Source organism: Coenobita brevimanus, chromosome 13 (genome assembly GCF_032717465.1).
Source record: "Coenobita brevimanus isolate Jiangsu-jjx chromosome 13, ASM3271746v2, whole genome shotgun sequence".
Lineage (NCBI taxonomy): Eukaryota > Metazoa > Arthropoda > Malacostraca > Decapoda > Coenobitidae > Coenobita > Coenobita brevimanus.
In genome coordinates, this window is record NC_136966.1 from 47,447,997 (window position 1) to 47,520,085 (window position 72,089).

General features: G+C 41.5%; 1 pseudogene; it reads left to right on the forward strand.

Annotated features, from left to right (window-relative positions):
* The first annotated feature begins 26,452 nt into the window (after nucleotides 1-26,452).
* Nucleotides 26,453-26,571, forward strand: LOC145416774 (5S ribosomal RNA; annotated as a pseudogene).
* Nucleotides 26,572-72,089: the final 45,518 nt, after the last annotated feature.

Sequence of the window (72,089 nt, forward strand, 5' to 3'; positions counted from 1 at the left end):
CAACTGCGAAGGTCATACTAGTGTAAAATGGAGATGCCACCTGGATACGTGCCTCAGGGAACAATCTCATTGATCCATCAATAAGCTGAGCTTGGATCTGTCGACCTGTGTACTCCTCAGGCCGAACTAGACTCTGCCTGACAGAGCAACCTGAGGAACTGTTGTCTCTCAGGACCTTCACAGGAATACCTCCCACAAACCCTGGCTGAACAAGGAAGGCACTGTTACCTGCGGGAGGGCCTGTGGAGGAAGCAGCCACCCACTGATGAGGCTGCTGAATAAATGATGCAGCAAACATGGTGCCCTGAGAATTACATATCTGAGGGGTTGTATTCACTGTCTGGGGAAATGGAGCATTGGCCTCCTGTGGCAGAGTGTTCACTGTCGCTGGGGGACTAGAGAACTGTGGAGAAGTACCAGGACTGCTAGGAACGACACCACCGTGCTGCTGCTGAGGAATGAAGGCTGCGTTCGCCTCCTGCCTCCGATACACTGGGGCTGTTGCAGAAAAGGATTGTCCTGACCTTTGATTGCGTGGCTGATACTGCTGCTGGTCAGGGTACTTGTTGTACCGCTTCCACTCAGGTTTCTGGGTATTTTGCCCCTGGTCCTTCTTCTGCGGTTTGTTTGGACCTTGGCCATTATTCTGAGAACGGCCTTGTTGCTGGGGTTCAGTCTGAGACGGTTTCCCAGATTTGTCAGTTTTCCTGTTCCAGGTGTGTTGCTTACGAGTTTGATACCCGTATGCAGTGAAGAATGCATCAGCCTTCTCAACCATTTGGCTGGCATCCCTTACCTGGCAGATCTTAAGCTGAGCCATAAGTTCAGCAGGCCACGACTTTTCTAGCTGCGTGCACAGCATAAGGTCAATTATCCCCTCATGCGTGGAAGGAGTTTCAGCTTTCTCCATCCACTCATCTAAGTAAGCAGTAAGCCGATCAAGAAACTGAACGGCAGTCTCTTTTTCTTGCAAATGTGCCCTCATAAACTGACTCTTGGCGTCGTCAACTGTGAGACCGTACGCTTTGATGAGTGCGGCCTTCATCATCTCATACATGAGATTGTTTTCACAAATTCTGTGGAGAATATCGAGGGCAGGGCCCTCAAACAGGCTAAGAAACTGGAGCCGCTTAGCTGCCTCATCCAGCTGGTACAGCTGAGCCATGTCTTCGAAACGAGCTATGAATGGCTTGATTTGCTCATCTTCCTTGTATGGAGGAAGCTTGATGTGTGGGGTCGCCAGAACATGTGCAGGGAGAGCGCTCGTGGAGCTTGGGTTAGCTACACCAGATGTATCTGAAGCCAAGGAGTCTTGCTTGAGTCTCAGCATCTCAAGTTCATGTTTCTCATGTGCCTCACGCTCGGCACGTTCGTGCTCTCATTCTCTCTCTCGTTGTTTTCGCTCATATTCACGTTCTCTCTCACGTTGTTCTAACTCGAGTTCGCGTTGTTTTTGCTCGTGTTGACGTTCTCTCTCACATTGTTCTAACTCGAGTTAGCGTTGCTTTTGCTCGTATTCACATTGTTTTTGTTCGTATTTGTGTTGTTCTCGCTCGTGTTTGCGTTGGATTCTACGCTCTTCACAAGCATCATTCTCACGTTGCTGCTCGTAACTAAACCGAGAGAGTACATACTCTTTGACTTTTTTGGGGTCGCTAAGCCCCATATCTTTAGCTTCCTGTACATAGACATTAGTAGTCATGATGCTAACTCAGTCTGAGTGAACTAAAGACTAAGTACTGACTGCTATTTTGCAGAGAAATGCCAATAATCAAGAGTAAAGAATATAGGCACGGGTTAGTGGTGACCAGTTTTATCTAGTTAAACTGGTAAAGAAAGAAAATTAAAAAAAACAACTGACTATGAAAACTATTACCTAAAATTAATAGAAATGAATCAGTAATCACCAGTAAGATAGTGCCTATAGACTTTAATGATAAATACCCAAGTATGAGTGAGTGAGTATTATCTCGTTAATAACTTTAGAGCTAGGAGTTAATATCCTGGCGAGGTCGCCAGATGTCACAGGGAGGACGTGAAATTAACAATTAATGAATCACTTAAATGTTGCTTGAAAAAAAGAGACAAGGAACTGACTTGTTAAATCAAGCAGTAAGTTTTACTCTATGCGGCTTACTTTGCCGATTCTCTAAGGATGAGAATTTATAAACTTCCTCAACAGTACACAGCAGAGACTAATTACTCACGGGTGCTGTTTGTTAGTACTGTTAGCCTCTAGAGAAAGTGACTCCACCCCTGACAATCAATAACTAATGCTATTAATGATAAACAGGTTCTTGCCGGTGCATTAACTCCTGGCTGGCACAACGGATTTAAGCTTAATACAAAAGGACTGGCCTAAGTACCAGTTATGAATAATACAAAGCGTCTGTGCAAACTAGGAGTGGCAAATAAAATAAGCTAAATGTGGAGAAATAAAATACGAGTTTAACTACATTGAGCTCAAAGAAAAAGAACTGTGAATTTATTCATTACAATTAATTAATATTACGTTACATGAGTCTCAAAATGAATTCAAAATAACAAGGAGAATACACTCACTCGCTCACTCAAAAGCTAAACTTAAACCTAGGAAAAGCGAAAAGAAATACTGGTCAGTAGACGGGGCTAAGCGGAATGACTGGGCACCGGTACGTAGGACGGACGCTGCAATAAGCTAAACCTCTTCGCCGATTCATCGTCTAAGTGGAGATTTCAGGAACATGCTGTGGCAGCGCTGCTCCACGCTGGGCAAACCTGCTCTCACGATGATCAAAGCCTGACTAACTTCGAATTATGAAAGAGGGAGAGGGCCGGCCGTGTTTGCTTCAACGGTCAACGGAAAGAAAGTGAGCAATATACGCTCACAATAAATCACTCAGTGAAGGCGCTAATGTCACGCACAAGGATGATCACTTATGAAACAGTGAAAAATGTTCTGAAAACCGTCCCAATCGAGTGAATGTTAGGACGATTGAACTGGGTGATACGCAGTGGGAATTCCACTAGAATTCATGGTTTTCACACTGAAACAAAATGTCACGAACCTACAAATACGCTCGCGCAAACTCGTGACATGAACAAATCAGGCAAGATGTACAGATGGATTGGAAAAGAGTGGGATATGTGGGTAGGTGGGAGGGGAAGGGAAGGTTGGGGTGGATGGCATGTGCTAACGAGAGTTAGTGAGTTGAGTCGGAAGTTTGAGAGGATGGCGTGAGGGTGAGTGAGATCCATGGATGGAGCAGGTGAGTCGAGAGGGAGATGAGAATGAGTGTGAGGAGGGTAAGTGAGACGCGTTTTTTATTTGAGTGTGATATGTGAATAGGTATGTTGACTGAGGTGCATAAGTAGACTGAGGTAACACCGGTAGTCCAGTGCGAGACAAAACTGCTAGATAGGTTTAGAAACTGAAGCTTGAGAGATGACAGTGGAGTGTAAAAGAGATGGAACCGTTAGAGAAAGTAACCCCTTGAGTCCGAAGGTCTCATTTCTACAGTTATCTTGCTACTTCCATTGTTTTTTTGTTTTTTTTTTGGGGGGGATTGGGTAAGGCTTTCTTTCTGGAGGGGTTAAATATAACCTTCAGCATCCCCTTAACTACATATAATTTCGAAAACGATTATTACAGTTAGCTGAAAGCATAAGGGAAGAGGTTAGTAGCGGCAGGAGAACAGCGGACAAAACTGCTGGAAAACTGCCCAAAAGTTGTGAGAAAAACTGAGTGCACAATTAAACAGTAAACTGCTGCATAAAAATAGAGTTGCATAAAAGTTGTAAGAAAATGTAAGAGAGCCTGAGCTGCTGGAATATGTTAGGTCTGGTGCGATGAAAGACAAAAAAAAGTTTGGGGAAAAGGTTGTGAGTTCAAGGAGAGTTAGATTGTTATATAAAAGATTAAGGAACCCGAAAGTTCATAAAAAGAAGTAAGAAAAACAGAGTTCCCAGAACTTGTTAGGGCCTGTAAACTATGAAATTACGGTAGAATATAGAGATAGGGAAGGATTTGTTGGAAATAGTTAACGGATGTATGACGAGGAGAAAGGAGTCACGAAAAAGGTAACAGATGCACTAGAAAGCTGAAGAAGAAAACAAGGCGCAAAATGACAAACACCAGATACACTAGAATATTTTAGAGGAGATTTATGCGTGAAAAAGGCAAGATATAAAATGAGAGACAAAACTGTTACATATGTTAAACTCTTTCTGCCAGTGGACGCCATTCTTGTCGAATTCTTGCCGTTATCAGATCATTTTATGCAAGTTGGGAGAGCACCATACATGTGGAGGAGCTAATGAAAACCACACCTAACCCCACCTGTTTGGAAACTCTTTCTCCCATGCTAGATATAATCTTACGGATATTACAAAAAGAGTGTGAAAAAAAGACACCATCCGAGCGAAGGGGTGGAGGCTTCAGCCAGGATGTAGGTGAGGTGAAGGGGAGGATCAAAAAAAAAAAAAAAAGGCAGTGTTTAAAAGATGTAAGAAAATGATAACAGTACAAGGAGAGGCAGAACTACTATACTCGTATTTATGCAGTCTCAGAAAAAGACAGAGGATAGGAGAGACGTGATTGTAAATGATGATAACCTTTTCACGCCAATGACTTTTACTATTAAATTCCTGCTACCTCCAGTCAATCATAATTCACTTAGAAGATGCTTCTCGGACAAGAATAGTAATTATTGCCTTTATAAACGCCGTCAACAAGAGGGTTCCTTTCTGAGTGAAATAATATCACCTGGAGACAAAAGAATAATGTTAGAAGGACATCACCATGATCCAGTAGTTAGGAGCCTACCTACTGTAGACTATGAGAAAAGAGAGGAGACTAATAAAGGATGAAAATAGGTGTGTCTAAAAGTTTTGAAATAAAACGGGTTAGAAGGGGAGGAAGTAGTTGCTAAAAAAAAAAAAAAAAAAATCAATCGCCACGAGGGTTTTTCCCTGATCTGAATAGAATCGATTGTCAGTGGTGTGGAAGAAAATAAAAACTCATACAGAAAGAGTTGAATTGGGGTAAACTAACACTTGAGAGAGAGAGAGAGAGAGAGAGAGAGAGAGAGAGAGAGAAACACGTGCGTCTTGGTGTTTTTCGATGTAAACGTGTATTGCACATAGTGAAGTTTTGCATATACGTATTCCAGATGACAAGGAAAAATAAAGAAAATATTCTTGCTATGTACGTGTCTGTCTGTCTGTCAAACTATCTGCTACTGTCAGCCTGCGGATCTACCTCCTTTTCAGTCTATCTGTCATATTCCAAGTTTGTCTTCGGTGACCTTGAAAAAAATGCCACCTGTCATTTGTCTGTCTATATATCTGTGTCTATCGGTTTTTCTATTTATGTAGCTACCAGTCTAGCATATCGCTCTATCTTTATCTTTCCATATATTTGTCTGTCAGTCTGTTTCTCTCTCTGTGTATCTGTTTATCTACCAGTCTGTCATTTAATATACTTATCAGTCTGTCTATCTCCTTGCTTATCTATATATTTAATTAATCTTAGTGATAATTAAAACTACAAAGATATTCACGCCTTTCCTCTCAGTCTATATTTCACATGGTGCAAAAATAGCCATGGACTGGTATAGTTTAACTTATACGGAAAGCCGCATTGTAAATAACGTACAGGCAGTTAGTGACAAATATTTACAATTTACTGGTTGTGCGTGAGGCCAGACAGTTTGCTATTTGTTCTCCATATACATTTTATCTACTTCACTCCGATGACGTATTGTTGGATCTCAAAACGATATTTTTTTTATATTAGATTTTTCAAACTGGAGGGATTTGATTTAGCCTTCACTAATCCCTCCAGTACCAGAGGTCTTTAGGAGTTTAATAAAGTCATCTGAAGTCAGCAAGAAGAAAAATGAAGAATGTCACTGCGTTAGTTATTCTTGGCGCCATTTATCTTTATTTCCATTTTAGCCCCTTCGCTGCAGTGACATCTCGCTTCATATTTTAATTCTTGCTGTATTCTGACGCTTATATTCAGTATAGGGGAAAACTCTTACAATGAAAGGGTTAATGGAATTTAAATCTAACCCTACTAATTTGAAATATCTCTCTTCAGTTGAATTGTCAATCGAAAATAGCAAAAATTTAACAAAAAGAAGGTTATCGTGATGAATGGGTTAATGACTTCATTTCGATGACGCCTTTTTCATTAAATTCCTGTTATCCTTACACGTTTTATTTCAGCGACACTCTTCAGACTAGAGGGGTCAGCCGCAGCCTTCATTAACCCTTTCATTACCACGGTGCCTCGTACACTGAATAAATCGTCTGGCTGTACCAAGATTTAACTACAAATGGGTCTCCTCGAGCTCAGGGGGTTAACCTCTTTAGTCTGATTATGTCTCTCATTTTATTTGACTGAAACACAAATGTAATTTCATTTTTCGCAGCTTATCACTTTTTTTTTTTTTGGGGGGGGCACAGGTGTATATAACCTGGTTGAGCTTTGTCACTACATAATGTGACTTGCTGAGTTTTGCGAGACTGAGAGGGAAATAATATAAGGGCTACAATAGTGATAGTTTGTTGTAAAATAATGTCACTGTATTTTGACTTGGGAACTGTGAATAACTTGGATAGTTTCAAGGCCATACAAGCAGAAAGGGTAAATTAGCACTTGGAGATTGCAACGGAAATAATGAAAAGGTACAGAGAGTAGTAATTTATACTCAGAACAATATTAGTAATTTCTGGCACGGAAGCAGTTACTAGTTGAAGTAAAGGCGATAGGGAAAAAGACGAATATTTGCTTGCCTGGTATATCACTAAAGTCTCTCTGGGATGTTATTTGCTTTCGGCCAAGGCCGTATATAATGAGAACAGATCAGTTTTAACATGGTGGCACCAAAATAACGAAAGACGGTGGGAATGATAGTATAATTTGTCTGCAGAACAATATCATTAATTTCTGAAACGGATGGTGTTGTCTGGTTTTGGTAAAGGAGATAATACTAAAGAGGCTGAACCAGTATGAGAGGAGCACACGTTTCACATGTGGAACCTGGAGGCCGGGCGGCGCTCGCATCACTACTCTTATTCTACTCGTAACTTCCAAAAAATAAAAACAAAAGTTGCAAATTTAATTGTCCCCTACATGTAGTAGTAACCTACTAAGTACTTACTTAGAACATTTTATGAAAAATTCAATGTTTTCAGAGATTCACTTCATGATCATATTTTTTTTTTCTTTCTTTCTTTTTGGTCGATGGCCAGACAGTACAAACTGATGTTGTACCATACAGTACAGATTGATGTTGTACCACCTTAGCACATTAGAAACAGTTTTTATTTTTGCTCTGATCAGTCAAAAGATGGTTAAATGCCTAGAAGAGTATAGCTCGATTCGTATCAGTAAAGATGATGGTCACTGTCGGAACATTTGTATTTGATACACACACAGCCTCTCTACGTCCATTTTTCGCTATGGGCAAAATGACTTTATTCATTATTACGGCCTTGTTTGACTTTTAATGTCAAATCTAATGATGTCCACCCTACCCTACCATTTAGGGGACGAAGAACATATTATTTTAAACCCTGTCCTTGAATTTTGACTCCTTCATGGAATTTTAAGAGAGGCGAAATTTTGAAATGGCCTTTTTATGGCCTTTGTTGACCTTGAAGGCCAAAGTAACACAACCATTGATAAGATTGGTTGCACATTAGAGGGGTCTATGGAGTGACAATTTTATCTAGAATGCCTCCTTCTATGATTTTATCGCATGCTTCCGAATTTATTTATTTTTTTTTTTTTTCACCACTACCTAGCGTAAACTTAATGTGGAAGCGGCCGACCGGCCTCCAATCAGTTCTAGAAGAATGCATCCCACTGATGGCGATAATCGGTGTGCAGAATCATGTAACAAATACTCGTGGTTCATGTTAATATAAGGTTAAAAATATAAAAAATTACCAAAAAAATAATAAAAAAAAAATACAAAAAAAAATAAATAAAATAAAAATTATCATATATACATGTACGTGTGCATGAAAGTGTGTATGTTCATATGCATGGATGTGTGTATGTATGTATATATATATATATATATATATATATATATATGTGATTCTATATATGTATATATATGTCAATATATATACATATATATAATTTTGACCAGGGGCTCCGGCCTCAATGGTCGATAGGCAAAAAAAAAAAAAAAAAAAAAAATGCCTAGTTTGAATCAAGGCATAAAAATCGGGTTATTGAAAGAATATGCCCATATTTAGAAATGCAGAGGATTTAACTCGGGCTGAAGCTGTTGTATCTTATAAATACACATTTCCTTTCTTGAAAATAATGCTTTCATTTGGAAAGTTCGCACTACTTCTGACTCAGATATAAGTACAGTGCTTGTTCCCTCGCAGAATAATATCACACATTTCTGTCACGAAAACTTTATATATCGATGATTTGGTCAACGCCATGCAACTAAGGATACGCCTACATTCATTTTAGAAAAATGGACGGAAGTATCATGAAGGGTGTGAGATCAGTAATTTGTTGCCTAATAAATGTTACTAAACTGTGGCAGAGAAACTTTACTGTGGCCTGGGAGAAACCTACTATCACTTAAGAAAAATATATTATTTTAAGGGGAATGAAATGGATATAGCATGAGAGACATTAATAGCGATTATATGTTTGCAGAATATTACGAACTTTTGGCACGGATGGAGTTATGTAAAGTACAGTAGTGCAGTTCATTACCTGCTTAATAATATTACACTCGGGACGGAAGCTGTATATACGCATGCTAGGGTCAAAACTGTACAGAAATATTATTCCCCTGATACCACCAGTGACAGTATGAGTGCGATAATTTGTTAGCAGAGTAATTTAAATGAATTTTTACACGGGAACTGTTATCTGGCATAGGTCAAGGCGAAGCAGATGAGAACGATGATCAGTTGCAGGAAACTGAAGCGGATATAGAGAAAGGCAATAACAGTTATAGTTTGTTTCTTCAATGATGATATTAAAATCTGACACGGTAGATGATATGACTTGGATGACGTTAGGGACATTCATATGAAAAGAATAATACGGAAAAAAAAAATGGGAGCGGCAGTTACTGTATATAGCAGAATAATACCAGTAAACTCTGACTCAGCTGTATATAACGTGGATGCTGTCAAGGCCATACAAACAAAAATACGCCCGTGATATCGGCCAGTGTCAGAGTCCTTCTGCTTCAGCGACGCCGTTAACAGAGATCAAAAGATAATGTGTGTGTGTGTGTGTGTGTGTGTGTGTGTGTGTGTTTGTGTGTGTGTGTGTGTGTTTGTGTGTGTGTGGAGGGGTGGGATCCAACTCTGAGCTGCAATAATCTGTCCTATGTGTAATGTTGAAATACATGCCTTTGTCTAGATGTTCTTGCAGTTTGGAGTACCCAAACGCCTTCGCTTGCTGCACTCACTTGCACTTGCCCTGCCATGGGCAAGGTTGTGTCACTGTCCTGTAACAACATATACCGCCTCGTAGAATATTACTTTGCACCAAACTTGGAATATCAGCTGCTGGACTCCCAGTGGTTGTGTGTGCAACGTTTTGTTTAGAAATGTTTATCTGAGTTGGGAGTTTTGTTATGTACATAAACTTTACCTTAATAATATAGTTTATGAGAGAGAAAGTGGATGAGAATGGATGGCAAAACATTAGTTGAGAGGTACGTGCCGTTTTATCCATGCCATAGTTGTCGTAGAACCACTTTGAAAAGTGGCCTAGTGATTAGGTAAATGAAGGCATGAGCTAAAAGCTGACCTGGTACAGTGGTGAGATTTGGTGATCCAGGTCTTTCAAGACTGGTTGAATTGGACGGAAACGAGTGGATAGGACGATCTGGGATGATTATGGGTGGTAGGTCATGGTAATTATACTCCATGATAATTGGCGTCATAGGCTGCCTGGTAGGCGAAGCAGTCACTGCTTTAATATTAAACAAATGAGGACAGAAATATGTGGGACTGATGGAGAGTGGAGACCCGATTGGATCTGTTGTAGAGAAAAGTAGATGGGAGGGCTGCGATAGTGATGGATGGTCGGACAAGACAAGAGTAATAAACCCTGTGAAGTCAGGTGTTGTATGCTCACAGATATGAACGTGTCGATGGTTTAACTCAGATTTTTCTTTAGGCAGAATGATAAGAATTAGGAAAGGGAACTCGTAGCGTATCACAGCGCAAGTACAATTCAAGATCACTATCACAGGGAATGTGTTTCTGGGTAGACTACGATGTTGCCTGATTTCACTAGGATATTCACAGGCTGCCCCTCCTGAGAGCACAGGGTGCACAGAGCTCATACAGCGCACAGATATTATCCTTACTATGCTCGTGTCACCGATCAAAATAATTCACCTCGTTTTCCGGTCAGAGACTCTTTCTGCTCCTGTTCATAGCTGAAGCTCTCCATCTCTTTCATCCCCGCTTCTCCGCACTAATTAAGTAATGTTTGAATATCACTCTGTCTTTTATCACTTACTAATCAACAGGCACATAACAGTGCAACTCATAAGCTGCGCATTTACGGAGGCAAGGGAGGGCGGCGGCTACGAAGATGAGCAATGACGCGAGAATTTCTAGCTCTAGGGTGTGCTGGCGAGTCCTGGAAAACTGGTGCCTACGATACCTCCTGTAATTAGAGACGTGGCCTGCATTTATAGCTTGTAAATATTGTGTCGCTGAGGTTTACCAGAATGCTTACCGACATTCTCCTTTCGTGAATAAGATATTTTTCAGGAGGAACATACGACATAGGGAGACTGCAATATTCTTTTTGCCTTCCTTAATTACTTTTCCTCTCGTACTAAGATTTAGTCTTGCTGGAGAAAATTTAAGAATATTCTGCAGTATTCTTTCCTTACCCTTATTTAAAAGAAAAAATAACATAACATTTCCTCTCATAACTACGATCTGTTTTTGTAGGAGGAGCAGGAGAGAGACGATGAACGAGGTACAGGAGACATTTAAAAAAAAAAAAAAAAAAGGAAAAAGGAAACTCCTCTTGCAATTCAGACTCATTTTTACAAGAGGAACAGGATATTCAGAAGGACTTTGTACTCTTCTTTCCAGTGATATAAAACTGGCTCTAATGATATCTCTTGTAACTAACGAACTTGGCTAAATATATGGCTGGCAAATATTATGCTGTTGATGATTCTGGCTGCCGTTAATCATAGACCATTTCCAAGACGGGGTTCACAAAATAAATGGTGAACAATTATTCCCTCGTCTCGCAACTAAGATTTGTTATTTACCAAAGGAATGGGAGATGTAGGAAGATCTTGTAATTTTTCCTTGTCAGTTTTATAAAAACAAGTATCTGAAGAAAAAAAGTTCCTGTTGTAAATTAAATTTGTTACTTGCGTCTTACTAGCAGGCTAATGAGAGCAACACGAGTTCATCTTTTTCTGCATGACAAAACTTTGATACAAACCTTCACTACACTAAAACCATAATTTCAGTCATCTCACTCATTTGTATGTCCCACACGCCCATATCTTTATTTTAGACGTTCAGCTGTAAAACATATTTTGTAATAAATCATCCCTGCACTTAAACCGCAAGTCTTACAACACATATTCACAGGCTAAACTCCCTCCCCAGCCCTACCGCACACCAAAAATTCCAACCCATCCTTCCCATTCCTTTGATCACCACGCCCATGTCTTTACTTCCCTTCATTATTTTCATGGCACGGCGCAGGTCGCAGGGTCGACGAACGTGCTTGTTATTGCAGGAAGGATAATAATAGATATAGCAAGATTCCGCAGCTTCCTTTCCTTGTACTTCCTGCAGAACACATCTCAGCCGTGACAGGGAGGTGAATGCAAGTTTGTGAAGCAATGTCTTAGATGCCAGTGTCTGTGGTGATAAGGTATGAGTACATGCATTTTCTTCAGTAAGTATGGAGGAAAATCAGGATGTGAGCAAAGTAACCGCTTGTCTCCATAACTGAGAGACTGCGTCCAGAAAAGAAGAAAAACAGAACTTTTTATCGTACCTGAAAGCAATTAGCCTCCTCATTTTAGAGAAAGCTCTAGTATTCTGTTCTCTAACGCCCGATAATTTTATTTAATTGAGAGTAAGTAAATGAAGACTAAGATTTTTAATACAGTCACCATTAACCCTCTCACAGTCCGGACAGTTCTTGTGTTCTAGACCTGCTTACACCGGGTTATATTATTTGGTTAGCAGTGAGTCATTGGAGACAGAGTGTTAATTCACGTCTTGAAGTTACTGCTGTGCAAACACTGAACACTGTGTTTAGCAATTAGCAAAGTAGCACTCTAAATCGAACCTGAAGACCTTTAATACTCTCTGCTCCTGAGACTTACTATAATAATAGAAGCAGCTAATGTTATCTACAATCAAAAATTAGATTTGTCCCGACCATGAAAAAGTTTATGGTGACATAACACCCTCAGTGTCCTTTGCACAGCAGCAGATAAACATCTGACGACAGCAAGGAAAAAAAATATTGAAGTAGTGTTAACTATGAGGAAGACTTGATTAATCCTTTGGCTAATTAGGCTTCTCTGTCGTTAGGTACAGATTACGTATCCCACGACACACACACACACACACACACACACACACACACACACACACACACACACACACACACACACACACACACACACACACACACACGCACACGTGTGTGTGTGTGTGTGTGTGTGTGTGTGTGTGTGTGTGTGTGTGTGTGTGTGTGTGTGTGTGTGTGTGTGTGTGTGTGTGTGTGTGTGTGTGTGTGTGTGTGTGTGTGTGTGTGTGTGTGTGTGTGTGTGTGTGTGTGTGTGTGAGAGAGAGAGAGAGAGAGAGAGAGAGAGAGTGAGAGATAGAGAGGAGGGGAGGGTAAGGCATGAGGGTAGGGAGATGGCAAGGAAATAAGGCAGTGAATGATGGATAGGAGAGGCAAAGAAGCAACAAAGTAGGGATGTATGACGAAGGAATTAGGGAAGAAAAGACTAAAGGAAAGAAGAATGGATAGAGGTAAGTAAATAGGGCCTAAGTATAAAAGTAAGGAAGGAAGGAAGGAAGGAAGGAAGAAAATAAGAAAGGAAAGAAAGAATGAAGGAAGAACGGAAGAAATAAGGGAAGGTATGACTGAAAGAATGAAGAAAGGAAGAAGGGGAAAGAAAGCTAGACAGCCCTGGAGATGGGGAGATGACTGTGAGGGGAGACTGGGGTGATGGGTGAGAGGGTAGGGTAGGGGAGGCAGACAGGCAACGAGGTAAGGAATGGATAGGGATGATGAGGCAAGGTTGGGGTGAAGATAATGCGAAGTACAGGAAGATGAAGAGGGAGCCAGGAAGGTAAAGTAATGAGGAAAATTTACATACCTTCCTGGAAGGGAGGGAGGGAGTGAAGCAGGAGAGGTGATGACGAATGAGGAAATTTGGTAGGCAGGGAGCGGAGGAGGTAGGCAGGTAGGGAAGTAGGCAGGTAGGTGAGTAATGAGGGAAAAAGATCGTCAGAAACGATAAGAGACAGGCAGGAGTGATGGTGAAGTAGAAAGGAGTATTGTGCGTAAGGAGGGAGCATGATAGAGGGATAGGTAGGAAGGAAGAAAGAACGTCTACATGGAGGTATGCGGAAAGGAAAGAGGGGTCAGGCAGGAGAGGTGCTGATGGAGGAGAAAGTATGGGACAAGGGGAGGAAGGGAAGGGAAGGAAGAAGGTAGGCAGAAAGGTAAGTAATGGGGAAAAGTTTAGATAAGGAAGGATGGGAGACAGGCAATAAAGATTATGATGGAGAAGGAAATAAGGTAGGTAGGTAGGGGGATAGGTAGGCACAGAAAGAGGTAGGGAGGGAGAAAGGGAGGAGAGAGATATTAATATAATGAGAAAATGATTAGACCAGGAAGAAAGAAAGGCAGGGGATGTGGGGATGAAAAATGGTACATGGTGGATAGGGAGACAGGCTGGGGGGAAGGGCGGAGTGAGGTACAGTAGGTAGGGAAGGAGAACAAATAAATAAAGGCAGGGAAGTAAGTAATGAGGAAAGGCGTAGGTAAAGAAAGGAGAAAGGCTGACAGAGGAGATTGTTATAGAGGAGAGACTAGGGTAGGTAGGGAGGGAGGGAGGTAGGAAGGAGGTACGGAGGGAAAGGATACGGAAACAAGGAGAGAAGTTGGCAGAAAGGTAAGCAGTGAAGCGGGAAGACGTCAAGGAGGGAAAGAAGTAGCAGAAATGATGATGAACGGGGAATACGGTAAGTAAGGTGTTTGTTAGAGGAACAGGGAGGGAAGTAGGCAAAAAGAGAGGGAGAGAGAGGGCGCAGAGGGTTGGTTCTAGAAGGAAGGAGAGCAGACAGGAGAGTTGGTGATGAAGGAGCAGGTATGGGAGGAAGGGAAGGAGGAAGATAGACAGGTGGATAGAAATATACAGTAAGTAGGTACTGTGGGAAAGCAGATAAGTTGGTTGGTAAGCAGAAAGAGAGCTAGGTAGGTAGGGCAGGAAGAGAGATAGGAAGGCGGGAGAGGCATGGAAGGAGGTAGGCATCATGGTAAATAAAGAGGGAAAGTTTAGATCTGGATGGGAGGGAGACTGGCAGTAGAGATGGTGATGGAGGAGGGAGTATGGGAGGCAGGAAGGGAAATAGGTAGGTGGGAAGGAAAGCAGCCAAAATGATTAATAAGGAGGTATTTTGGTCAGGAAATGAAGGAGACAAGGAGGAGCAATGATGGAGAGAAGTAAAGGAAGCAGGGGGTAGGTAAGAAACAAGGTGTTGGGAAGTGGAGGTAGGGGAGGAAGTAGATAGGCGGGAGAGAAAGTGTGTAGGGATATAAATAGGCAGGGCGACAGGTAGGTAGAAATGAAATAAGGAGAGAAAGGAAATACACAGAGTGGTTGTCGGGTAGGAAGAAAGGTTGGAAGAGAAAAAGGCAGACAGAGAAGCAGGGAGAAACTTGGACAGGAAGAGTGGGTTGCAGGTAGGGAGACGGTAAGGGAAGAAGTAGGTATGAAGGCAGACGAAAGAGGCAGGCAGGGAAACAAGGAGAGAGGGAGGGAGGCACGGGATGACGTTGAACGGAAGATGGATTATGATTAACGGAGGAATCGAGGTAATGAAGCAAAAAGGGTTGGACGAAAAGAGAGAGGATGAGGGACAGGAAAAAAGGGAGATACGAAAGAAAAGAGGGAAGAGAGGAGGGAGACTGAAAAGAGATGGAGAGAAGAGAGGAAGAAGAGGAGGAAGGGCAAGAAAAGAAGAAAAAAGGAATATGACTCTGAGGGAAAGATAAAACAGTCGGGAGAGGGAAAAAAAGGTGCAGGAAGATGGAGGATAAGGAAGGAGGGACTATAAAAAAAGGGGAGATGGAGAGGCGAAGAGAGGAGAACACGATGAGATGAGAGGTACAGAGCAATATTGAGGTAAGCAGGACATAAAATACGCATGAGAAAGGGGAAGGGAGAGTCAAAGAAAGGAAAATGGAGGATAGAAATAGGCTCTTCAAAAGCAAACCTGGAATTTATTACTAGTATAAAAACTACCAAACCTCTTCCTCTGCTTTACTCCTAGGGCATGTCCGTCACATTAATCCCTGAAGCTTCATATCAGGGAGAGTTATCCTTGGCTATAGAAACATACCACACCACTCTCAGCTGAATCCATATAATCCAATTACATATTTATTTTATTATATTCTTCTTGTTTCCAGACGATTAATTCAACTCATGTGAGACTTTTCATACTGATGGGGTTAAATGTAGGCTTTATTAACCCGTTCAGGGCTAGACCTCTCCTCTGAGCTTTGTAAAATTACCTGTTGATGGCAAGAACAAGAGAAGAAGTGTGATCTTGGAGTGAAGAGGTTAAGAATATTGACAGAGGAAAATTTTCAGTAGAAGAGGTTAAGTATCAAGAGATCTTTTGGCCTCAATCGTGAATGAGAGAGTGAGAGAGATTAATTCCCCGAGCTAGGCCATGAAGACCGTATAGCCCCGCTAGGTGACAGGGGAGCACTTCCTCTCCTAGCAGGGTAGCTACTCGGGCGGGGTGCGAACTCTCGACCCTTCGGTCTTGAGTCAGGCGATCTACCACTGAGCTACCCTGCCACCAAAGGGAGAGAGTTCGTAAATAAATGCGTAGCAGTGTCTTCTGAATCGTTCATACCACTGAGCTACCCTGCCACCAAAGGGAGAGAGTTCGTAAATAAATGCGTAGCAGTGTCTTCTGAGTCGTTCAGAGGGTTGCGAATTCTTTCTTTCTGTCAGCATTGTGACGACGATGTTTAATGATCGTGGCAGTTCTTAGTGATAATTAAAGATGTAGTTGATACACTTGCTGATACATTTTAGCTTTTGTAATTTGGCTAAAGCCAGTCGATTTGGTTTCATCATTATCATCATCACCATCGTCGTCGTCGCAGCATCAGATTCTTTACTTCCCATCAAGAAAATAGGGATGCGAAGTTAGACATCTCCAATTGGTCGAGGGGTCAGTCACTCTTCCTGTAGTGGCATTATTTGCGCATTAAGCTCGTCATCTTACGAATTAAAGTTCTTATGAACCACATCCAGCTATTCTGCCTTAACCAAGAATACAACAAGGCTTTCATTATTTGTTATATGATTGCCATCTAACCCAATAAACAGTTTCATGGAATGTAATAAGACATTTGGTTTGTCATTCATTGTAACGTCACCTGAAGATCAAACTACGTCGAGTGAATGGATGGTAATTTTGCTTCGTTGAAGAAAATTCTAGCAGTCAAAGAGTCAGAAGCTAGTTTACTTAACCTTTTCGTCGCCATGGACGGTATTTGACATTTCTTCATGCTAACATCATTCGATTTTATTCATCTAAGAAAATTTACCAGTTTGCCAGGGAGAATGCTGCAGCACCAGTCGAGTAGGGCGGTGCTCCCGGGTGGGTGGAAATCTAGTGTTAGGACACTTGGCTCCCGTTTCTCTAGCTTCCAGAACCGGAATCTTGTCCTTCCTTTGCTGACCCTCTTCAGTATTTCAGTAATAAGGAAAATAGTCCAGCATACTCTCCTAAATATTTTCCTCTAACTGTGGACACCAGACTACATGCATATTACAAAATACACTACCTTTCCAAAGTTCTTCAAAGTGACAAATCAAAATACAGCTTTGGGATCCCCAAATGGGTGGAGGGAGGGCACATACTGTAGTTACCCCTACTTTTGGCCCCTCATCTGGAGACGACAATGTGAGGTGCCCCAGACCATTGTCTGATTCACTTTCTATCCATTTCTTCAACAATCGTGACCTTTTGTTTGCCTTCTTTTCTGTTGAACATCATCTCTCCTCATCTAAGCCTCAGACTCTCTTCCTAATTGAAACACAGCTGACTGAGGTCACTGACAACAACCCCAGTTCATAATTATATACCTACTTTTTCTGTAACCGTTTCAAAGTCAACTGTAGTTGTTAAGTGTATGTTCACAACAATCAAACTTGTTCACGTTTCCAAACTAGAATCTCTGAATGATCTAGACTGTGGTACGCTACCCTGTCAGTAACAAAATGTATTTGCACTACTTACTTATCCACTAACTCTTCTTACTGTTTAAAAATTTCCAGTTGTATTTCTCCTTTTTCAGATACTCATACAGTGGGGAAGATTTCAAGTGTTCACCATAACCTGTAGCTATCCTCTCTGTTTACTGATGCACCTGGTGAACAAGCTTGCATAAAATTTCTACCCTGATGATTTGAGCAGCTTGTACAACTCGTAAAGTACCCTACCTGTATCCCTGACTGTCTTGAAGAGGGTTGTTTTATACCTCACCTCTTTCTAATATCAAACCCTTCTGCCTACTCTCAATCTTTTCTCTCCATTAGGCTTCCCCAGTCACAAATCCAGGTCCAATTTATTCCTAATTTCCTATTACCGACAGATATTTTAATATTAGTTTGAGGAGATCTCTTGCGGTAAAAGGGTACAAAGAGAGTAATATGGCATCAGCATTAATGTATTGCCAGCTGGAAGTATCAAGAATCGCCGACACCTCAGAAGAAACATTGCTTAAGTCATACTTATCTTTGTTAACGACAGATAAATCAGCCTCTTTAATCCGGAGACGCATTTAATATTAATGATGGCCGCATGGTGTTTGAGAGCAGCCATCATGAGATGGCACTGGTATAACTGGATGGCTCAGCTGTCTGATTATATAAACGTCCCTCAGCTCCCTCCCTATCCCCCGGAAGAAGGATGGAGGACTGTAGTAGAAGGGCAACACCAGCCTGCAGTCCACGGGAACCTGTGAGCACAGTAACGTGCTGGTTACCTCCAGACAGTTAATTTGTTTTTATAAAATTCTTGAAACAGAGAGGTTAGATTGATCCTCACTTACCCCTTCACTGTTTGGAGACCCTTCTTAAGTCGAATGAAAAAAAAAAAGGTTGTCCAGAGGTAACAAGAACACATCAGTAAAACACGTCATTAGAGAAAGGGAGAGAATACAGCTTTGGGTAATCCTCTCGGTGGCACAGAGTTAAGGTATGTGGCACAGCATGAAATTATAGCCACTCAGAATTAACCAGATACACCGACAGGAAAAAAGGAAAACTATCGCTGTTTGACTGAACGTATGGGTGGCGATACCGGCACGTCTCTTGTTATTCCTTTTGTTGAGTGTACAAGGAGGGGAACAGGACAGTTGACATGAGAGAGAGAGAGAGAGAGAGAGAGAGAGAGAGAGAGAAATACGAATGGAGAGCGTGTGAAGGAGAGGGGATGGAGACACGTGAAAGAAAAATGAGAATGTGTGGGAATGGAAGGAGAGGGGTGAAAGACCGAGGTAATAAAAAATGGAATAGTGAGAATGTGAGAGAAGCGAAGGAGAGGAGAGAGTGACGGAGGTGATAAAAAATGAAACGGAGTGTGAGAGAAGGGAAGGAGAAGAAAGACAGAGGTGAAAGAAAAAGAAAGAACTAGTGAGAATATGAGAGTAGAGAAGGAGAGGGAAGGCAGGGGGTGGGAGAGAGCAGCAGGGTGTTCCATTAGACTGCACAGACCTACAAGCCTCATTCATCACAGTGTCAATAATTACCCTCCCTCTCCTCTCCTCCTATCCTCTACTCGTCTGTCCCTCCTCCTCCATCACTCTTGTAACTCCCCTTTCTCCCCTCATCTCACCTCCCCTCTCCTCCCATAGGTAATATTCTAAGTAGCTCTAGAGATTTCGTAACAAGCCTTCCTTAGCTGTCTGTTGTGCATATTTCTGTAAAGCTCGGTATCCTTTTGCATGTTGTGGATACGAACTGTGTCGATATTAAAGGGTTATAAACACCACATATGAGAGCTATTTGGTGTAACAGACAAAGTTTATCGGTAAGAAGTGGGGCGAAACCTTCCGTGCCACCTAGAATACTCGTACGTCCCACCCTCTCTGCCTTTATTATATCTTGTAACATCCCCCCCCCCATCTCATTTTACCTCCTCACTATCCCTCAACCTTCATTTCTCCTTATAACCCAACACCAAATTTCATCTCACCTCATTCCCCTCCCCTGCCTAATTACCTCCATTCCTAGTAGAGCCCTGTTCCCCTCATCGCACCTCACCCCCACTCTTGCTCCATCTCTATCACTCCCTGTAACACCTTTTCCTCGGTTAAGGAATTGCTTTCTCTGTTAGAGATATACCCCTTTAATACGAAGACGATTCTCCTTTTTCTGACCACCGCTGGGCCATCTCAGCCATCTTAAAAGTAACCATTCGTATTGACAATAGAATTAACGAAGGGATATCATTACCCAGCAAAAAAACTTTCCCATCTAATACTCACACCAACGAGCCACTTTTAATAATAACTTCGCTATGGACTGTCTGTCTCATTCTGTCTCTGGTTTATTTCATCTGACTTAGAAACAAGTGCTCCATCTGATGGTAAAGTTAATGAAAGGGGCATCATTAACAATCACTTTCGCACTATTATTTCACTTCAGTCTGACTATCATCAAATTGTATCGGATAACTGAAAACAACCATTTGTACAGACAAGGCAGTAATAAAAAGGAGGGTCTTTAACCATCACTAATTTCTACCCACTACCTGCACCAACGAGCTACCTTCCCCCTTTCCCTCTTCTTTCCCCTCTGTGGACCTTGCCATGTTATTAATACTTTCAGTACGAGTTTCTCTATTTTTCTTTTGTTCTTACCCTCCTCAATCGGTCTCATTCAACTTAAGGTAGACTCCTTGAAACAGAGGACTCATAGCTTCATCAAGCCCTTCAATACAAGAGGATGAATATGGTTGCCCTGAAGCAGCAGGAATATACAGTACTAAGAGAGATGGCATCGTATTAAAATGGATAACGAAAGAGCCTTATTCAGTGATCATTAAACCCTTCAGTCCAGTGCCGTTATTTACAAGTTGCTCGTTCTACCTGCGTACGACTTCATTAATCTTAGGAAGGACCCCTAGCAGTGGAAGGGTTAATGAAGGTTGTACCAAACCTCTCCAATATGAAAATTCTCCTAAGCTTAATAAAATCGTCTGGAAGTAATAGTAATAAGGGCGTCACCAGATTCAAGGGGTTAATCCCTCCCTCCGTAACTAACGTCTTATCTTTATTACTAATTTCCCTACATTTTTTCTGCTTCAATTTAATTACTTCCGAACGATTTTATCTGGCTTAGAACAACCACTGGAACTAACACCTTGATGTACCACTTTGTATTCTTTACGCAGACCACCTGGAAGTAATTTTAGATGGCTTACAACCACACAAACTGACCTAGTAATTATAGTAAGAGGTGTCCCTAACTATCACTGATATGCCCCAGCCACCTGCACGAATAAGCCACCTTGATTAATATTCCCTCCCCAGCCCCCTCTGTGAACCTCGCCATGTAATTAATGGTTTCAGAAAGAGTACGTGTTTTTTATCTATATTCTCATTATCATCAGACGATCTTTTCGAAGTAGGGTTTGGATATAGGCTTCATCGTGCCCTTCATCGCTAGAAGCCGTTCCCAAGTTGTATTTCATATTTATCTCCATGTAGTTTCCTTCAGTGCAGAATAGACTTTCTGAACTATCGGTCTCAAGTATAAAATTAATTAACCCCTTCAATTTGAAGAATATTCGTAAGTTTGTTAAAACTGACTGGAGGTAACAGATTCAAAAAAAGGATGTCCTTATTCCACAGGCGTCGTGATTTTAGCAAAGGAAAAGTTATATAAAGATTTGGAGATGTAAGATACCTCTTCAGCCGGACTTGGACTCTCTTCATGTACTCCAGGTGGGACTAGAACTGTTGTACTTTCTTAGAAAACAGTATTACCATATGTAAGTGTAATTATTCCTATGATGGCTTTATTGTAGTGACATGATTAACGAAATGGTGTCGTTAAGAGCTCATGATAGTTTATAAATCCTTTGACTGACAGGATTTCTCAAAATTAAGCAAAATCTTCTAGCATTATCCGATACCCGGCACCTCCCCCCCCCCCCTCAGCCTCACCCCTTTCTCCGTTCTGTGGCTCTCGCCATTTAATGAACTCATTACAATGATGTTTTTCGCTCTTATCAAGCTATCTCGAGTCGATTTTGTCCAGCATGGCAGAAATGCAGGAAATTGAAAGTGTTATATTTATGTCCTCAACTTAGAGACACTATTCCTAAATTGTCTGAATGTGGCAAGAATACACTAGAAAAGACGTAGGGATTCTTTTATCATCACTAACGTGTATATGGGCCCTGGTCCAATCCAGCACCCACACCAACGAGCCACCGTGATTGATGTCGTTCCCCTTACCGCCCCCATTCCCCTCTGCGCACCTCGCCATGTAATTAGTATTCACCATCCATCCAGGTATCGAACCCCTGCTACTTAACCCTACAGATTATTACTTCGTCTTTGTCATACTGTGCTGGAAGGAGTGTGAGAGTCGTTCAGGTATTAATAGTGCTGTTTCTCTTGGTTCTCAGTAGAAATAGGTCGAATTGATTTCTCATTTTCTTCATTCCGTCCGTCACCACCTCATCACTATGAAGTTTACAGCACATCGTTACAACAGTGTTCTTGAATTCTTCACTGCGACTGCAACTTGTACCTTGCCCTTGCCACTGACTGACGATGTTATTCAGCTTGTGAAAAACTCGAACCACTTAACATTATCGCACGGAATTATCGAACCCATCTTTGTCATCTTGTATTGACAGGAGTGTGGGTGTATTATGAGGAGTATTAATGCTAGTACCTTTATGGTTGTCGGCAAAAATTTGTTCCAGTGTGTGTGTGTGTGTGTGTGTGTGTGTGTGTGTGTGTGTGTGTGTGTGTGTGTGTGTGTGTGTGTGTGTGTGTGTGTGTGTGTGTGTGTGTGTGTGTGTGTGTGTGTGTGTGTGTGTGTGTGTGTGTGTGTGTGTGTGTGTGTGTGTGTGTGTGTGTGTGTGTGTGTGTGTGTGTGTGTGTGTGTGTGTGTGTGTGTGTGTGTGTGTGTGTGTGTGTGTGTGTGTGTGTGTGTGTGTGTGTGTGTGTGTGTGTGTGTGTGTGTGTGTGTGTGTGTGTGTGTGTGTGTGTGTGTGTGTGTGTGTGTGTGTGTGTGTGTGTGTGTGTGTGTGTGTGTGTGTGTGTGTGTGTGTGTGTGTGTGTGTGTGTGTGTGTGTGTGTGCGTGCGCGTGCGCGTGCGTGCGTGCGCGTGCGTGCGTGCGCGTGCGTGCGTGCGCGTGCGTGCGTGCGTGCGTGCGCGCGGGTGTGTTTTGTGGCTCTCCTTCTTTCTTGTGGTTGTCATTATAGGAGACGTTTCATTATTACACCTTTTTTGTAGTTGCCTTGAATATACGTTTTTTTTTTAGGGTTAATCTATCTATCTATCTATCTATTGCCAGACGCCTCAATCCCGTTTGGGGTGGCCACAAACAAATCGCCTCCAAGTCGCCCTGTCCCCCGCCATTTCACTGCCCTGCTCCCAACTCACACCCCCCTCTCTCATATACCTCTCCACCCCATCCCTCCATCTCATCCTCGGCCTCCCCCTCCCTCTTCCCCCCTCCACCTCACTCACATACACTCTCTTCGTCAGTCTCTCACCCTCCATCCTCTCCACATGGCCAAACCACCTCAGTGTGTTCCTCATAACGCTTCCTATCACATCCACATCCACACCACAACGCTCCTTTATATCCTCATTCGTCAGCCTGTCTCTCCACGTGACTCCACAGGCTCCTCTTAAATAACTCATTTCCACTGCTCTCACTCTTGACTTGTGTCCTTCCAGCAATGTCCAAGCTTCACTTCCGTACGTTAGAGTTGGTATCACAATACTGTCATGTAGTAACTTTTTCACTTCCATGCTCACTTCCCTGTTTCTTATCACTGCTTTCAAGGAACCAGCAACCTTTCTTCCCTGCTGTACCCTTTCAAGCACTTCACCCTCCAAACCTCCATCCTTACTCATCACACTACCCAAATACTTAAACGTACTCACATTTTCCAATTCCTCACCATCCAACCTCACTGTACATTCACTAACTTCACCTCTCTCAAAGACCATTACTTTACTCTTCCCTAAATTTAGGGTTAATAAAAATAGAAAAAAAACATTAATTTTTAACAGCTTTTCTTAACTCCTTTCTCCGCCACCTGACCGTTATTCAGTCCACGGCACAATATTGTATTATAACCGAATCATTAACCTCTTCACTGCGACTCCATCGGGGACATTTCTTCTTTCTACTGTCTGATTATTTGATATAACTTAAAGGAGAATCGAACACTCATTACCTATCGCTGTTGTTCATTATTCCATCTTTGCACATATTGCTCTGGTGGAGGTGTGTGTCGATTGAGCAGTATTCATAACTCTTTTTTTTTTCCCCTCGCTGTCGGGATTAAAGGTATTGCATTGATTTTTCGTCGTCTTCGCTCCTTCCTTCACCAATTTACCACCACAGAGTTGCCAGCACATCATTACCACAGGGTTCTTAACTTCCTTACTCCGATCATGCCAGTTTTATATTGGCCTTTCTGCTGCCAGACGACTTTATTCACTTAGGGGAAACCTCTCGATGTAATTAATGATCACCCTCCTACCAGGAATGCATCCCCTGCTTCTAAGAGCAGGCGGTCATTAGCCTGTCTTTGTCATCTTATGGTGGTGAGAGTGGGAGTGTCTTTTGAGGATTATTAATGCTGTTTTTTTTTTTTTTTTTCTGGTTGGCACCCGACCATTACAGAGTTGCAAGCAAAGCATTACTGCCCAGCCAAGGTACAGTCGCAATACATACTACATAGCGTCTGGCCCACAGTGGTTGCTGGGAGTAGGAGACGTAGCCTATATTATGTGGTTTGGGTGATTTCCCAAAACTTCGTCCTGAGCGATTTATTCTGCACAGTACACGTCAATATCATCTTGTATATTGTTTATAAAATCTCAGTCAACATTATTAGAGTATAAGTAACATAGATGAGAATTTTGAAGTGCAATATTCTAACTTACTCTAAAAAGAAGACATGGTATGAGGCCTCCTATATCACCTATAAAATGTCGCTAATTAGGGTTCTGTAAACGATGACTCAACGTGCCACAGTCGAAATGAATACACCGAAATGAACACGAGAGATTCGAAAACTTACCTATAATTGATAAGTTGATCTCATTCTTGCAGTTTTTGGATGATATATATATATATATATATATATATATATATATATATATATATATATATATAGATAGATAGATAGATAGATAGATAGATAGATATATATAGATATATATATAGAAATATAGATAGATAGATAAACAGAAAAATAGATATATATATATATATATATATCTATATCTATAGATAGATAGATAGATAGATAGATATATAATATATATATATATATATATATATATATATATATATTTTTTTTTTTTTTTTAATGAAAACCAGAAACACCAAAAGGTAAAGCTTACCGGTACTTACTCCTAAACTCTTGCACTCAGTTATAACTTGATAAACATTGACTTACCAAGTCTTTATTCTTTCAACGGAATAGGCTATGTGCAATTGTCGTAAATTAAGCCAACGAATAATATCATACCAAACAGAACACTGCTAAAAGTATGATAAATATGGGAATAGGGAAAAAATCACATTTTTAAGTCCTCCTAACATGAGTGAAATAAATCCTTACAGTTTATATGGGATAAACCGTGTATGAAGTAATGAGGTTCAAGGGTCGCCTGCACGGTATACGTTATTTAACCTACAAAGATATATTTTCACTTCATCCTTGACTTAATCTCCGTTAATGCCATTGATGATTTAACTAGGTTGAACCAAATTCTTTACATCTGTAATGATCGCAGAGAGAGAAAAATTATAATCGGTATCCCACCGTATCCTTCCTCTCTTTCTTGTCTCACACAGTCTCATTACACTTAATCTGTTACCTCCCTCTCGCCATAGCTCACCCTGCCTAACCTCACCTAACTTTACTTTTCATCTTATCTTACCTCTCATCTCACTCGCTCTGTCTCGTCATTACGTACTTTTTCTCACATCACTCAGTCTTTCACTTTTCTCTTTCACAATACTCTTTGCTGTCTTTATCTTCAGCCCGTAGAATTAGATATCATAGTCGAAGCCTCGGTTGTAGCAAGCAGTCTTGAAAGGATTATTAGGTCTGTTCTCTTTGTATACTAATCCTTCCCCTCATCTGCCCTTTTCCTCCTCTCACCCCAACCACTCACGTCACTCTTTCTCACCTCATTATCTCTCCTGACTCACCTCACAGTCCCAAGCTCCCCCTCACGTGCCACTGCTTCCCCCTCACCTTACCTCTCACCTCATCCACCCTCTCACTTCACCTCACTCATCTCACCCTCATCATAACTCATCTCACCCAGCCTCTAACTCACAGCCTCCCTTCTCACATCTAATCCTTGCCCTCGCCGCCCCTCGCCCCACTCATGTTTATTGGCGTATATTGTAAGCGCCTACAGGCACCACCCACCGTATATTGCTGTGGGAATGACGAAGGATGTGCTAAGAGGAGGGTGGCACATTTCACAGGCTAAGTGATGTGCTCGAGGTGGTATAAACAGATGTGGGATGGGGAGGTTTGGTGTGTGTGGCTCTGATAATTTATTTCGTTTTGGGTTTTATCATTGTTTTTGCAGGCATTATTATTGTTGTAAGCATTACTGTTATCACAATCTTTGTTGTTATTGATGTTTTATGATGGTGATATGGATGATGTAGTGATTATTATTATTAGTAGTAGTAGTAATAATAATAGTAGTAGTAGTATTGGCGTATCAGATACAGCCAGGATTCCTGAGGCTTGAATGGTGAATGAATGGAAGCGTGGCCCATTGGGTTGGGCAGATTTAGGCTGTCTGGACTTTCCTGCTCCTCACCCTGCCCTTTGCTAGGAAAAGAGGTCGCTTGGTAAGCTGCTGTACTCACGCAGTTGCAAGCGCTGGTTCGAATCCTTGCAATATATTTCAGCGATACCACGTTGAGTACACCGTTTCCCGTCCGATCAGCGAAGTTAAGCAACGTTGGGTCTGGTTAGTACATGGATGGGTGACCGCCTGGGAACACCAGATGCTGTTGGCATCCCTACGTGTAAAGTGGGGTTGGTGGAGGATTAGTGCCCCTCCCTGTAAAACAATTAACTCTAAGCCCTTGGCCACCCCGTCTGGGATACATGGCGTCTGGCAATGAATGAATTATTACTGTATTATTATTATTATTATTATTATTATTATTATTATTATTAATATTATTATTATTATTATTATTATTATTATTACTTTTATTATTATTATTACTATTATTATTTTTATTATTTTATTATTATTATTATTATTATTATTATTATTATTGAATTGCGGCTACAAGATTCACGTGTAGTATCTTGAAAATAAATACTACATCATAGCACCGTCATGTTTTGTCGAAGGCCGCGATTCACTTATATACTATGGCATAGTACCATCATTTTTTGCGAGAAATTTCTAAGAATGATTTGAATGCTACATGCAACCAAAATTTTTTGTCGAATGTTAAAAAATCGATCTGATACTCCATTCTGCATCATTTTCTGTGGAAATTTCTTTAAGTTATTTGAATGTGACTTGGTACCATCATTTGTTGTTGGAATTTCTAACATCGTCAAGTTCTTACTTGCCACCATCATTTTTTTGTGGAGATCTTTAAAACTGACCACTTTTTTTACTATCCACCAGCATAAGATCTGCTGTTTTCCCTTTGGCCTACGGGCGCGATTCAGCGATCCACCTTGTGGACACCTTCACGTGATTATCATCAGTATTATTACCTCATTATAGTAATAACCCTGAAATGGTTCTAAATATCCCTCAGCAAAACATGTTGCTGTAATTACTAGTACAGTTGCATTTAACCATCAATAAATTTATGAGAATCTCCATCCGTCATATATTGCATATTATGCAAGGCTTTCATAATTGCTGCAGCATTTTTTTCTCCTATCCCGGATGATAACTGCCTCGGTCTCACCCCACCCCCCACACAAACGAATTACTGTATAATGTAGTAATATGAAAAGGAATGGCTGAATGTGCAGTGCTAGTTGTGAAAGGAGAAAGCGATGAATTATATGAAAGTGGAGAGGATGTAAGAATATGTGTAAATGGATGAGCAATCTTAGAGTAAGATAATGAAATGAAAAAAACTACTCTAAGAGTCGAAAAAGGAAGAAAAGTAATATTTTAGATGGAAGAGAACTGGAAGTAGGGGTGAGTGTGACGGAACGAGCTGGTGTTAAAAGAAACGGGAGGAGGGGGGGACTACCTATCCAAACAATGGTTGGCTTAGAAGATGTGAGGCGTGAAAATGAAACTGGAGCGGGTATAGAAGCCAGTGTGGAGGGGTAGGAGAATGGCAAAAGTATACCGGTAATTTAAAGGTTAAAAAAAAAAAAAAATAGCTTGGGGCTTGAAACATAGAAAATAACAGTAAAACTGCTGTGTTTGCATATGTTATAGTAAGTGTGAATGGGTGAGCGATTGCTGAGAAAGGATGGAAAAATATAATCTAGGGATGAGGAAATAAATTAGAAACGAAAACTGACTATATGTAACACACACACACACACACACACACACACACACACACACACACACACAGATAGATAGGATGGCGTGTCAAATGGAAGTAGGGTGGGAGTAAGATAAATAGTAAATAGGTGATCTAATATGAGAGAGATAAAATCTAGAGAAGTAAGAACGTCTAGATGTAAAAGATAAAAAGAAAAAGATGTGTCAAAGGGAAGTGGAGCTCTTCGTCTGATCAATTCTCCTCCTCTTACTGATTCTTCTCAAATTCCCTCTCTCTGCCTCAGTGTTCATCTCTCTCTCCCTCTACAGTGGCTATTCCAATGGCCGCTGTTCTACTAAACTTACTTGGTGCATCCTGTCCCCAAAATGATGGGCACACTGTATCCATCTCGCAGCACTTCTTGCCGCTTTTCTCTCTCACTTTCTAATATAAGAGTTAACCTGCACTCAGGCCTTCGTGTATGTATCAGGTCATCCCAGAAGTCCCAGTCTTTCTTCCAGCCTACATACAGACGAATTCTCGAAATAATCGGATCTTGATTTTGGCTCTTTTGTTCAATTCACTCAGGAAAGGACGACTTCTTTCGGGCTTCCAGTCCCAGGTCACCCCCTCCACCGTTCCTTTTCTTTTTCGTGGAAGAAGGAATGAGTGTGAAAGAGTGAGGTAGTGTTGAGGCTGGCTAGGAAATGTCTAATCTAGAGAAATCTAAAGACGAGAACAGTATCATGTAGAGCAGAAAGCAAAGCTAGATGTAAGGAGATTAAAAAAAAAAAAATGTGTTAAAGTGGAAACAGGCCTCAGAGTGAGTTTGAATGGATGATATTATGCTGACAATGGATGGAACAGTATAATCTTCAGAACAGTGAAAAGTATAATCTTGATTTTGAAAATGGTAGATGAAAAAGAAGAAACAGATGAAAGAATGGGGTATTCGATGGAAATGGAGTGGGAATGACCGTGAATGTGGAAGGGTGAAGGGATAGGAAAAGTAACAGATGGAGCCGATAGACTTACTAGACGAAACAAAGAAAAAAAAAGTTATATATTAGATGGAAGGGAGATGAAAGAGTAAAAGAAAATGGTGTGTTTGTTGGAAGCGAAGTGTGCGTAAGAGTGAGTGAGAATGGGTGAGCGAGTGAGCCAGAGGGGATGGGAAAAGTTTTATTGAGCGAGAGTCAGTGAATGGGAAGCTGGTAGGAAGAAGGAGGAGGACGAGACTTTGAATAAAAGAAGTGAGGAAGTGAGAGAGTAACGTGAGGTCAGAAGTTGTTGGATTGGGAAGTATAGCGTTGGAATACCAGCTTGGGAAAGGATTAGGAGGAATGTGTGATTGGAGAGAGACCAGGAGTAATATCTCACTAGGAGGGATATAGGAGGAGTATCGAAATGGGACGAATTAAGAGGCATATCTGATTGAGACAGATCATGATGAATATTTGACTGAGAGGGATTAGGATGGATATCTGCTTGAGGATGGATTAGGGGCAAATCCCTGTAAGAAAATTTGGTAGATGGGATTTAGGATATAAGTAAGTAATATCAAGTTGGGAGGAAACAGATGGATATAGGTGGAGTGTCTGACTGATGAGATTAGGAGACATACTGCATATGACTGGGAGAGATTAAGAACATCTGCCTGGAGATGAATTAGGGAGAACCCCTAGCTGGAGAGGAGTTAGGGAGAACATGTGACTGGAGAGGAGTTAGGGAGAGCATCTAACAGAGACGAATTAGGGAGAACATGACAGGAGATAGTTAGGAAGAACATCTGACTAGAGAGGAGTTAGGGAGAACATCTGACTGAAATGGAATTAGGGAGAACACGTACTGTAATTGGAAAAGAATTAGGGAGAGCATTTACCTGAAGAAGAATTTGGGAGAACAGCTGACTGGAGAGGAGTTAGGGAGAACTTGTGACCTGGGATTGATAAGCAAGAATATAAATGGAATATCTGAATGGAGAGGAGTTTCAATGAAAGCAGGAGAGCAATAAGTGGAATATCTGAATGGTGGGAATTTTTTCAGTGGAAAAAAAGAAAGGACCCAAGCCAACGAAATTTCCTCCTCTCAAAGTAAATTGTACGGAAATCAAGGCCAGATCAAAAAATCGTTCAATTCAAGGTGCCTGGATACACTGCATTTAAAAGACTGTAGAACATAGGCGGTAGGAAATATACTGAGGAAGGTAGCTCCATAGTTGACTGTTTCTATACAGGAAAGACTGAGAGTACAGGCTAACTATTCCGTTAAGGAGCTGGCCAGAAAACAGGTGAAAGTGTGTGCGTTGGGTGCTGCGTGCCCGTCATAATGGGATGGAAAAGAAGTAGAGAGTTCAGACGACTAGTAGAGATATAGAACGACTATCTGATGTAGGTGTACGAATTTAACAGGGAAGGGAAATATAGCGTTACGTACATAGTGTTATTTTCTTGGTGGTGGTGTTAACCATATAGCCAAAAAACAGGGTGAAGTGGAGCGTACTGTGGTGACCCTGTTAACTGGGTGTAGAGACTCAAAGGCGGCTTCCGTGACGAAGCAAACTGCTACACTCTTTCCGCGCTTAGCTGTGCCGAAGACCTGTCTACCTCAGGGGAACTTGGGTTTACTGCTCGGGATCTTCCCTGCAGGGGCGGGTGTGATTGATGAGTCTGCATCGACAGACAGACCGAGGTTACCCAACAACAACAACAACAACAGCAATAGCAACAACAACGTCAGCATCAACAACGTACATAGTGACGTAGGTAAAAAGACCACACACATCTTGGGAACCTAGCAAGGTGAGGGGTGAGAAGGGATAAGAAAGGGGTGATTGAGGGTAGGGAAGGGGTGATATGGGGTAGGTTATAGATAACAGGGGTTAGGAAAATCAGCTATAAGGGTAGGGAAGAGACGCTAGGGGAGGGAAGGGGTGATAGGGGGTAAAGTATGGATGACAGGGGTTAGGAAAATTGGCTATTAAGGTAGGTGAGGGTTGGTAGGGGAGGGAAGGGGTGAGGTGGTAGGGGAGAGATGGTAGGAGTAGGGTTTATAAGGGGTAAGGGAGGGATGGTAGGAGTAGGGTTTATAAGGGGTAAGGGAGGAACAGTATGGGTAGGGAAGCGATAGGAGTAAGGGAAAGGGTGATGGGGAGTAATGGAAGGGTTGTAGGGGTAGTGGAGGGTGATGGAGGGTTGATGGGTATTGGGGGAAACAAAATGACTCCGAGGGTGAGAGTGCCAAGGGAGCCAGAGAGTAAATGGAGGCAAACAATGGGAGGTCATAGTGAGAGAGAGAGAGAGAGAGAGAGAGAGAGAGAGAGAATATAGAGGATTTGAAACCTTTAAGCTGTGATAGCATGGGAAGCAGATTTTCATGTGTGATTTTTTCCATATGAGTATGTTCCCATGGCCGTATGCTGGAACGTTTAATCGCGAAGGGATAACATAATCCCAAAATTTTTGGTGATAATCTGCAAGCTTATGCGAAGACGGAACGTTCTCGGCCTCTCTGTACTATTGCTGACCCCGCTCTGTAAAGAGGTGATCACGCTGAACACGTCTAGCGAGATCAGAAGTGTTCAGAGAGCACAACAACGTCCCGCCCGAACTATGCCTCTGGCTGTGACGTTGATTTTTGATCGATCGGGATCAAAACTGAATAACTTCTCATCCCCACAGACAATGCAGGTGCCAAGTTTAATTCGAACTGCATCACACGTTTTATGAAATAACGCCGCGTCAGGAATTTTTTCCTTGATTCCTCTTGATTTGATCTTTCATCTGCATGAAAATCGAGTCACTTTTTCCGAAACCAGCACATAGTGTAAGAACCAGTTTTAAGTCAAATCGGATAAAGCATTCATTAAATTACTTCTTTTAACATTGATTCATTCCCAGAAACGGGGTCTAACAAAATAACCACTCCTTCGGAGTCGATACCCACTGAATTTTCCTAAAACGTCCACCAAAAATGCGGGGTCGGCTACATCTTTTTGAGTAATTTGTATCTTTTTGTGTAAGTTATACCTATCCAATTTAATGTCTCTTTGCATCTCCCATCATATAGGTTTCAGCTGATATAAATATATAGATTTTTATACCAGTCGCAGGATAGGGTGTTACCTCATCTGAGTAAAATTGTCTGAAGGCAACGGAAATAAAAGCCTTTTTTTATTATTATTATTTTGAAACCAGTTAATTGTTTATCCGTCTGGTATTTTTCTATACTATTAAAATACTTTACAAGTATTCTGTAACTGCTCAGGTCTAAACTCTACAGACGCATTCCTAGTTCCACCAGTACATAGTCTCTTATCGTGTGTTCATTGTTCATCGCCTTCCAACCTCTCGTTTTCTGTTGGTAACTCAGTGCGAGCAATGCAGTAGCATCTTTCCCTCCCTGACATTTCATTCTTGATACATAGACTTTTTTTTTTTTTAAGTTTACTGGGGGCGTCGAATAATGAAAGAATCACTGATTGTTACATATAAACCCTGAAGTTTGAAAACTCTCTCATGTTTAGTAAAATTGTCCATCGTTAGCAAAAATTAAAGGTGTTGATTTTCTTTATCTAAATTCACCATTAATGCTCTCAGTTTACCAGAAAATCTTTCCAATTATAAAATATGTTTATTTTCTTATCCTAAATTCACTATCTACACTTAGTTTTACCAGAAATTTTTGTCTAAAATGAAGAGGTTAATTTTCTTGATCTAAATTCACTGTCTACATTCCCAGTTTTACCAGAATTCTTTTCTTAATGTGTGTTCTGTGTTCATCTCCTCCCAGCCCCTTGTTCTCAGCTCGTAACTAAGCCTCAACAATAGGGCAGCATCTCCTCACTCTGAGCTGGATCCTGTAGAGAGGCTGGAGCAGTATTTAGTAACTTTCTTCCACTTAGGTTGTGTATAAGACTGTCTAGTTTTTCACTCATACCGATAACTCACATTTCACAACAAGTTTAGGGTGAATATTACATTGGAAAATGAGAAAAAAAAAAAAGCACAACGAGCTTTGTTCATAGTATACCTCTATCAAGGCTTATTTATCTCGTAAATTCATATGAATGATCAAAGATCGACACGATCCTCATCCATACGGTATAAATAAAGTTAATAGCGTTCAAGTTGTGTACACGATTGCCGGTTTCCAATTCTATCATATACTGCACAACAACATAAAAGAGTGAGATAAATGAAAAATGAAAAAAAAAAAAATCAACACCATTTCCGATATCAGTGAACTGCTATGGAGGATGGTTTTCCTGTGTCTTAGTAACACTGCCAGGCTCCTTGTACTCACTCTCAGCTGAATACAAAAATTAAGTGTTAGCTGAAAATTTTTCATCGGGAATAATCAACCATAAGAGGATTAGTTCTGCCACCCTTTCATGGTTTGGACAGCTCTAGCTTCCTGTTCTTTTCACTCTACAGTCAGACGGTTTTATTCAGCTAATAGTAAGTCAGAAGAGTCTTACAATATTAATGCTTTCACCATTATCCACATCATTGTCAGAACAATTCAAGCATTCTATTGCATCACATGCAGACGATCTTATTCAGCTGAGACTGACTCACAGTAGTTTTTACATTGTAAATATTAACTCTCTCATTATGGGCAAAACTCATCCATTGTATTCCAATAACGTCAGATGGTTTATGCAGGCAAGAGTGAGTCAAAAGAGCCTAAGAGTGTTAACGTGCCTCATATATACAGCTAATTGTGATTTCATGTCGACACCACATTCCATAAGTTTATGTATGTGGAAGCTTGCTCTCTCTCTCTCTCTCTCTCTCTCTCTCTCTCTCTCTCTCTCTCTCTCTCTCTCTCTCTCTCTCTCTCTCTCTTTCTCCTTTCATTGCCGCTCCTTTCTTCTCTCCTCATCTCCGCCCTCTCTTCTCCCTTCCTTCTTTGCTCTCCTCCTTTTATCTTTATATCTTACATGTTAATACAAGGGACGCGAGCAATGTTTCTTCGTTCCTTCCTTATTCCTCACCTTTTTTTCCTCCTTTCCTATCTTATTTTTCCTTATATTTTTCCTTCCTTTCACTCACCTCTTCTTTCATTCTCTTCCTTTCTGTCCCATCTCTCAGTCTCCTCCATTTCTTACCGTCAGTCCTTTCCCTTCACTTGTTTTCCTTTAAATTCCCTCTCACTCCTCTCCTGTTCCATTCCCCTCCTTTTTTCCCTTCTCTTCGTCTCTTCCCTCTCGCTCTGTCTGTCTGTGCTCTTTTTTTTTTTTTTTTTTTTTTTTAGGCGTCCAGAATGTGGGACGATGCCAATAAAAAACAAAACCGTCGAATCGCATTGGTATACATCGTCGACCTCATTACATCAGTCACTAGCTAAAATACGTTATCTGCAGGTGGAGAAGGAACGAAACAAAGTAATATAATTTAACTTAGTATATTTAGCCATTAGTCTTTGGTCATTCTACCCTTATCTTTGAACATAGCTATTGTTGGATCTGGCATGCTGCCTGGCTGTCTTCACTCATCGGTCGGTCGACTTTTAACCTTAGTTTTTCTTGCGGTTAACTCTTGTTCAGTCTTTCCTTCTTCTGGATCTTGCTAGGCATCAGTGTGGTAGCATTCATAGAGGTGGACATTGGCAGTGTTTTGTTTTTTTCTTTCCTAATTCCTCATCTGTTCTTCCTCCTCTGTCTCTGCAATTTGCCGTCATTCGTCTTTTTTTTTTTCCCCTCCTATTGTTCCTCTTTTCTCTCACCTCCTCTCTTATTTACCATCATTTTTTCACCACACTTCCATTCCCCTCTTTTCTCTCAATTTTCCCCTTCAACTCTCTCCTCCATTCTCATTTCTTCTTTTCATTGCCCCTCTTTCTTCTCTTTTCTTCTTCCACCTCCTCACGCTTCTTGTCATCTTAAATTTTGTTCCCCTCTCTCGGTTATTCTCTCTGTCCCTCCCATCCCTCCATGTTCCATGATGCACTTTCTTCTCCATCCTGCCATCCTCTGCTTCATTTCCTCATTCATTTTCCGTATGTTCTCTCCCTTCTCCTCTTTTGTTTCTCCTTTCTTCCCTCCGCTCCTCCCATCCCTCACCATCAGTCTGTGCCCCTCCATTTTCTTGCTCATAGAGGAGGCACCAGCAGTGTTTATTTTCTCCATATTCTTCAGGTCTTTCTTCTCCTCTCCCTTCGCTCCTTTGCTTCCTTCTTACCTCCTTTGCCCTCTTCTCTCTTCTCTCCCTCAATCCTTTCTTACTTTCTTGACTCTCATCTCTACTCTCGTTTAATCCTTTCTCACTTCCTTTCACACCCTTCCTCTTCTCTCCTTTAATCCCTTCCTACCTTATGACCCCTCCTCTCTCTTCTTTCATAAATATTTGTTACCTGCTTTCCCTTCCTTTGTCTTCTCCCAATTACTCTTTTCTTCTGTCCTTTCCCCTCATCTTACTCTCTCCATTTCTCTTCCTTTATTACACCTCTCCCAGTTCTCACTGTCCGTTTGTTTCTCCCTTCTCACTTCTCATCCCTAGTCTCTTGTTTCCTTTCTACTTGCTCTCTTTTGTTATTTCCTCCTCCATTCTTCCTGCTTAGTTCCATCTCATCCTTTCCTTCCCTCCTTCCTCCGTCCCTTCCATCTCACACCGTCTGTCTGTGACCCCATCCCCCCACTTGATGCATCCATGGAGAAGGGCGAGCAGTGTTTATGTGTAATTTCTGTTCCCACGTTTCCACCACTCGCGCCTCTCTTTTCCTGTGGCTCTCTTATTTTTTCACTCTCATCAGCCACATCCCATCCTCTCTCTCCCTTCCTCTTTCCATCTCTTCCTCCGTCCCTCCCAGTTCTCACCGTCTGTTTGTGCTACCCTGCTGAATCGTCCATAGAGAGGGGCGTTAGCGATGTTTATGTGTGGCTTTTCTCAATACTCTTTACTTCTGTTCCCTCCTTTTCTTTTCCCCCATACTTCCTCCTGTTTCCTCTTTTTGTACCTCTTTTCTCTCTCCTGTCCTCCTCCGTTTCAGCGCATATCTCTCCTTTTTTGCCCTCCGTCCCTCCCATCCTTCACTGTTCGTTTGTTCGACCTAATTAAAGCTTCCAAAGTGAGGGAGAGGTGGGGGAAGGGGGGTGGTGGCAGTGTTTATGCAATTGTTCTTCGTCATTCCTTACCTCTGTTCCCTCATTACCTCCTCATGCATTTTTACTTTACGCTCCGTATATCTGCTTCTGTTACCCCTTCTTTCTCTCTTCTCCTCTTCCGTTTCCTCTCCTTTACTCCCTCGCGTCTTTCGCCATCCGTCTGTATCCCCTTTTGAGTGCCCATGAACAAGGGGCATTAGCTCTGATTTGTTATTTCGTCTCCTCTACGCCTTTTATGCCTCACTCCCCTTCTTTACTTTCACGCTTCCTTTATCATATCCCATTCTTTCTTTGCCTTCCTTTTCATTGCTTCCTCCGTCCCATCCATCCTTCACCATCCGTCTATGAGTCCACACTGAATGGTCCATTGAGAAGGCGGCAGCAGTATCGAGGCGTTTCTTCATTATTTCTTACTTTTCCTTCATTCTCTCTCCCTCGTCTCTCTTTCTTTAATACCTCTTCACTTACTTTCCTTTCTTTCCAGGCTCCGTCCCTCCCATTCCATATAGTCGCTTGTTTGTGCGCCCCCATTCAGGCGTCCATAGAAGGGGGTCGGGTGGGGGGTACTAGCCAGTAACAGTGTCGGTTTGTTTTTCTTATTATTCCTTATTTTTATTCCTTTTTTTCCTCCTATCTTTCTTGTCTAACCTTTTCGTCTTTTCTCTTCCATTTCCCCACTTCTCCACTTCCTCTTTTTTTTCCTTCCTCCATCCCTCCAGTCCCTTACTGTCCATCTAGGGTTTTTCGCTACCATCTTTTCTTTTCCATTCCCCCTCTTCCATCCCTCCTGTTTTTCTTCCTTCTTCCATCCTTCTAGTCCTTCACCGTCCATCTGTACACCCATTCAGGCGTCCATAGAGGGTGTGGAGGCAGTGTTTATGGGCTCACTAATGCCCCGGCCAACACTCCCCTTCATCACCCCACCTTCGTCGATAGGAGGCTTTCTAACGATCTCCCTCAGGCGGGGTGTGGGAGACGGGTAGAGGGAGAGAGGGAGTACTGGGGGAAAAGGTTGGAGAGAGGGTTAAGGGGGAGGAGTGGGGAGAGGCATTGAGAAAAAGAGGTAAAAAGACGGCGGAAGGGTACAATGAAGCTGTTGAAAAGATATACAAAGGGGGCAGGACAGAGGGGAGAGAAAAACAGAAAAAAGGGAGAAAAAAGGGAGGGGGAGGATGGAGAAAGAAAAATGGAGGTATGAGGGGGAAAAGGTGGAGTAAAGAAACTGAAAGATTTAGACAGAGGTAGAGAAGAGAGACTGTGGGGTAGGAAACAGAGGGAGATGCAGTAGGTAAGAAGGTGAAAACAGAAGTTCTAAGAAAATAACGTGGTGCGAAGATGGAGAGAGAGAGAGAGAGAGAGAGAGAGAGAGAGAGAGAGAGAGAGAGAGAGAGAGAGAGAGAGAGAGAGAGAGAGAGAGAGAGAGACAGACAGACAGACAGACAGACAGACAGACAGACAGACAGACAGACAGACAGAGACAGAGAGAGGTGGGTAGGGAGGGAGAAGGGTAAACACAAGTAGCATTGCTCTGGGACCTGCGGCAAGCCTCTTGTTTCAAACCACTTTTATGTCTCCATTGGCCTAAATTAAGCACTTATAAAGTTGTCGCTAGATGGCGCCACCTCAGGTGTCAGTTGATGGCAGATCTGGATTCTCCATGTCAAAATACCATATATGTTTTGTTTTTTTTATAAATAAATGAACGGAGGAAGGAAAAACAAATGAGTAAAAAAAAAAACAATCCATACACCAGATTACTGGCGTCCTCCGTTCATAAAATATCTGTAACAGTTAGACTTGAACAGCTGTGGGTTGAAATTTGGAGGGAAACAACTCTGGGGAAGCGAATTCCAGAGAGATGCAGTTTGGGGAATGAAAGAATTCTGATAGGCAGAAGTTCTGCAATATGGCTGAGTGACATTCCAGTCACGAGCGCTACCAGATGCCCGTGTAGCACGAGGGAAGGCATGGAGAGGTGGCACCATGGACGCAACTTCGTCTGAGCATTTGCCAAAAAAGTATCTGTAAAATAATGCAAGGGAGGCAACATTCCTTCTTACATGCAGGGGAGGTAGTTTATATGTAATGACAGGGTTGTTAATGATTCTAACAGCTTTGTTCTGAATTTTGTCTAGTTGTCTTAATGCAACCTCTCCACAACCATTCCACAAGGGTGAGCAATATTCAAGCTGAGAGCGCACATGACTCATAAATTATAGCTAACTGCTCATCGGCGAAGAAGTTACGGACTCTGTACAATAATCCAAGTTTCTTTGAGGCGGTTTTAGCAAGTGATCTGACATGAGAGGTCCAGCTGAGGGCACTGTTAAGTGAGACGCCAAGAATTTCAATACTTTTGGAGATGGGAATATTAGTAGCACTGAAGGTAATGTACGAATCTGGCAATATCTGTCTATTAGTAAACTGTATATATTTAGTTTTACTAGCATTAAAAGAGACAAGGTTGTTTTGTCCCCATTCACTGATCGTAGATAGATCTTGATTTATGGAGATGGCTGTCTCCAAAGGCCTCCTTTTAACAAATCCGCCTGAAACAGAAGAAGAACTCACTGACCTGCTGGCTAACGGCACAGGTAAACCTAAGCTTAAGAGATACCGTAACATACACATACCTTTCGTATAAAGGAGGAGACAGAAACTATATAAGATGTACATGAACTAACAGGACCTTGTAACCTTAAGCCTGATGTATATATATTGCGACATCACATCCAATAAAGAGATCGCATAGATCACATAGATCATTATAACAGCTGTTCCTAAGAATGATATTCAGTTGTATGAGGATGTTGAGGATGGCTTCTTGTTGGTATACAAATGAAATATAAACTAGAAAGTACTCAGAGAAGGCATACTTCCGCCAATGCCATTGCAGGATCCGGATCCACCCCAAAATTTATTCAATAATTTCTTTGCCCATGGCCCACTCTTCCACAAAATTTCATTGAAATTCATTGAGAACTTTTAGAAATATCGTGTGGACAAACAAACAAAAACTTCCTGGATCCGGATGATGATCCGGGTCACCACCAAAATCTAATGGATTCTGCCTTGTCCATATCCTACCCCTGCAAAAAAGATTGCAGCAAAATCCGTTTATAAATTTTTAAGTAATCTTGCTAAGAGACAAACAAACAAAGCAACGCAGGCAAAAACAACCTCCTTGGCGAAGGCAATTAAAAGACTGGGTAAATATGACTGAGCGGGAATCATTTATTTGTGTGGGTACTGGAAGCAGAGAGAGAGAGAGCGAGAGAGAGAGAGAGAGAGAGAGAGAGAAGATAGATAAATATAATTCCATGACCACAGCAAGAATAAAGTATGAAAGGTGTCGTCATGGTTATAGATGTAAAGAACAGATAAGTGATGAAAGTACATAGATATAAAGAGAATGGCAAAGGGTAATGAAAAAGGAAAAAATAAAACATTTCCACATTTCTTTCTTCTTCCATTATCTTGTCTCCCTTCTACTCTCATCTTTCTGTACAGCATTGTTTTCTTCCTCATTCACACATTTTTCTTCCTCTTCACACTCTTCTGCATCGTCTGTACGCGCTTCATCTTGACATCCTCATCAGCAACATATACTTCTTCTTTTTCCTTTTCTTCTTCTTCTTCTTCTTCTTCTTCTCCTCCTCCTCCTCCTCCTCCTCCTCCTCCTCCACCTCCTCCTCCTGGTGACGGTGTGAGGAGGTTGCTTTATCACGCGTCATTTCTATCGCCTTTCACTCTGCACAAAGATTTTCTCCTCCTTTTGCGGTCTGCCTGTCACGGGAGAAAGAACACACTTCTTTGGGGGGAAGGGGTGCGATCAAGTCACAACGCCGTGGAATTTCTCTTCTACCCTCTCCTTTTTATATATTACCCTATTTCCCTCCTTTTCCACGAACTTAGTTTTCTCTTTTCACTTCTTCTGCCTCAATCACACACTCATATTTTTGCTTCTATAATTCATTTCTTCTCTCTCTCTCTCTCTCTCTCTCTCTCTCTCTCTCTCTCTCTCTCTCTCTCTCTCTCTCTCTCTCTCTCTCTCTCTCTCTCTCTCTTTTCCTTTTCATTACTTTCAAACTGATGTCTTCTCCTCTCGTGGTGTGCCTGTCTCAGGGGGAAAGTAAATGTGTTTGTAGCGTGCGGTCAAACCACAACACCTTTTTTTTATGGGGGAAGGGGGGGTGTTTGTTATTTCATACCTCCAGTTCAATACTGTTTCATATTTGCGACAGTGTTTGATTCCGCTTTTACACATTCACAGCAGCAAGAGGCCAGGGCAGAGCATTGGATTGAAATTTGCACTATGCTACATTAAAATATGTTCCATGCTTCAGTGAAATTTGCTGTGTTTCGCTGATGCTTTCATATTGCTACACTGATACCTGCATCACCCTTCAAGTGAATAGAATGCGGTAGGAGAGACATCCGGTGTAGAAATACATCCCTTTTTCTTTTCTTTTTTCTTTTTTCTTTTTTTCTTGTTGCCTGAAGCCATTTATAAGTTTTCTGACCGCAGACTTAGTTCTTTGGGTCATATTTTCATCAGCTCTTGGCTCTCCGCGGCACCCCTGTTTCATTAATTTAGGTCGTACAATGCAGATGTGGAGTCAGGATTCCGGGGGCTTGAATGGTGAGTAAATGAAAGTGTGGCCCATAGAATTAGAGATCTTTGCCAGTTTGCCTGTTATCAAGCAATTTCTGGGGCATAGTACCTTACCTTACCTTACTCAAACCTTCCGCGACAAAAGAAGTGTGGATGATGATGATGTCATTTATGCATTTTAATTATATTATTAGCATGGCAAATGTACTGTAGATATAAACTAATACAGAGACGTGAACATAAAGCCTACTGAGCTCACGTGAATACGGTCCTTGGGGTCCTGTTCTCATTTCTTTCTGTTCCTGCAGATGCCACGTTAATATTCTCTTGTACGAGTATGTTACCTGTGCAGTCTGTATTGGTAGCAGAAACTAATAATAATGATAATAATAATAATAATAATAATGGCGATAATAATAATAATAATAATAATAATAACAACAACAATGGTAAACAAGAGACTTAAGGAGTACTATTCAAAATAAATCACAAACGAAGATATGCTAGCTTGGATCAAAATGAATGCTGTACATTTGAACCATTATAATATCTGTACTTCCTTAATAATGAAGAAGACTTATTACCTGTAATATAGTAGCAGGCCTAATACTAACACTGAATATAAAATGAGAGATGAAGATTTCCAAAATTTATGCTCCAACTTTGACATCTGATGATAAAAATGATGGTGAATATCAATAGCTTCATGAACATGTAAAGGAAGGAATGAAAGACTATTATTCATAAATATATGACTGACACTAAAGATGCAAGATGAAGATAATTATAGTATATGCACCAACATGAACTGATGATTAAGTAATGAAAGTTTTATAAGGATGTAAAATAAACAATAAATGAGTAGCAGGACTAGGAATACATTAAGTTAGAGACATACAATGAACATATTCCAAGCATATACCCTAGTATCAGCCTGTGATGCTAAAGAATTGGAATAGTTTGACGAGATGTAAAGATAGTAAAGAAAAAGCACAACACCCAACACCGATACGTGCTTGTGATGAGAGAGTGGGACTGATTATGCCTCACAGTCTTTAAATTCAATGAGCCCGGCGACGTCATTATTTAATTCATGTCCATAAGATTTTATTCAGCTTCGGAATAATTTTTCAAACTACAGGCTTTACAGTAGATGCTGCCTTCATTCGCTACATTACTGCTAGTGATCCCTAGTAAATTTCAAGAAATTCACCTGTTTGTTGATTGATCAGGATTAAAAAAAAAAAAAAAAAAAAAAAAACGCTATCGAGTTGATGGGAATAAACTGATTTTCTCGTTCTCCTTCTCTCAAAAACTCTATTTCAACTTCTCACAAAATGACAGAGATGGTAACAGTATTAAGTCTGGTCGCTGCAACAGATGAACCTTATACTTTTTCCGTTCTTTTCTTTTTGACTCTGTATCAATTCTGATAGAATGATGAGATGGGTGAGTTATAATTAAACCTTGTCCACTCGGCCACTGGTGACTCCACCCCACATCTTTCCATTCGGTTCTCGCGGCGCCCATCTCAGCGGTTGCTTCGGCAGGCAGGGGATGGGGCTGTGGCACACCTGGTGTCTGACTTGGCTCGTGTCTCTGACTGGGGTGAAAATAATGTGGTTGTTTTTAGTGCATCTGAGACTCAGTTCTTACACCGATCAACCCGACGAGGTCTTCCACAGGTGTGCCCACTAAAGTTTAATGGTGTTCAGCTTGGTCCTGCATCGTCCTTGAACATGCTTGGGGTTTCATTTACTCGGGACTTATCTTGGAAAGATCATATTACATCTCTTGTAAAATCTGCTTCCAAGAGATTAGGTGTGCTAAGCCGACTCCACTTTTTCTTTACCCCTGCACAATTGTTGACTCTATACAGGGGTTTTATCCGCCCCTGTGTGGAGTACAACTCTCATGTGTGGGGAGGCTCCCCACATACAGCTCTTTTCAATAGGGTGGAGTCAAAGGCTTTTCGTCTCATTAACTCTCCTCCTCTTACTGACTCCCTTCAACCTCTGTCTCTTCGCCACACTGTTGCATCTTTATCTCTTTTCTATCGCTACTTTAATGGTCACTGCTCCTCTAAACTGTCTGCTTGCATTCCTCCACCTCTATGACGGGCGCGTAGCACCCGTCTGGCAGCAAACTCTCATCCCTTCTCTGTCCAACTCTCTAATGCAAAAGTTAACCGTTACTCCCAGTCTTTCATTTATGCAACAGGTCAACTCTGGAACTGTCTCCCTCTGTCTGTATTTCCTGCTGCCTATGATCTTCAGTCTTTCAAACGCAGTGTGTCCAGGCATCTCAACATGATCAGATCTTGAATTTGGCTCTCTATTGTATTTTGTTTTTATCTTGGAGGGAACTGTTACTGCGGGCTCATGGCCTTTGGTTCCTTCTTCCTCGCATTAAAAAAAAAAATCATCTTTAACTCAGCTCAGAAACCACCTACAATGAGGTAGGGTGCAGAAAGAGGAAAACAAAGCACAAACGGCAGAACAGTCAACAGAGTACCGAGTGAAAAGGGCCATACATCCATTCATTCATCATCCTTCCCTTCGGTAACTCCCTGCTCCATCCCACAAACTAGTCCATCTAATCAAAATAGTACAGTACTTACATTTCTGTATGAACTGTTTCTTGTGTGTTCTGTAGCCTGCCCTCCTACAACCAATTCCGTCTGATAGTAATAGTTCTCCTATCTGGAGGTTTTCCTTTGCCTTGCTTCTGGATTCTGCTCATCAGATTTATTATTGTGGGAATGACTGACTTCTTCCCACACTCATGAGATTGTATCGGCTGAGAAAAATATCATATCCATATTATCTACTCGACTTGCCCATAATGCGAATAGGTTACAAGAATGATTCTGATGATGATGATGATAATAATAATAATAATAATAATAATAATAATGGTGATGATGATGACGATAATGATGATGATGATGATGGTGATGATGATAACCATACTATAAGCTTGAAAGAAAGGAGCTTTTTGCTGATACTGTCGGGGCCTTTAAGAAAAACCTGATACTTAGAAAACTTAAGCGTGCGTCCTTCATTAATACTTAGCGGAGTTGCCTCATTATAACGTAAAGACTTAAAGATGGGCTCAAAACGGGCCAGCCTGCATGGCGGAGTGTGTGTGTGTGTGTGTGTGTGTGTGTGTGTGTGTGTGTGTGTGTGTGTGTGTGTGTGTGTGTGTGTGTGTGTGTGTGTGTGTGTGTGTGTGTGTGTGTGTGTGTGTGTGTGTGTGTGTGTGTGTGTGTGTGTGCGTGCGTGCGTGCGTGTGTGCGTGCGTGTGTGTGTGTGTGTGTGTGTGTGTGCGTGTGTGTGTGTGTGTGTGCGTGTGTGTGTGTGTGTGTGCGTGTGTGTGTGTGTGTGTGTGTGTGTGTGTGTGTGTGTGTGTGTGTGTGTGTGTGTGTGTGTGTGTGTGTGTGTGTGTGTGTGTGTGTGTGTTTACATACTGGTGTCCCGCGAGCCACATGTGGCCCTCGAAGAGGAAAAGAGTGGCCCGCAATGAGTTAAGGGCAAATGAGAAATAACAATTGGAAAATCGCTTATAATTTGTCATATGATCAAGTGAGCAAATATTACAACACTGTTAGGAAATGTTGATAATCTGATATATACACTATTTGAATAATTAATTGGTAAACAAATATGTCACGAAACATTTATTTAAATATTAACAATAACATGAAGCAGAAGCCAATGCCACCGTAAAGTCTACAAGGCGTACTAGACTTCTAACGTTGGAATAGGCTGCGGCTTTGCCATATTATATATTATACCAGGATTGTTCATATTCAAGAATTTTCCAATTTTATATTACAAATTTAAAACTTGCATGCACTTTAAAGCAATAATGTGTAATACGGTTTGCAAATATACTTCACTAGTCTGATGGTAATGTGGAAACAGTATTTCCAATTTTGACGAATACAGACGAATTTCAAAACGTAAGCACGCTGGTCTAGGCTCCCAAGGACACACGTACCACATTTTGGGTGAGTTGTTGCTTACTTAACCGATATTATCTCGTTGTTATTGCTCCGCCTTACTAAAGGCGAAGCGATAATGTTCTGCCAGCGTCTGTGTGTGTGTGTATGTGTGTGTGTGTGTGTGTGTGTGTGTGTGTGTGTGTGTGTGTGTGTGTGTGTGTGTGTGTGTGTGTGTGTGTGTGTGTGTGTGTGTGTGTGTGTGTGTTCTCTACATATCTTGAAAAGTTGTTCACGAATTTCCACCAAATCTTTAGGAAATAGCAGTTTTGTAGATGAGCAAAAGCCTATTACTTTTGGTAAGGATTTCTTCAAAGGCGACCGAATCCCAGCCCCTTGTTTCATTTTACTTTAATATGGATTGGCTTTTTTGCAAAATACGGTGACTACATTCCGTGATGTTCTGCAAAATTTCTGCAAATTGCGTTTATAGGTAACCTGCACCTTATCCAATAACATATATTGGCGGGTGATTAGTATTCTGCCCCCGAATGCTTTTGTTTCATCCTACATTTATCTGATGTCAGAGGTTATTGTTGCTTATAGTGAATGAGAATAAAGTTGTTAGTAATCAACTGGAACTGATCAGAAAGGGTGTTGGTAGTCTGTCACAAAATTACATGTAATATAACCGTTAGGTAGTCTTGGCCCTCAGACTTTTAACAGAACTGAATTGGCACCACTGGTATAACTGTAGTGGAGCAATCAATATAGAGATACCAAGTCGATCATCATGCCATCACAGCTGCCCACGTCAGACATGGTGTAGGTAGAATCCACAACATATATAACAAGTTGTCAACACATACTCCGTGAAGGGAGACAATTTACACAGCACTTACACACGAGCGACAGTTTTCCTTTAACTACGTGCCAGAAAAACCGATTTCAGTATGCCCGGGCGACAAGCATGATTAAATATATTGAAGCACTGAGTACGTATTCATGTCGCCTTAGAAGGCTGTCTTACATTTCTTTTGTAGCGATTTAATTTACATATCATATATTAACAATCGTTTCTGTTTTATCCATTGCTTGTTAATATCGACATAGTTGTTACAAATACTAAAACTGGGAATAACAAAGAACAATTTGCAGAAAAGACTAGTAAGAAAGATGTGCTAGAGACCCTCCTCCACCAACAAGAATGCAAGTCATGGATACTTATCAGAGTGATGAAGAAAAACATGAGTTAACCACAAACTTTATTCCTCACCGGTTTTGCTCATGATCTTCTGACCCTCTCAAGAAGCCCACTGGCAAAAACCGATATGGAACATTTTCTTTTCTTTTCTCCTAAATGTGTTTCATAACATCATCCTCGTATTATTGCAGACTTCAGAAACGCTAATTTATCTTCCCTTCTGTGGTGGGAAAGGGAGGGTAGCAACCAGAGGCTAGCACACACATTCACACCTCTATTTCCCCAGATCACAACACTGAATCAAAATCCTGAATTGAAGGATTCTGAAACGTTATATATATATATATATATATATATATATATCTATATATATATATATATATATGAGAGAGAGAGAGAGAGAGAGAGAGAAAGAAAGAAAGAAAGAACCATGGGCTAGCACACAGTTTCAATATGTGAGTGTGAATCATACCATTCAAGTAAATCACAGCCCTTCGAAATCAAAACCTGCATTCAAAGACTCGAAAAGCGTAAAATAGTGTCCGTTTGTGTGATGGAGAGAGAGAGAGAGAGAGAGAGAGAGAGAGTGAGAGAGAGTCAAACCACAGTCGCGCACACATCCATAGTGCAGGCAGCTCCTTTGGGGGCAGCCAATCTTTGTACGCCGCGAGGAAAATGTAACCAAACTTTTCACCACCCTTTTATTTTTTCAAGTATTTTTTTCTTTCTTCCTTCCTGGCAGCACTGCCTCCATGCGTCATATCACACACGCAAAGCCAACGTTTCCCTCATGTCGCTGTGTTTTATTGACCTGGTAACGGAAACATTGGCATCCCTGGTGTATTCCCCAAAGCCCAAACTCTTTTGTGTTTTGTGTTGGTATAAAGTTTATTTTTTCCGTGTGAGATTTAATCCGTGGAAGAAAGGGGGGATGCGGGAAAGTGGGTAGGTGTGGGAGGGAGAGGAGGTAAAAGGGAGATGGAACTAGAGGGGTGAAAGGTAGGGGGGAAGCTAACTGGAAGGTAGGAGGAAGGATATGCCAGATAGAAAATGGGACCCGTTGGCTGGGATGGTTGGTTGGGTGTGTTTGGTGAGTCCCTGTGATGGGATATGTTGGGAAGGACGGGGGGCTGGGATAATAGACGGATGGGTGGTGTGAGGGGATGGGGTGGTGCTAGATGGAGCGTGGTTCATGCAATGCAGAATGGCTGAAAAGGTGTGTTTAAGTGGTGAATGTGACTCTCTGATGTGTGTGTGTGTGTGTGTGTGTGTGTGTGTGTGTGTGTGTGTGTGTGTGTGTGTGTGAGTGTGTGTTCTTGTTCCCTCTCCTCTCCCTCCTTTTTTGGCGCGTGCATCGCTGTTTTGCGCATGGGTGCATGCATATTTGGGATTTACATGTGAGGGTTTGGCCTGTCAGTATAGTCGTGGGAGGCGGTGTATTTGGAGTGTCTGTACCCGGTAATTTATATGCATATGTGTATTTTTTATCATTAATAATTGTCATGCTGCAGATATTCTGATAACCTATCATTTGCGAGATAACTTTAGTATTATATTTTAACTTGTTACAGATTATTTAAAATCGCTGAGGGTGAGTATAGTAGCCTGTGAGTATTACGACTGGTAAAATTATGTTTATTATTTTTGGAAACACTCTAGTGTTCTGTTTTGGCTATCGCCAGATGACTTTAGTCAACTGAGTGAGTATAGGAGCCTGAGTGTTAATACTTGTACCATCCACCTTTTCTTCGTGGGAACAAATAATATTACTTTCAGCAAACACTAAGCGACTTGACTGAGCTGTGGGTGACGATAGGAAATTAATTCTAGGACAATTAGGCTTCTTATGGCCGAGTGACCTATAGTATTCTATTCAAGGTCACACCAGGTAAGTTCATTCAGCCAACAGTGAGTCACAGACGCCTTAGGGTGGTAATTGTGGCTGTGTCATCAATGGCTGTATGACACAACTTCCATTCCGGCCAACGCCAGATTATTTAATTTAACTTGGAGTAAGGCATAAGAGCTTGAGATCGGCAATTGTGAGTCTGTCATTTTCGAATTTTGGACTAGAATGATTTTTGTGCTGTTCTTTTTGGCCACCAGATACTTCTCTAAAGCTCCATTTAAGTGAGAAAATAATCACACCGGAGTGAATCTGAGTTCAAAAAGCAAATATTAATTATTGGATTCACCTTCTGCTTGATAAAGGACGCAGTGCATTTCAGATGATGAAAAAGGATATAAATGTAGAAGTCTAATGAACTGAGAGAGAGAGAGAGAGAGAGAGGGAGAGAGAGAGAGAAACGGACGGACGGACGGACGGACGGACAGACGGACAGACGAACAGACAGACAGACAGACAGAATATGCATCCCTTTTGTCTTAAACAAGGGAACACAGGAATTACTGGTTTGGCAGCTATATATTTTTCTGTCCCATTTTCAGGTCTAGCCTGAACCAGTATGCACACACACACACACACACACACACACACACACACACATCATAGAGTCACATTCACCACTTAAACACACCTTTTCTGCCATCCTACCTTGCATGAACCACGCTCTATCTAGCACCACCCCATCCCCTCACACCACCCATCCATCTGTTATCCCCCCTCCCACGTCCTCCCCAACGTATCCCATCACAGGGACTCAACAAACACACCCAACCAACAACCATCCCAGCTACGGGGGTTAAACGTCAGACAGGCCTGTATACACCATTTTTAACTTGGCTTAAAATTACCTCTCTCTCTCTCTCTCTCTCTCTCTCTCTCTCTCTCTCTCTCTCTCTCTCTCTCTCTCTCTCTCTCTAAAATGCAGAGAATGAATCGATAGAGAGGCGGTCTGCAGTCCTAATGGGCCCTAGTTCGAATCCCCGTTGAAGCAGGGAACAGTTTAAGGATCTGAATTTAATAAAAGCAGATTTTCCTGATCTATCAGAAGACCCGCCGACATGTCGTAAAAATACCCCCGCTAGTACCACTTCCCCAGTCTTGTGTCAGACAGCCCTAGCATGTATTCAGTATGGACGGTGGGTGTTACCGCCGAAGTGGTGACATGTGGAGATGTAGAAGGACTACTGGGCCTTGGGATAGACCATTGCCTCCGAGAAATAGGCCCTGAAGCCTTTGCCCAGAGTCGGACACACAGCCCTGAGGGGATATTCTCCCGCATTTGTTCTGATCAGCTAGTCAGGTCAGGTGCGGGTAAGGGGATGGGTCTGTTATGATGTGGCAGGGGTAAACCAGTTCTGCTGTCGGGCCCTGCTGCGGATGTCACTGATTGCATTGCGCAGTTGACCCTTGTGCGGTGTGATGCGGTGAGGATCTGTCCGTTCTCCCCTTTGGAGCTAAGATGCGAATGAATGTGTTTGAATGGGAGTAAATGGAGAGTGAGTCGTCCAGTCTCGGCTACCTCCCTTTCCTTGGGGGAAGCAGCCTAGGTATATAGATAGATAGATAGATATTTGATTCTGATAGTGAGGACGTGCAAGCATTATTCACCACCCGTGCCCTTACCACACCTCACCTCCACACGCCACTTCATCACTATTCGTCACCACCACATGTATTACTGCAAATTATCACCAAACCTCACATCACTACACGCCACCAGTACCACACACTACTAAATCTCCCACCATCCCTTACCAACACACGCCATCACACTTCTTCAGCCGTTCTCCACGACACCTCATCACCACATTTCACTGCCAAAACAATACCTAGCTACTACACACCACCAGCATACCTCTCCTACCACACACGACCGCCACCACAAAACGTCACACCTCACTACATCTCACCACCACACTTCACCACCACACCTAGTCATCACACTTCACCACCATATATCACCTCCACACACCACCACCAAACTTCATCACCATTCCACTACTACCACAAGTCACCACACCTTGCCACTACGCCATCAGCACCACCGCACCACACCCTGCTCAGAATTATCCTGTAGGGTAGGACAGAAACAGTGCTAGTTACCTTTAGGCATTTAGAATAAGAGAGAGAGAGAGAGAGAGAGGAAGAGAGAGAGAGAGAGAGAGAGAGAGAGGTGGGGGGGGAAACGGAATTTTTTTTAGGTTTGGAACGCTGAGATGATCATCCCACGAATATAAATGTCTCATTATCTGATGCATGTATACATAATAGATAGATAGATAGAAAGATAGACCGATAGATAGATAGATAAACGGATAGACAGATGGATGGAAAAATGGATGGATGGTCAGAGATAGACAGACAGATAAGTAGACACGGATATAAAAAGACAGAGAGATAGCCAACGATGCACATATGAATCAAGGTAGATAGATGCAGAGGAAAAAATGAAAATAACAAAGGATTGTAAGTGACACCTGAACTACAGGGTGAGAATCTTTTGACGTTCGTCTGCTACGTAGACCCATTTTTACCCTCTACATGACAAAGTCAGAGGAGGAGGATGTTATCAATGGGATCATTAGGTGTCCGTCCGTAGAGTTGGGAGGCAGGGCAGCTGGCCGGGCGTAAAGATTTCGTTTCCGGGCCAGAATTCAGAAAGTATTAAATACAGAGTCATGAAATTTCACATAGTTACGTGTCTTATAGTGAACTGGTGCCTTTTGATAGGTAAAAGGCTGTGTATTTTTTTTTTCTTTTTTTTAATAATGAAAAAGTAAAGAAAAAAAGTCGTTTCCGGACTAGGACTCAGAAATTACTACAGGTACAAGCGTCAGACTTTCCAGGAATATCTGTTAATATGCCTCCTGGTGCCTTTTGGTGGTTAGAATGCCATGAGATTATATAATGTTATGAAATTACAAAAATACATCGAAGTCATTATGTAAATGCAATTTTCTATTAAAACTTTGCAAATATTACACCTAGGAGGCAGAAATTATACATGATAAATGATTATAAGACTATCTAATTAGGTTCGAAATTTCATGACTGTACCTGCTATGCACTGTAATCATAAAAATGGCTGCCTAAGCGAAAAAGCACGAGTCATAATTTCATCAAATCTGCTCATAGTTTCATTATTACCATGGATAAACTACTGAAAATTTTAAGTGTTATTGTCTCTGTTATACAGGGGAGGGAGGAGTGCCGTTACGCGCTTGGTTAGGTGTGCAGGGAGGTGGGGGGGGGTGCTTGGTCAGATGGAGGGTTGCAACAGCGTAGTATTGCCTGTGCTTTTGTTTGCTGGTTTGTGTATTTCATGTACTGCATAAATTCTTTTTTTTTTTTCTTTTGCTTCAGATATCTCAGTTTTTACAGCTTGGTGATCTGTATAGGTCACATATTATGAATATATATATTTTTTTATCTCTCCAGGTTGTTTTCCTTATCCACTTCAAGTCTGGTGACGTGTTTTAGTTAATTCTTGCTACTTGCTGGCAGTGTTATTAAGCATGGTGTATAATTTTCGAACTAGAGAGATTAACTATGGCCTCCATTATTACTTTCATTATAGGGGCGCTCTTGCAAACTGGATGAAATTGTCTGGGAGAAACAAAACAAAAATAAAATAAACCAGCAGATTTGACAGACAGACAGACAGAGATATTCAGCAGATTACCGTAATAGATGTGTGAACTTAAGCGATGCTGAAGAATAAAATATGTGAAAAAGTTGTGGGGAGAAGGAGAGGTTGACGGAAAGAGTGGACAGTGTGTGTGTGTGTGTGTGTGTGTGAGAGAGAGAGAGGGAGAGAAAGAGAGAAAGGGAGAGGGGAGGGGAGGAAAGCAGAGAAAGTGAGACAGATGGAAAGTGATAGATATAAATACGTACAAAGAGAAGGGCTGGGGGTTACCAAATAAAAATAAAAAACCTTTTGTGTGTTGGAAATCACTTGCACAAGACCAACCAGCAGTTTTTTAAATATACTGCCATGGCTGCGCTCACCAAATAAATATATCTTTCACGTTCAGACTGAAATATTTTCCTGGTTTTGAGTAGAGTAAATGGAGGAATTTATACTGCCTCCTATCCATGTCCGTGTTGGGTGGGGGGAGTTGCTTTGGTTTTGTTTTGTGCAGCTGATTCCCATTTCATTACGATCCTTTTTTTCATTCTTGCCACCAATTGATGATTATTTTAAGGTTTGGAATGACTTCTTTCCCTGCAATTTTTTTTTTAATTTCAGATAATCTTTCGTAGGGAAGGGGTTATGGTTTTCCTTTTCTTTTCTCGCTACTCCCTATTCATTTACTTAAGTTTCGGACTGATATGTTTTAGGCAAAAATGGGTTAAACTTAATAGAATTAGAATAGTATTTCTTTTTCCACTTTTTTTTTTGGGGGGAGGGGGTCTGCATTTGATTATTTCTGTGTACATTGTGGTGCTGTTCTATGTGGCTGACCCGGGTCCTCATAACCTCACAGAAGACTATGCGATGCTTAATTTCACACGCCTTCAATGATTCCCGGAGAAGCTATTGCAAACTCGCTCGTTTAGTTATTATTCCAGCATTTTGTCGCGTTAGTAGCAGCATGTGACTCTCTCATTGTCGAAACAATCCTGGTATTTTATTCCAGCTAATGCCTCACAATTATATTTAGCTGAGTCAGTCAGTGGAACCTGATTGTTTATATTGTCACCACTGACGCTCACGTGGTGAGGAAATTTTTTACTGTTCTATCCCATCTAAAGCCAGACAGTTATATTCAGCTGAGAGTAAATCACAGGAATTTGAGTGTTAATACTGTCATCAATGACCCAGTTCTTGTCTGACTACTCCGTTTTTCTTATTGAGGCGAAGATGCACTTCACAGGTTGATGACGATTGGCTGAATGCAACATGTCTAAAAAATATTTACTAACCCAAATTTCCCCCTCATATATTTGTTGTCAGTTAATAATGCAAGATTATGAAGTAATGTTGCATTCAGCCAATAATTACCAATCTTTCAAGTGCATCTTCGCCTCGATAAAAAAAAACTGAGTATAGTTCCAGTCTTCTCGCCAATGCCATATGATACAGCAGAGAGTAAGTCACAGGGACCCTGATAAAGTACATTGTCACAATTTAACCCTCTCCTGTTGGAAAATCTCTGTGATATTCTAATTGAGGTAACGCCAGATGATTTAATTCAGCTATGAGTGAGTCACAGGAACCAGTGAGTTAATTATGTTGTTCATCTGTTATATCGACCGACTTCTCATAATCTTACAAAAGGTCAGCCAATACATTGCCACCTGCTTTCTTAATTACATTCCAGAAGTAATTTCGGAGAAAGTACTAATTCGTGCAGTTGTTTTTTACTGTGATTGTGACTGCGTTTTACTAGTTTGTTCTGAGTGGTCGACCGAATTCTCGTAATTTCGCAAAAGACCGGACAATACACAGTCACCCGGTCTCGCAGATTACGGGAGCAAAAGCACAATACGAGATGGTTACGCAGCTCTAGTTCTACTCTTCTGTGGGAGTTGTGGAAGAGTTTGACTTAATTTTCAGTTTAACTGACTACAGTTCTCATAACCTCTTATAAGACCAGTCGTACATTTCACGCGTCCTCCAAAAGTCGGAGAGAGAAGGGGTCATATATGAACTCTTCTGTGTAACTCGTCGAGGGAAAATCAGTGATTACTTTATGTGTTGCGTATTTCCTTGTGTGTAGTTTAACCAAAATCTCATAAATTTACATAACACCACGTAATGCGACATCACCTGTCATCTCAGGTAACGGTGACAGAATAGTAAAAGACTAGCTGATGCAGTTCCAATCCCACCTTTTTTGTTGGGACTGTGGCAGCGTTACGTTATTCTCTGTGATTTACCAAGTTCTCATTATCTCATAAAATACTAGATGATGCGTAATATTATCTGCTTTTTTTTTTTTTTCCAAAGGCCGAGACGAGCAAAGTAGGAAGCTTGGTTTGTGTGTTCCTCATATGTCATTTTTTTTTTTTTTTTTTAATTAGTCCATGTCCTCGTACTCTCTCAAAAAGTCAAACATTCAAATTGTCACCCGATCTCATTAGCTTCCTAGAGTAGAAGCATACTGTAGGCAATATTAGGCAAGTTTGTGTATTCCCACCGTTCTTTGTGGCCTGTGGCAGCATTTGGTAGTGCTATTTTATGCAGTTGGTCGAACACTCATGCTCTTTCAAATGCGCAGGTGACGCATAGAGTAATTCCCCCTTACACATTCTGGTAACAGGATTATAAAGGCATCTGTTCTTGCTGCAAAACTTCATCTTAAGTGACCGAGTTGTGCCTGCCTTCGATTAATTTATTCATTTAAATATATACTTTCCTATTATTATTATTTTTGTTATTATTATTATTATTATTCATCCCACCTGCAATTCATTGCGGAGGCGGTGTATGTGATCGTCGGCGTTTATCAATTAACTCTTGAACCAGTGAACGGATCATCTCCAAACTTTGCACAGGTGTTGGGTATGTGGAAATGAGTAAGTAGTTTGAGTATGGTGAAAATCTACCAGAGGTAAGGGTGGGAGTGGGGACCCCCCCCTCCCCATTTGGAGCAAATTTTTCCTAGTGCCATAGGAGGCATACGGTGACAGTTAGACACATGGTTACTCTTAATCATTAATAGAAAGTCATATATGGGGATTCTATTGGCACCAATGTATTTGACCTTGGGTGACCCTGAAAGGTCGAAGTCAAGGTCTCATATTTTTTGTCTGTGCATCAATTAACTCTTGAACCAATGAACGGATTATCTTCAGATTTTGCACAGGTGCTGGATATGTGGAACTGAGGAAGTGGTTCGATTTTGGTGAAAAAGCACCAGGGGTAAGGGTGGGAGTGGGAATCCACCAGGGGTAAGGGTGGGAGTGGGAATCCACCAGGGGTAAGGGTGGGAGTGGGAATCCACCAGGGGTAAGGGTAGGAGTGGGGGACCCCATATTTGGGGCGTGGGCCGGATGTTGTGACCTTGAGTCACTATGCTCGAATTATTACTGTTATTATTATTATTATTATTATTATTATTATTATTATTATTATTATTATTATTATTATTATTACTATTGTTATTATTATTATTATTATTATTATTATTATTATTATTGTTATTATTGTTGTTGTTGTTGTTTTCTTGCTGCTGCTATTACCATTATTATTATATTATTATTATATTTACAATTATCATTAGCGGTAGTAGTAGTAGTGGTGGTGGTGGTGGTGATGGTGGTAGTGATGGTAGTGGTGGTAGTGGTGGTGGAAAAAGTAGTATTGGTATCTGTAATAATGTTTGTCGATCGAGTTCTCAAAACCTCGCAGTACATGAAAAGTGATATCATTGTTATTACTTCCATGAAGAGAAGTATCAGTGGACTTGTTTGTACAAACGTATTCCTGCCATTATGTTGTCGTTGTGGTACCGTTCTTTGTGTGTGTGTGTGTGTTGGAGGGGGGGTTAGGTCTGCATTATATGCCAGATTTTTCGTACCCTCACAGTTAAATTTATATCATTCTGTACATTCCAGGAACAGAAGTATAAACCGATTGGTTGTGCAACAAATTATAGTTTTTATTAATCTGTTTATTTATATATTCATTTATTTATTTTTTCATTTGTTCATTCATTCAGTTATATGTTTATTCATTTCTTATTTTGCGGAGATCTGGTCGATTTTTATGAGATGTTGTCTATGGCTGACCAACTTCCCTTTTAACCCATTCAATCTGAGAACGTCTTTCTTTTTATTTTACCATTTCCAGACAGTTTTATTTAGTTTACTGTCGTTGTCCGGCATCACGCAGATTATACTACAAAGAATCATCGTGTTAAAAAGAAGTTACTCTCGCACAAAACCAAACTGTACGAAGTGCCACTGGCTCTGACATATTCAGGGATGGAAACATAACTGGACTGCAGTGTGTGGCTCTAATGTAGATTTACGGGTATACTTGGACTGTGGCAGCGTTTGATTGTGGTCTTTTTGTGTTTGAGGCTACATCCTGCCACCATTAAGTTCCTTAAGCCTACAACCTCCCACCATTCCCTTCCTTGATCCTACAACCTCGCATCATTTCCTGTCTTGATCCTATAACCTCCCACCATTCCCTTCATTCATTTCCTTGATCCTACAACCTCCCATCATTCCCATCCTTGATCCTACAACCTCCCACCATTAGCTCCATCTATCCTAGAACCTCCTACCATCCCCTCCCTTGATCCTACATCCCCTGTTACCCCCACAGCAACCTCCATGTCACCACAGGTACCATCAATTAAGGTTTGTTTGTGTGTGGTTGGGCGAGGCGTCATGGAGTGCTAATTGGCTTATCTCTCTCTTTAACACACACACACACACACACACACACACACACACACACACACACACACACACACACACACACACACACACACACACACACACACACACACACACACACACACACACACACACACACACACACACACACACACACACACACACACACACACACACACACACACACACACACACACACACACACACACACACACACACACACACACACACACACACACACACACACACACACACACACACACACACACACACACACACACACACACACACACACACACACACACACACACACACACACACACACACACACACACCAAATGAATATTATACTTTCTGGGTTATCTCCAGCTTGGGCATGAAAGGAAATCAAAACTGCATCTGGGTGTGTAAGATCTCTCACTTAACGAGAAAGAATGGAAATTGAACCATCTGTACAATTTCTCTTGCCATTCTCCCCTTCTCCAATCAGTTCTTTCCTCCTACCCTCCTCACTTCCTCCCATTTCCAAACACTTCCAGTCCCATACCCATTTTGTACTCATCCTCCTTCCCTCCCGCACCTCGTCGCCTCCCTTCCTTATTACCCCTATCCCATCCTCTCACCTATCCCACCTAATCACTTCCCCTTTCCCTTCTTCCACCTCCTCGCTTTATCCCACCTCTTACCTTCCCCAGCCTCATTCCCTTCCCTTTTTCTTTTCCTCCACCCCCTTCCTTCCTCCCCCTTCCCCTCCGCTTCCCACATCCTCCCCTCCCTTAATTCCTCCCCTTCCTCATCTCATCCCTTTCTCCAGCCTCCTTCCTTCCCTCCCTCTGCCTCAACTCCTCTCCCCACCTCATCTCCTTCCCATTTTCCCATCCTCCTCCCTCACCTCATTCCCTTCCAAGCCTCCCATCCCCTCCACCTCATTCTTTCCCTTTACCTCATCTCATCCACCAGCTCCATCCCTTCCTCTTCCTCATTCCACCCTTGCTTGCTCCTCTCTCCCTCCCTTCCTCCAGCCACATATTTTCCTAAGTAAAAGCCATTTTAGCAACGTGAGCCAAGTTTTTCTTCCCAACAAGATCAGGTTAACATTATTTATTGTTGGTGTAAACTAGCCTTGCCCAACCCTAATAGCCTTACCTAGCACAACATATCGCAGCATTATACAAAACAGCCTAACATAACCTGACCTACTCTGTCTTAAAACAGTTGATTTAACTTAACCTAACCATAATAGCCTTACCAAACGCAACCTAACCTCATCCAACTCAATCTACACTTGCCCAGTCTGTTCTACAGTAAACTAACCTTGCCCTACCTAATCTAAGCCAACCAAATCTAACCTAAGCTTACTTTAACTTTTAATCTCCTGGTAAAGACAAGATGTCTAACTCAATTACAGTACGGAAATTTACCTTTATTCCCCATGCAATTCCTCCCCTCTCCCTATTGCCGCCCTGCCCTTACACACTACCTTGCCCTTTATCCCGTCACCTTCCCCCCAGCCCTCCCCCTCCCCCTTCCCCACATTCCTCAAGCACCACAACTGGAATTTAATTTTCTCCTAATCAGTTTTGCTAATCTCGAACCAGAGGCTGGCTTTGTGGGTAATGCTGGTAAGAGAGAGAGAGAGAGAGAGAGAGAGAGGTGGTTTGGAGGGAATACTGATAGCAATGGTTCATTGGCTAGACAGGCACCATACTGCACTTACTTTCTGAATGGTAGCGTTGATGTTTGGATGAGTCAGCCTTGATCACCAGATGGCTGCTTTCCTATTTAACCCGCCGTGTCCTGACGACGCATGGATACATCACCACGTTTTGTCACGGTGACACCGACGACATATCCATACGTTATGCAATTGCGAGGTTAGTCATTCACACATTTTTCAAGTTTCACGGGTGATTTTTGGAAGGCATATGTGGGAGACCTTTCTCTACCCAACGCCAGGCGGGGATAATGCCTGGCCCCACCTGGCCCCCCCTCCCCCCACACGCCATTTTCTCGGCAACTCACTTGTTAGCAGTGACCTGGCCAGTAAAGACATGTCACACCACAGTCTCTCCAATGACGAAATTCAAGGCAAACGTGATTCCTAAGGTGGAGGACAAAGGAAGAAATAAGCCAGAGGAAGGTGCAAGCAGAAGTGATGAGGCACTAACGTTGTAAAAGAAGGTGCCATATGTTGATGTTTTTGGTGAGTGAACAATGCTTATATTGCCTATATTATTGTACTACATATAAATTCGTACCAAATAAATAAATATCTAACCAGTTATGAATGGTTTGAAATAGCTACCCCTCTCATAGGAAATGTTTTCTCTTGAGCCTGGGCTGAGAGAAAACGGTAACAAGGTAAAGGTACTCATACTTCTACCATATTTCTAAACTTAATTGGGCACTTTCTCTCTGAATTTCCGATGTTTCTCATAAAAAGCGGAGGTTTTAACCAAAAAAAAAACTTTTCTAAAATCTGCCGGGATTGCGAAGAGTCATTGGTTAAAAATCTTCCAGGACATGGCAGATTAATTTTATAAAAATCCCTAACCATTCTCGGCTTAGCTGATGGACAAGTGTGGTCAGACTAGAGGCTTCATTTTGCTATTAACTGGGGAGACTATTTCTTACTTAATAATTAAGAATAATTGAAGTTCATGTCATCACGACTTAACAGTCCAGTTATGAAATGCCCAGTTTCATTAGGTGAAACACATTTATTATTTTATTATTTCATAGTTGTTCGGTTTCTTGCAATACCCCTCTGGGACAAACCCAGAGGTTCCTTTACGGATCTCCATCCAATGTTTTCCCTTGTCTTTCAGTAGGGACACTCTTAGGGCCGCTGAAGGTGGCACCAGAGGCTTCCCATCTCCCTTCCCTTGGAGATCTATAATGGACAGGCCTAATACACCTTGCTTTTTCCCTTAGTGGTTTTCATATATTACTTGCACAAAAATAGTTAGCCTCAGTGATGGACAGGAGGAGAAAAGAACGTGCTGTGATATGCCTAATAAATCACTGTGATTGAGGTACTTGGAAGTCTCCTGTGCCACCAAGAATACAGTTCTTACACACAATCTCATTCTCCTCACTTGTCTAGAGCACTTCACCCTGCCTGTACGCCTGGCAGTGAAGGGATTACAAACGATCTCCATATACCCAATCTGCTCCATATTCTAATTGGTATTGGAGAGTTTACAGAACCTCTTCCTTACCGACATTTTTTGCATACTACACCTCTTGATCCTCTTCCTCGTTTCTAAGTAAATCTGTGTCGGAATTATGGATGTATCCACATCTTAAAGATGTACTTTACCAACCATAATAACTCACTAGGAAGCTGCTACAAAGCCTCCTACACCTGCTACAGTAAGACTGTCAGTACAGTGACGTGTTGTTACCTCCACCAAGGAGCGTGAAGGCCCGGGATCGAATCTCGGCCAGGACTGTGATTAATTTTTTAAGTTTCATTTCGGTTGTTACATTGGTTGGCAGCGGTGTGGGATGTGAGGCGGGGCTTGGTTGGCAATTTGATGTTGGTCCTTGGTTAGCTGACAGCGTCCCTGCCCTCATCCCGGGGATGGGCTGTTTCGGTGTGGTCCGCAGCCTCCCCATGGTGGCCTCCGATGCTTAAGCTACCTTGTGTGTTCGAAACTCACCAAATTAACCACCAAGTAGATAAAAGAGGGGTGTAATGGGTGTATAAAAGCCCGCGTTGCCTTCTGCCAAAATGGGGATCATCTCTTTGGCTCAGTGGTAACGTGCGCGTATATCAAGCATGAGGGTCCGGGATCGAATCTCTGTCAGAACTGTGATAAATTTGTTGTTTCATTTCAGTTATTACATAAACTAAAACTACTGGACGGATTTCCACGAATCTTGGTAGAAGAATGGGCCTTGGCCCAGAATAGACACCATTATATTTTGGTGCGGATCCAGATAAATGTGAGGATCCAGGATTTTTTTTTTTTTCAATTTCTTTAACATTGTGAAATAGGGCGTTTTCGACATTTTCATAAATCTTTCAGTGAATACTAAATGGATCTTGAGGAAAAAAATCAGGCATATTTAGGATGTTGGTATCTACGAATGTGTACAGTTTGCCGTGGATCCATATAAAATTCCGGATCTAGCAGATCTAAATATGCTTTTATAGGGGGCAGTCTCTTTCCAGCTGCCGTATAGTAACAAATGATATTCACTGTTTTGTTGGCTGTTACAGTGAGTTAAAATATTATGATTAAGAGTTATCAGTAGCTTAAAATTATGGTGTTACAACTTACAGGGTTATGAGTTTGATATTGGATTAGACTTGATTGAACAAAAAAGAACTGTATGTTGGGCCTTGGCAGAGGTATGCGGTCTACTGAGTGCCATTCTAATTGTTACAAGTGCTCGTGGGCCCTTCAGGCCCTCTCGCACTTGCTCCTGCGGAGGGCTTTCGCACTGCGCGCTCGCTTTCTTATGCTTCTCACTTGTTTGCTCGCGCTTCACGCGTACGTTGCGATCATTTCAGGTAATCTGAGTCACGTTTATGTTCTCTTCTAGTATAACGTTGCCATTATCGGCTGTCAAGGCGACATCGAAGGGCCCATGATGGTCTGTTTATATGCTGTTCTAGTTTAGCGTTGTCACTTGGATTTTTTGCAGCTAACCAATTGATCATGTTATTTTGGTGCGATTTGAATTTGTAGTTTCGGCTGCCCAAAATGCACACACACACAGACACACGGCTACTGCTACAGTACATTAGATTGTATTCTAGCTGAGCAAGATCTATTTTATTCATTCTTGAAAGACCTTTATTAGTAATATGGTGGAATGCAGAAAACTCTGAAGATATCCAAAGGACAAAATGATGACGTCTTTGTGTCTTTATTACTTCTTTCTTGCTACCGCCAGGCGATTTTATTCGGTGTAGGACTGACTTTTCGTTGTAAAAGAGCTCTATTACAGAGGGCATCAGGGAAAGGAATTAACAGAGGAGGACAAAGAAGGGACACCGTGTAATAAATACTTTTCACTACGACCACACCTTTAACTTTTTGTATCTGCTGCGTCAGACGATTTTACTCAGCTCAGGGAGGACTCTCGCAGTCAAGTGGCTAGTTACAGAGAGCTCCATGGAAAAAAGAAACGGATTAAGGATTAATACCTGTCGACTGCACGAGCCCATTACAGGAGACAATGAGGTTTTACCAAACCTCGGTCTTCCTCTAAAATACAGTACGACCCACAATAGTCCACGTTACATCCTGGTCCCAAATTCTAGTGCTGGGTGAACTGAGACTGTGGGGAAACAAGCACTGCCCAAGATTCTGACCAGCCTGATAATAGAATTCAGATTCTTCCGCTTGCAAGTTGAACGTGCTAACCAGTTCACCATTGTCTACCCCGCACCAATGGATTGTATAGAGTTAAGGACAAAGACTACGGCAGTTTGTTATGCTGGAAAGAGGTGAGAACAACAGTATATGGGGGAGAGGCTTGACACCCACACAAAAGAATACACCAGTAATTTTGTTTCCTGCCTGCAGCCAAGTGCCTTCTTGGAGTTGTTATTTACTTTTTTTTATTTCTTCAACCATATATAATGTTGTACACTACTGGAGGATTTTATTCTGTAAAAATTAACAGGTAGGTGATGAGCGGTCTCCATCCACTCACTCGATGTAGTGCTGCCTTTAAGTGACTGCAGTGAAGGACAAGCCAAATTGCTTCCCGCACTCTACGAAACCATTTGCTACGTTCATTGATAACCACATAACTAAGAAATAAACGCCTGGTGGTCCATAAGGTTAAATCGCTTCAACCGGATGTGAGCCATAAAGATTTATATCCAAATGATGGTAAGGGTTTTGTGTTCACATAATGCTGATCAAAAGGAGAGACTGCTCACTGTCACCCTAAATGTGTGGACTTATTACTTTAGAGCTGAACATGTTCTAAAAGGTTAGTGGAAGACTAGATAATGGATGAATGATTGATAGAGATTGAGACGAGTGACAAATTAATTAGTGTTTTTTTTTAATCAACGTTTTGCTGTTGCTATTGTCACTTCTTGTTCTTATTGTAGCTATTGTTATTCTTGCTGTTGCTATAGGTAATTCTCATACCTGTATACAGTAAACATCGGTGGAACATATTCTTTTTATATTAGTTTTATGATATTCCTGCTTTCACTAGACTGATACTCTGATCTGGAAGAACTTTGTCAGACTGAAGGAATTAAAGACAGCCTTCACCGACCCCTTCACGAAGATGATTTTCATTCAGTTTTACTCGAGCTAACACCAAATTATTTTACTCAGCTAAAGAATAATGAACCTTCCAAACTTTCACCGCGATTACCATCGTTTTTCTTTACTGATTAAGCCCCTTGCGCCGTTGGGTACTATTCTGCATTATTTCAGCTGCCACCAGCCTACCTTCTTCTGCTCAGGAAGAACCTCCTGAACTGAAAGAACTAAAAAGAAAGGCGGTAAAGAATTTACGGGATGTTTCTTTCGCCCCAAGGCTTTCATTATCTTTAGAGGGAGGAGTGACTAGAGATGCCTCCGGCTATTATATATAATAGAGAGAGAGAGAGAGAGAGAGTGTGTGTGTGTGTGTGTGTGTGTGTGTGTGTGTGTGTGTGTGTGTGTATTCCTAGCCCTCCCATATCTCTAATCTCGGCTGCAGGTTGTTACATAGCCTATGATTTCATCATCCTTTGTGTAATTTTAACGCACAGTTGCTGCATGTTTGATCACGAGCGTGTTCTGCCTCAGTCCCCCCCTTCTACCGTTATAGTAGAGTAAGTCGACATCTCTGTTATACTTTGCGGGATTGTCATCTCTTTGTCCCCATGGCTTCATTTGCGCGTCCTCATTACAAGTTGTATCAAGCTCTCCTGGCCCCTATATAATGAGCTCAGTCTCTGCATCATGGCCACTTAGATCTGCTCCTCATTTTGTTCACATCTCTGTCCCCCCCTGTACAGATATTATTATTATTGTGAGTGCTCAAGAAGTCTCCAACCATCTAGCAGCTGTGTGTAATTTGAGTATAACTGTTGTTGCATTTTTTCTTGTACTGTATAGCATAAGTTTAATTTGTAGGCCTAGTGAAGTTTTTGTAATTCGTGTGGGGTTCTTTATGTCAGTCATTTTTGATAATAGTTTGTATCTGTAATTATTTATCTGGCATTCACTGAGTATTATCTGGTATCTCATTTTATCAGGGCTGACTTAGATAAATTTACTCCTGCTAATTTCGTGTTAATAGAGGCTATTGCAGTTAACCATATATTTAACCTGTTTTTGCCATTACATTATCCTTATGAGTTCTGAATGTTTTGTTGTTAGTTTGTGCATTAAACTTTAACTTGTAATTTTACCTAACTCTTTTGTTTTGAACCTGGAACTTTACGGGACAGTAGTGACTCTTCGTATTCTCACTGAAAGTGTACATTATCTTTCTCTGTTCCGTAACATAAATTTGGCGACCTCATACCAGGATATTCAGGATATTATCATAAGGATATTTGATATTTTGTGACTGTGATATATTCATGATGGCTACTATTTCTACACTTGATGAAGCCAAGGATTTTTTGTCAAATGTGCAAACAGTGTGTGATATAGAAAACAGAACAAAGAATGAACTTAAGCTTGTTGCTCAACAATTGGGAATTGCAGTTCACTCTCATCATTCTAAAGATCAAATTGTTGGCATGATTAATAAAAGCTTGTTTAATGTAACTCCTCCAAATGAGCAAACGCAGATTGAATTAGCTAAGTTACAGCTAGCTCTGCAGGAGGCTCGTGCTAAAGAAGCTGAATTTCAGGCAAATGCTAAGCAGGCGGAGTCTCAGGCTCGTATTCAGGAGGCTGAATTTCAAGCACGTGCTAAGGAGGCTGAGTCTCAGGCTAAGGAGGCGGAATCTCAGGTTCGGATTCAGGAGGCACAGATACAGGCACAAATTGAACTTGCCAGGATTCAGGCAGACCATGAGTATCGCATGAAACAAGGTGGAACTGGATCATCTAGCTCTGATGATTTTGATGTGGCTAAAAATGTTAAACTTGTCCCTCCTTTTAATGAATCTGATTTAACAAAGTATTTTCAGTTGTTTGAGAGGGTAGCTACAGGTTTTAATTGGCCTAAGGAGTATTGGCCAGTACTCCTTCAAACTGTTCTCACCGGTAAAGCTCAAGTAACTTATGCATCTTTGCCTCAGGATCAGTCTGATAATTATGATGTAGTTAAGAGCTTGATTCTTAAGGCCTATGAGCTTGTTCCTGAAGCCTATAGAGTAAAATTTAGGACAACTTACAAGCAAGATAAGCAATCCCATGTTGAGTATGCAAAAATCAAAGAAGATCTGTTAGAGCAGTGGTTAAATTCTAAGAATGTGGATTCTGATTTTGGTAAATTTAAGCAGATGATTTTGCTGGAGGACTTCAAAAGGTGTATTTATAAAGATGTAAGCCTATATCTTGATGAGAAAAGAATAGATAATTTGTCTGATGCTGCAGTTTTAGCTGATGAGTATGTTCTCACTCACAAGAGATATTCTAGAGAAAAAGGGAAAGCTGACAGTAAGTACGTTGCCTCTACTCAGAGTACAGGTAACAGGAAAGAGAATAAGGATGATGTTTCTCAGGAAGTAAATACCAGCTTCACCTCTAGATTTCAGAAAAGTAAATGTACTTATTGTAGTAAGCTTGGTCATACTACGGAGAGATGTTTCAGGAGACAGCGTGATGTGAACAAAAAGGAGTCTAAATATTCAGTCAATTGGTCTAGTGTCCACTCTTGAGAGTTCCCAGAATGCTTTAACTGAGTTAACTGAACCTGCTTTGAGGGGTAACTTAAATTCTCATGATGGAGCTCCTCTTTTGAGCAGTAACGTGGGTGACACTCTCAAGAGTTCATGTGCTAATTTCCTGTCTGATGGTTTTGTCAGTCCTCTGGACAGTAATGACAGGAAATCAGTTAAAATATATCGTGATACAGGTGCTTGCCAATCCCTTATGCTGACCAGTGTTCTAGGCTCTAATTTTAATTCCTCTGATGAAACTGTAATCTTACAAGGTGTAGGGAATAATTACTTCTCTGTCCCTCTGTGCAGAGTGAATTTAGAGTCTGGTTTTGTTAATGGTTCTGTTATGGTTGGGTTGGTTGAGACACTCCCAATGTCAGGTGTAACTTTCTTACTTGGAAATGATATTGGTGGAAGTCAAGTGTGTCCAGCTCCTCAGTTGTCTAGTGAGCCAGTGGCTGCGTCCCAGGATTGTGATGTCCCTGATGTGTTCCCTGCATGTGCTGTCACTAGGGCTAAGTCTAAAGTTACTGGTGATTTAGAGGATAATGATGATGATGTTATCCTAGCTGACACTTTTCTTGCTAATTTGGACCACTCACCAGATGAGGCAGTACCCCGTAGTGTTGATAATTTGCCTCGTCAAGAGTTGGTTGAGTTGCAGGTTGCTGACCCTGAGTTGAAAGGTCTAGCTAACTCTGCTTGCAGTGAGGAAGAGTCAGCTGGTGCTCCTACTTGTTATTATGTAAAGTCAGGAGTACTTATGAGGAAGTGGAGACCCCCAACAGCATCAGCCGACTGTGAATGGGAGGTTGTACATCAAGTTGTCATCCCTCGTGTTTGTAGGCAGGATATCATTCGAGTGGCTCATGATTCCAGTCTGGCAGGACACCTTGGAGTGAGGAAGACTGTGGCACGCATTTTGAAACACTTCTACTGGCCAGGTATCTTCAGGGATGTTTCCTGGTATTGTAAGTCTTGTCACACCTGTCAAGTTGTGGGGAAGTGTAATCAGACCGAAAAGGTTGCACCTCTAGTTCCCATTCCTCCTTTTGAGGCGCCTTTCACCCGTGTGTTGGTGGATATTGTGGGCCCTCTTCCTAAGACTTCTTCAGGATTTTCTTATGTGTTGACCATGATTGATATGGCTACTCGTTATCCTGAAGCCATTCCATAGAAATATCTCAGCAACGAACGTGGTTAAGGAAATGCTAGGGTTCTTCACAAAGTTTGGTCTGCCCAAGCAGGTACAGTCAGACCGAGGAAGTAATTTCATGTCAAATGTTTTCAAGCAGTCTCTGAAAGAGTTGGGCATCACCCAGATCACGTCTTCAGCTTACCATCCCCAGACCCAAGGAGCGTTGGAGAGATATCATCAAACACTCAAATCGATGCTCAAGAAATACTGTTTGGAACATCAGAAAGACTGGGATAAAGGTCTTCCATTCGTTGTGTTTGCTGCAAGAGAATCTCCAAATGAATCACTGGGCTTCTCACCTTTTGAACTACTGTTTGGCCATGAAGTAAGAGGACCCCTTAAGTTACTCAAGGAATGCTGGCTGTCGGAGGAAGATGACGTCAACCTGCTGGAGTATGTGATGAAGTTCAAAGAACGGCTGTGCACTGCTTTACAGCTGGCGAGAGAGAATTTAGGAGCTGCTCAGGAGAGGATGAAGACTTGGTGTGATGGGAAGTCCAGGTTGCGCCACTTTCAGCCAGGAGATCAGGTTTTGATTCTGCTACCAGTTCATGGGCAACCTCTTCAAGCCAAGTTTAGTGGCCCTTATTTCGTGGAGAAGAAACTCAGTGATGTCAGCTATGTCATCGCCACACCAGATCGTAGAAAGAGCAAGCAACTATGTCACATCAACATGCTAAAGTTATATCACAGGCGGGACGAAAATAATCCAGTCTGCACTGTAGCTGTTCCACCCGAGTCTGCAAGTGAAGCTCTCCCATGCAGTATGAGCCTGAGTGATAGTTTGGGGAAGAATCCTGATATCATGAATGATCTCCAGACTAAGCTTTCTCATCTACCACCCAAGGAAAGGCAGGAGTTTTCGGCATTACTGCAGGAGTACCCGCAAGTGTTCCGTGCTACTCCAGGAAGAACCACTGTGTTGATGCATGATGTCGATGTTGGAGACGCAAAGCCAATTAAATTGCCTCCTTACCGTGTGAACCCAGTGAAAGTTCCTCTCATCCAGAAGGAGCTTGGCTACCTGTTGGACCACAAGATGATTGAGCCCTGTCAGAGCGAGTGGAGTTCTCCTGTCACTCTGGTCCCTAAGCCAGGTGGGTCACAGCGGCTTTGCATTGACTACAGACGTGTTAATCAGATAACTAAAACAGACACTTACCCTCTCCCTCGTGTGGAAGATTGCATAGACAAGATCGGAAAGGCTAGGTACATAAGTAAGTTTGATTTGTTAAAGGGATACTGGCAAGTACCTATGACTGAACGTGCTAGGGAGATCTCATGTTTTGTAACATTAGGAAAGGCTTTTGCATGTTCGGTAATGCCATATGGTATGAAGAATGCACCAGCCACATTTCAGAAGCTCATGAATGTTGTAACAGAGGGTTTGGCAGGGTGTGTTGTTTATATTGATGATGTATTAATCTTCAGTGACAACTGGAAAGATCATCTATGCCATGTCAGTAAATTTCTTGACCGTTTAGTTCAGGCTAATCTTGTAGCTAATTTATCAAAGTGTGAGTTTGGTCAAGCTAAAGTTCAGTACCTTGGGTATGTAATTGGTGATGGACATGTTGCACCACCAGGAGCTAAGGTTCAGGTTATAAGTGATCTTCCCAGTTCTAAAAGTAGGAAAGAGCTACAAAGATTTTTGGGAATGGTAGGTTATTACAGGAGATTTGTTCTTAACTTTTCTATTCTTGTATCACCACTTACAGACCTACTGAAAAAGGGAGTAAAATTTGTCTGGACTGATAACTGTGAATCCTCTTTCAACAAACTTAAAGCTATTCTATTAAGTCAGCCAGTGCTCGCTACTCCAAATTTTGCTAAGCCTTTTAAGATGGCTGTTGATGCAAGTGATACAGGAGCTGGGGCTGTTTTGCTGCAAGAGGATGATCAGGGTATTGAACATCCTGTATCTTATTACAGTAAGAAGTTCACTCCACCTCAAAAGAACTACTCCACTATTGAGAAAGAGCTTTTTGCCTTGATTTTGGGTTTACAGCATTTTTCATTTTATTTGTGTTCTGGTTTTGACCCCATAGTCATTTATACCGATCATAACCCACTGAAATTCCTTAGTAAGTTTAAAGATAAAAATCAGAGATTGACAAGATGGAGTCTACTTCTTCAGGAGTATTCATTAGACATACAACATGTCAAGGGGAAAGAAAATGTTATTGCAGATTGCTTATCTAGACTTTAGACAGATTGTTTTAGAGTAATAAGAAATTTCCTTTGTAAATTTCTTTTTTCTTTGTGGGGAGGTGTTACATAGCCTATGATTTCATCATCCTTTGTGTAATTTTAACGCACAGTTGCTGCATGTTTGATCACGAGCGTGTTCTGCCTCAGTCCCCCCCTTCTACCGTTATAGTAGAGTAAGTCGACATCTCTGTTATACTTTGCGGGATTGTCATCTCTTTGTCCCCATGGCTTCATTTGCGCGTCCTCATTACAAGTTGTATCAAGCTCTCCTGGCCCCTATATAATGAGCTCAGTCTCTGCATCATGGCCACTTAGATCTGCTCCTCATTTTGTTCACATCTCTGTCCCCCCCTGTACAGATATTATTATTATTGTGAGTGCTCAAGAAGTCTCCAACCATCTAGCAGCTGTGTGTAATTTGAGTATAACTGTTGTTGCATTTTTTCTTGTACTGTATAGCATAAGTTTAATTTGTAGGCCTAGTGAAGTTTTTGTAATTCGTGTGGGGTTCTTTATGTCAGTCATTTTTGATAATAGTTTGTATCTGTAATTATTTATCTGGCATTCACTGAGTATTATCTGGTATCTCATTTTATCAGGGCTGACTTAGATAAATTTACTCTTGCTAATTTCGTGTTAATAGAGGCTATTGCAGTTAACCATATATTTAACCTGTTTTTGCCATTACATTATCCTTATGAGTTCTGAATGTTTTGTTGTTAGTTTGTGCATTAAACTTTAACTTGTAATTTTACCTAACTCTTTTGTTTTGAACCTGGAACTTTACGGGACAGTAGTGACTCTTCGTATTCTCACTGAAAGTGTACATTATCTTTCTCTGTTCCGTAACAAGGTGAATATGAAAATCCTTTTATGTCAGGTAAATGATCTGAAGTATAACTATTATTCACCTTAACTTTTTCATTCTTTTGTATTACTATTTTAACCCCCTCGACCAGAAAACGTAGTATTTTTCTTTTGCTTTGCTGGCAGGTGACTGTACAGTTTAAGTGAGTCCCCTGGTAGTACAGTGCGTTATAACGGCCATAAGTACCCTGGCCAGTTCCAAAAATCAGCCCTGTGCCGTATGAAATAAAATGATGTTACCAAGAATAAAATTTAAGTTACGATCTCAAGAGGTTAAGAAAATAACATATATGTATGACAGAGGCTCAGAGTAAAGGCACTGGATAAGAGGGAAGCTTATCAATACTTGGACCTCAAGCCGTGTAAAATACAGAGTGGTCTCTATACTGTACCCTCTTATTTTGTGTGTTGCGAGGACGGTTCAGTTTGCTGGTGTGTGGAGTACAGACCTTTCGAAAGCTACATGACATTATGGGAAGACGAAAATGATGTAGTGTAGAAACTAGTAACGCTGACTGAGCTGTTCCTGCAAAACACGAGAATAAATATGTTTAACTGGACCACCCGACATACCCTAGATCTTTCTACTGAAGTATGCATAGTCTGTGAATGGATAATGATGCATGACGGGACGGGACTTATCCCTCCTATGAAATGTAAGTGAATAGTAGCTCAGAACTGTGAGTGAATGATAGCTCAGCAGCGCAGGGGCTCTGGACTGGGCATTTATGTGCAGGCAGTTAAAAGCGAAGGGGGAACACTCTCTTATTCAGTGGGCCGCATTATATAAGCAGTAAGCTTCACATCGCACTGAACTTTAACCCTTATGGTTTGTGTGCCTTAACCCCTTGGAACACCAGGTGTCTATTTCTTGATTTTGCCATATGCATACCACCCATCAGAGGAAATGGTACCTGCACTGAAGTACACTATATACCGTATCACTTGCTATGGTCATCTAAAGGTAGTAGCATTACATCGGGTGAGTGAATGATGCCGCCACAACCTAATCCCGACATCCTTAGCGATCATTCCTAAGCTTAATAAAATCGTCTGGCCTTAGAAAATTACAGAACAAAAGGGATCATGGCACCGTGGGGATGAATCCAAAAGATATCAACGGTTTCCATTATATGAAGTGATTTACGAGAGCAGTCTAGTAGTGAAGGAGTTCTGAAGGCTATATCTGCCCTCAATGTTTCGAGAATCGTATCCTAAATTCACTAAAATCGCAAGGGAGTAGCAAGAACTAAGTAATAGTGAGATCCTCCTGGTGAATAGGTTTAAGTGGCATCTCAAACAGATGAATTAATTCTCTCTGAGAACATATTCACCTTGTCGCATCGAGTTACCCCTGAGTTTATGCTTCTTACTCAACTATAATTATTACTATCCTTTTCTTCCTTCATATCATTAAAAGCACTGTTGCGATTTGTGTGTAAATAGATAAATATGCTGTACTGCATTTCTTCACTGATTTGTTACCGTTTTTAATGAGAAAGAATATTAGTTTTACGATATACTGTTAATGGAAGGCAAACTGACCCGCGATAATGATACAGTGGTATCAGATTAGCAGTCAATTTATTTATTACAGGAATCGGGTAGGATCCATTATAAATACAAGCCCCTGGTCCCCTGAGTCCCCCCAGCCAGTTATATATTTTTAAGTGGCTAATTCTGTAACTTCATTACTTCCGGTGGCGGCAGACTCGCCCGGCCTTCATTATGCAAATACTGCGGCTGAAAAATTAGTCACGAGATAAATATTTTTCCCAAAGTCTTGATTGTCTCCCGAATGAAGTCCCAAGAAGAAGTGTTGGCAAAAATTTTGGTGGCTAAGAATGTTGATAAATTGAAACTGCTGTTTGAGAGGCATTGCTATAGTGGGTTTGTTTTCACTCGACAGAACTGGGTCACTCCCACAACTAAATATTAAGACTTGGTTACGTGGGATTTGATGAGTCTTATTAACGTCGAAGGAATGAGGCTTCTACGTTGTTATAATCGGATTGCTTTCACCTAACGGAACTGAACCACACCCAGAACCTGATTATAAAGGTTTGGTTGTATGAAATTCAGAGAATTTTAATTATGAGGTAGGGATGAATCTCGTTTGTCACTGGTCGGATGTACCTTCCAGTCTGACTTCACCTGATCTTCGTCAGGTTAGAACATAAGCGGTATAGTTCGCTGTGTTCCATCAGTCACTGTCTTATCCCTTCGAAAAGTAGGTATTTCCCTCAGCTATATAAGACCGTTCAACTGTAGCCAGATTAAAATATACTGTGTAAGTGACGTGCTACCCTACAAGAAATTTATCAAATTAGTTTTACAACCATGTGTTGGACGACAGTCTCCTACAAATGATAATAATAATAATAATAATAATAATAATAATAATGTAATAATAATAATAATAATAATAATAATAATGTTCATGATGCTGATGCTGATGATTGATAAATAAATAAACTAAATAATTATAAATTTTGGCGATATCTAGACTTTATTACATAACTGACACTTTCCCCTGCAAAGTGTTAATAATACAGAATAAGTTATTATCCCTAACTAAAAAAAAGTTTTCACCTCAATGTGTATGTTTATAACGGCATCAACTCAAACGATGATTTTACATATACATAAATGAAGGAAAATATAGTTGAGTCTTTGTAAACATTCATCAGAAGCTGAATCGGACATCTTTTGTTGAGGGGTGAGGCGAGGACATGGGAAGGGAAAAGCGAGGGGATGGGAAGCGAAGATTTGGAGGGGGAATGGAGGAGAGGGAGAAGGAAGAGAAGACGGGAATGGGAGGAGATGGAGGCAGAAA